At 40.0% G+C, this 72,089-nt stretch overlaps 1 protein-coding gene and 1 pseudogene across 1 annotated transcript; both read right to left on the bottom strand.

Annotated features, from left to right (window-relative positions):
- Positions 1-2,514: 2,514 nt before the first annotated feature.
- On the bottom strand, positions 2,515-6,317 carry LOC120295767 (annotated as a pseudogene).
- Positions 6,318-25,137: 18,820 nt separating this feature from the next.
- Positions 25,138-29,207, bottom strand: LOC104434441 (PR5-like receptor kinase). The gene is given in 3 exon segments (XM_039316849.1): positions 25,138-26,315; positions 26,432-26,467; positions 28,827-29,207. Coding segments are annotated over 3 exon segments (1,452 nt in total). The 5' UTR covers positions 29,077-29,207; the 3' UTR covers positions 25,138-25,149.
- Between the last annotated feature and the right edge of the window lie 42,882 nt (positions 29,208-72,089).

The following is a 72,089-nucleotide window of genomic DNA, read 5'->3' on the forward strand; positions in this document are numbered from 1 at the left end:
GACTGAATTAGTACCAATCCCATAAGTTTAGGACTTTTTTGGTACTTTTCCCAACAAACCTCTCATTATAGAAATCCTACTAAGTAGCGCAAATTAATTGTAGACTTTTTCTTTTTCTTTTCTTTTCCAATATAAAAATCTTTAGTGCTAATAAAAATTAAATGTTTCTATTATATTGCACATTTCATTTGGAATTCTTGTCCCATGTTTTTTTTTTTTTCCATTTTCTAGAATTCTCGAGTATAACACAATATAAATGAAAAATTATTATAGAAAAAATTCCGATAGTCATGCCAAACACATAGAACACTATAAATGAAGAGCATTATCACCACAGGATATACATTGGAAGTATTGAAGCTCGAAATCCAGGATCGTCAGCATCATGTATAGACGCAATTAGTAGCCATGGTTATATTATAATAGAGGATGTTAGTATTCTTATATATGGTAGCTAGCTTACATGAATATCCAGATAATAAGGTGACATTAGGTAAACTATGATTGGTCCATTAAATTGATTTACTAAATGATGTCTCAAACTACATGAGTAATTTTTTAGTTATCCAGTATAATTAGCTTCATTATTCGACCTATTTCTTTCCCTCTTCACTTCGTTTATGCAATATGCGCTACATGGGGAAAAATGTTTGGCTGTGACGGAATATCTTGGTCATGGTCATCGCACACAACCGTGTTTCTCAGGTTGTGCATAAATTATACGAATGGACTTGAAAGTGAAAAAAGCTGAGGAGAAGAGCACTAGTGGAGCGTAGTAAGTGGATTTGTTGAAATCATGTCTTAGAATTTGAACCTAGTAAATCGAATTCGATCTGAATTGATTTGTGTATCACCATGAAAGTTGAAAACCGATTCTTACACGTTCGGAAATTGCTTCAGCGCTGAAGACCACTTCAACATTTTTCACGTTGGAATCAAAGTGAACTTGTTGATTGAGTCAGAGAAAGAAAAGCAACAAATAAGGAAATAAAATCCTTGTTTGAGTCGACAAAGGTTCGGCTTAGGCGTTGGTTCGTTTGACGATTTGGAAACCGCGTGTGATGAGACTAAGGACTTTAATATTTCATCGACGTATACGCAAATGTGATTTAAATGCCACCCAAATGAGATCCAAAACCATGCTAAGTAAGGACAAAAAGATGCTCGGCAGAATTTAAATACGAGCAAATGAGATGGATTTAAACACAAAAACGGAGACATGTGCCACGAAATACAAAATGGAGTTGTCGTATGCTATCCTTAAAAGAATAATCACTAAATGAGCTAAATGACATAAGGAAACATGTATATTCATCAAAGATGAGGAGGAATTCGCGGATTTGCAATTGGATATATTAGGATTGAAAATATCGACAAGCATCAACCTTGAAACAAACCGAAATGTAACTTTCTTTTTAATCAATATAAAAAGAAAAAATGCGACTAATTCTACCGAAAGAAACAATGCTCCTTGATGTGAAAACTGCATACATCTCCTTACTAAAAAGGAACTTATTACTCCGTAAGACCGAGATATGTTGCTCTCATAGTCATCTTTGAACTTCGGAGTTTAAGCTCTAATGATGATGAATCGAGGAGATGAAGATTAAAACAAAACAAATACATCAAGTCTTGCCTTTAATACTTCCAAGCTCTTCCGAATCATAGCAATAGATTAGAAATATGTGGAATAGAAAATTGTGGAATTCCTACGTATTTGATGTATCTTAATGAAGAGCACAACCTATTTATAGATTTTATGAGATATCTATCTAAGGTAGCATATCAGATCTATGGAGAGAGAGAGAGAGAGAGTAGTGAGAGAATTTGTCCTTTAAAACCCTAATTTCTTTTTTCTTTACATAGTTCAATCTTTCCTTTCTTGCATGCTTGAGGCCATATAATGCATGCTTCCTCTTTGTCCCTCCAAATTTTCAGTTTTTCAACTTTTCCCTCCTAATTCTTCATGGGTGGCCGGTCAATGCATGCTCCTCCGTTAAGAGCGTGTGGCCGGCCACCAAAGCTCTATCGTGGGCCGAAATTAAGGCCCTCTCAAGTGGACCGGGCACGAACCCACTAGATGGGCTTCAAAATGAGGCCCGTTCTTTGTGGTTAATTGGTATGACAAAGTTAATGCGTTTGTGAAATACAAAGTGATCTGCGAACCTTGTTTCCCTTTTTTATTATATATTTTTTTATTTTTATATTTATTTTAACTTATTTTTTTTTTTTATTTTAGTTATTGTCTATGGATTGGATTATCCAGGCCGTGAAAGTTCTAAAATAACAACGTCCCTAAGAGATGTACCGAGCAATGTGACTACTAAAAAATACAAGGTCAATTTTTTGGGTCGGGGGGTCAATTTATGTTATAAGTTAGATCCCTAATTTTAGTAAAATGCAAAAGAGATCCATATGTGAAAATTTATGTGTCAACAATGCACTTTTCACTTCTTTTATTCCTTTTTTTCATTTTTTTTATTTTATTTTGCATCATGCTTGTGGAAATTCAAACTAGACCATCTCAAGAACCATCATATCGTAGCTATAGACATCCGATTTGTGAGAAGCCCCTTCGATGCTCCTCATGAACAACTCTAGAGCAATATATCTAAGGGTACCCCAGGTACCTTGTATTGACACGATGTTCTCTTGTCTTGGGCAAATTTTGGCAAGACCAAAGTCGGAAACCTTGGGACAATAGTTTGCATAAAGGAAAATGTTGTGAGGCTTTATGTCAAAGTGCAAAATCCTCGTGTTGCAACCTCTATGCAAGTAACTCTAGCTCGTGAGCTATTGCCCCAACTCAATAGTTGATCTAACTCCAATGTGTTACCCCCGTCAAATATCAACTTTTCAAGAGATCCATTGGGCATGTATTCATAAACCAAAACTCTTTTGGTTCCTTCGAAACAGAATCCTAGGAGGTTGACAACATTGACATGAGAAGTTTTGCTTATACTTGCAATTTCATTGAAAAATTCTTCAGCGTTGCTTTTTAGCTTTTCTTGAAGCTTCACTACCACAAGTTGACCATCTTGAAGCTTACCTTCATATACACACCATTGCCTCCTTGGCCCAACATTTTTTCAAAAGAATTGGTCATCCTCTTGATGTCTTTGTACGTGTCTCTTCTCGAAAAGATGAGTCCCTCAATTTTCATTTTGCCATCAAAATGTTCACTCCTTTCTTGATCAAAGCCATAATTCTTCCGAATCATTGGTTTCTTCTTGAAGGAAAGCGTTAAAGTAAGTGTAGTCCCAATTCCAGTTCCCCTTGTGGCTATTCCTAAATAGGTATAATATTTTTGAACAACCTCACTTCATCACTTTATCGAGGCTTCTAAGTTGCGAATCGAGGCTTCTAAGTTGCGAATGTAGAAAATATTAAGTGAAAATCACAGTTTAGCATATTACCTATTATAGCTTTTGTCCTCAAAATGCCTGGTTTCCCTGCTAGGACACAAGGCCTTATCGAGCGAATCCCACATGGAGAAGTGATGAAAATAGTAAAGGAGTACTTCCTTCGGTGCAATAAACTGTGCATATATATCAAATTGAAGAGTATAGGGCTCATGCTTAGTTCCCCGCTCATGCTACTTATAAATGAGGTCATGTCAATTTGAAAAACGGCTTTATTTAAACTGTTAAGATCTAATGCTATGTACAGTTCATATTTATTATATCTCAATTGCACGCTTTATCAGATTTTAGCCCCACTAGTAGAGATGGAAGCTTTCTTTTTTTTGGTTGTGTGCACCATAAAATCCTATGAAGAAAAGCAAGTTGTTTTGGTCCAAGATCTGCCAATTCCTCCATGAACTCGGTGCATCGTCACTCAATACATTTAAACCATTGTTGAATATTTTGGGATGCAGGCACCAACCTCATGATCGAACAATTGTGGAAGCGAAGGTTCCAGAGGATGGGATGGTGGGGGTCTTAAGAAGTATAAAAACTTGGGAGTCTGAATTGTATGCCCAGCAAAATGAGATTGTCAGGCTTTAGGAGCATGAGCGGGTTGTTTTCCAATAAACAAGCAAAGGAAAGGATATGCCCAGCAATTCCCTCTCATTAAACAACTTTAGCTGATTGGAAACCACAAATTAGGTGAGAGTAAGCGTACGTACTTTGTCCGTCGCAGGTCATTGAATAGACGCAATCATGGCAAAAATAAATAAATTCTTGTCTTGTCCAGCTATACCCGCATCTTCCCCCGATTTATTGCACTTTTCGCACAGTGACTTGTTGGCAGCCCAGGTGAACTCAAAGCATGTGCTCAGGACCTGACTAATAGTAGCACCGCCCTGGAAAGTTAGCACCACTAAACCTAGAGCTTCACTTGAAATCGGGACGAGGACAGTGGAATTGCAATCACAGGGTATTGAAAGCAACTGATTGGGAACAAAGTTAGCACCACTATACCTAGAGCTTCACTTGAAATCGGGACGAGGACAGTGGAGTTGCGATCACAGGGTATTGAAAGCAACTGATTGGGAACAAAGTTAGCACCACTAAACCTAGAGTTTCACTTGAAATCGGGACGAGGACAGTGGAGTTGCGATCACAGGGTATTGAAAGCAACTGATTGGGAACAAAGTTAGCACCACTAAACCTAGAGTTTCACTTGAAATTGGGACGAGGACATAGGAGTTGCGATCACAGGGTATTGAAAGCAACTGATTGGGAACAAAGTTAGCACCACTAAACCTAGAGTTTCACTTGAAATCGGGACGAGGACAGTGGAGTTGCGATCACAGGATATTGAAAGCAACTGATTGGGAACAAAGTAGTGATGTCGAGTTGCGAGACAAAAGAACTTTAAGATCAAGGGTTCGGCCAATAGTCACAATTGTATGATAAGGTAACATTGAGGTCACTATAAGTGTAGTTGTAGCGATTCAAGTCTAAAGTGGTGTCAAGATATTTTTGAAGACATATATCTTCCCATAAATCCATCCTTGCCACCACAAGGATCTGCGTGCTCATATTCATGTGGATTACCCGATATTCCAGGGACTCCATGGACAGGGCCACGTCATATCCGTAACAGCGGAGCTCGTAGCCTAGATACCCACAGTAACTTGGTTTCTCTTTATGCTTGAAAGGATAGCTGATTTGTTGATGTCCGCAATCAAAAGGAGCGCACTCTTGGAACGGCTACTTCAAGCCGGAAGCTAGCACCAGGAAGTGAATATGGAGGGAGATGAAGAAGAGCAAGGAGAGAGGAACATGACACGGTTAACATCAGTGGATGGCAAAGGGCCATGACTCCACGGTCACGGCGAATTATGCCTACATTGGACCTTTACGTCGGAAGCAACAGCCGAATCTTGCCATCTTTTCATAGTTGAAATTGCCGAGGCCCATAAGTTACTCGAGCCTCAATTATTCATTTTGGCGCCGAGCACTAAAAGCAATAAAAGAGAACAGACATCTTTCTGACAAGGTGCAACCAATTGATAGAGCCCACTTTCCAAAATTTTGCTAAACAAAAATATTTATCACTTCCAATCGCTACATACAAACCTTATACTTTATCAATCTCGAGAGAAATTCACTTAGCTCGGGATGTTAAAATATGCACATCGCTTGTCTACGCGGTCATTGTCCACCTATTGGTTCAAGTCTTTGTGGAATTTCAACACAATATTGAAGTAGGGTTTTCTCCCAATTTCTTTTACATGTGACTTCCCGTTACTTAAATTCTATAGGTTGTTCTTAATCCCGTTTGCATGTAAAAGAGGTGTTAAAATATTTTGCTTTGCTTGTCTATGGTTTATTATTATATATATATATATGTGTGTGTGTGTGTGTGTGTGTGTGTGTGTGTGTGTGTGTGTATAATCTCTTTCTACTTATTGATTTTAAATTTGTATTGAATTTTATAACACGGGAATATACATGCAGGAGTGGCTACCTTTCAAATTTTGAAAAAGTACAGATAAAGAAATTGACCAACCAAGTGCATACTCTTCTAATGCTAAAAGCAGCTAAAACATCAAAATATGCAGAAACACGCAATCGATAGGCGACAAGCATTGAAAGGGCAATCAAGGCGATTGGCAAACAAAATGCAGAAACCATTTTCCAAAGAAAGACAGAAAATAAACAGACAGAAGCCTAATTACTGCCTTCGCAAAACGAACCGTTGACGAGAATTGACCCGTCGTTACAGAAGCACAGAGCGTGCTCCGTCTGGTCAAACACGCACTGCCGGCCGGAGTGCTGGCACTTCCTGCACTCCTTCGCCGTCTCCCAGTCAAGCACAAACCCCTCCCTCATTGCCCCAGCGAACTCCTCCACCACGTTCGCCATTGTTGCATCCGTCCGCTTCACCGTCAACACGACCGTCTCCTCAGTCCCACCCCTCATCACACGCCGCCGCCCCCTCCTGGCTTATGTTCACGAACACGTACGGCCGCTTATGACCAAATCGCAAGCAATCAATGGCCATGACGGGGCTGGACACCTGCGGAGGAACGCTGCGGTTAAAGATGAAGGTGACGTTGACATCGACAGAGTTGTAATCTAGCGGAAGCTAGCTGATCGTGAGGTTGTGGAGGGCCCAGGGGCATCTCTGGCCGGCAACGGCGATGTTGGTGAGATTTAGGTTTCATCAACGTAGTTGATTTCGGCGATGAAGTGGGTTTCTTCCGGAAGAGAGAGGGTCGGGTGATCGGAAACATAGCAGCAACTGAGGCTGAAGCCCAGGTAGCCACAGTGTACAGGGGTGTCGTTGACGGTCCAGAATGAATATTGGATGGGTATATCACCGCATGGGACTAGGTTGAGATGGAGCTGCATACGGTTGAGAAAGCGGAGTGGACACCATTGAAGCTCCCGAAGAAGAAAAAGAAGATGGAGAGAGAAGGGAAGATAATTCAGAGAAGGTGGTGGTTTGGCATTTTCGTTGTCCTTCTCTTGGTGAGGAACAAGAAAATCGTCCGGCAATTTAGAATGAACAGCCTAAATAATAAGGCCTAAATCTTCAATTGGAACTTAAGAATAGGGAAAATTATCCAAAAAATCTTAAACTTATTACATTTTTGTCAATTTAATTTTAAATTTTTTCACATTTTATCAATTGAGTCCACCTACTCCACCTAACTAATTTTGGCTAGAAATTGTTAATATAAATGCTAGTCATCATGTATAACACAACATGCATTGTAGAAAATCTTTTATGATATTTTATTTTTTTTTAAAATTGTTTTGATTTTTTCTTTTCTTTCTCTCTTCCTTCTTCATTGTTTTTTTATTTTTTTTAAATGCAATTGTTTTTTTTTTACTTGACAAGGCCCTTACTAGCCACTCGTAGCTAACCCCTCACCTCATGCGACCGAGTGTCGTGACCCTCAATTGGCCTCGCCTAGATCTAGGCAAGGCCATTGCGGCCACAAGCGACCAACCTCGCCTGGAGGTTGCCTCATCAGCCGCAAGTGAGGCAACCTTGTCTACATTCGCCTTGCTTGTGGCTACACGATGGCCCCACCCAACTAGGTAATGGCGTTGTGGCCCTCATCTGCAGCCGTGAAGGCTTGACGATCCTCACTAGCCACAATAAGAAAACAATAAAGAAGGAAAAGAGAGAGAAAGAAACAAAAGGACAAAGCAATGAAATAAATCAATGTCAAAATATTATTAAAAATTATTCACATCAACGTCGATCGTGTCACGTAAGACAACTAGCATCAATGTTAGTAATTTCCAATCAAAATTGACTGAATATATTCAATTGGCACAATACAAAAATGTTTAGGATTCAATTAACAAACTTGAAAAGTTTAATACTAATTTGGGTATTTGACTTTTTTGGATAACCCTCAAGAATATATTAGTTTTTTTTTTTTTTTTTTTTTTGGGTCCTACTTACACTCACTTGACTTTTTGGTCGCAACCCACTAAACTTACGCGTCCCTACTCCCTATCCCCCATGAGAAGGTGGGGATTTGAACACCTCCCCCTTCCATGTTGGAGACCGGGGCGAACCCCAGTGGTTAAGAATATATTAGTTCAAATTTGTATTTTGTTGCATGCCATGTTCGAGTAATCCTATGTGTACAAGGGAACACTTTTAAATAATTATTTTTAAGTCATTTATTTTTCATGAAATAAATAGGGTTATTTTTTTCTTCTTCTTCTCCGCCTTTAGAAATAAGATCAAATGGGTCTCGTCACAAATGGTATTGGTTACCATAGATGAGCGGATGAAGGGATATTGTAGTCAAGGTCGGCTTACTCGGTATTGGTCATTGAGGACGAAACTCGTGTACTTTGTTTCGCCATGTTCAACTTAATGCTTGATTTTTTATGCCAATTCACCCAAGTTGCACCGTGTAAAAAGAGGATGGGCTCCGCATCTCTGCTCGCTAGGGAATGATTAGGCTGCTACCGAAATGCAGCGTAGATGCTACAAACGGGCGCTTGTGGCGTCCATTCATCCCATGTTTATGTTACTTGCAAGGCACCGGCGTAGCATATGCAAGAATAGTCCTTTATCAATACTTAGATCGGCCAAACCAATCCCTCATCCAAATAAAAAAATGAAAATCCCTCGCTCCCTGACTCCTCGAAAATCCATCAACACCATTTACTGAGAGAAACCTCCGCAAGTAGGGACAAATTTTTTTTTTTTTTCTAGTCGGACAGGAAAAATTTTCAAACGCCCCTGCACATGTGGTAACGTTTTATGAAGACATCCCCATGCGCATCACCAAATTCTGTGCTACGTCACTTTAGGACACTCATAATAACTATTTTTTTTCTATTTTTCTATTTTTTTAGTTCCCAGAAATAGATTGGAACAAAAATTCATTTGATGATACAATTTTTTTTTTCTATATTTGGAACAATTTTTTAGTCCAAAAATAGGTTTGGAACATAAACGATAAGTAAAAATTTTCTATACCGCCACCCGCCGTTAGCCGCCTGTTGACACCTAAATTTTGGCGACCTAATTAGTCATTTATTGCATTAAAAATTAGGGGTCAATTTTATCCCTGAAAAGATAATTAATTGCATAGCATATAGATTTAAGTGCATTTGCATTTTTGCATTTGTTTATTGGATCGGTGGCGGATGAGTTTGAATTAATGGTTCGAGCTTTAAATTGACAAAGCTAGACTAAGCCCACAAAGAAAGCAAATCGGTCCAAGCCCGTATCCTCGGAGATATTTTATAGATTTATCTTTGTGAGATTTCAATTCAAAAGCAAATATTACGTTTGGAAAAAAAACAAATATTGCGTTTCAAAAAGAAATCTTCATGGATATGGATTTATAAAATTTAAAAACCCTAATCCGTGCCCTATAAATAAGTAAACATACGTAGGGTTTGAAGAGGGGAACACGCAATTGAGACATTCGGCCATATTGAAAGAAAAAAATTCAGAGAGAAAAGCGACTGGTCTGCACAGAGAGAGAGAGAGAGAGGACTGGTCAGTGACGTTTAGAGATATACACTGGAGAGAGAGAAAAGAGAAGGAATTCTCTCTGCCAAGTCGAGGAGCCCCCACGTTGTGCGAGGCCTTTTGCTACAGCGCCACACCCTAGCCGCCGGAGTTACCGTGGGCACACTCTTTGCTACGTCGCCCCCGCAGCAACGATGGATTCGCTGCTGTGACCTCTTTGCCTTTGCGACGAGCTGCTGATCTGGTGCCAACCTCCTACCGTCGTGACCAAGCCTCGACGAACCCAGTTCAACAGGGCCAATCACTAGAGCAGCCCCCATCCCTGACGATCCACGATCCGCTGCTTTTGCTATACCACGAGCCAGCGCACCCCAGGGACGCTTGAACCACTACAGCCTAGTTCGGAGTTAGCAAAGACTCCTGCAAGTTCCATCTGGCCTGGCTTTTGCGCTTCGTTCGTATATATTCTTTGCAGGTTTCGTCGAAGTTCAAATAGGCCAATATCTCCTGACCGGCGTAAATATCTCGTCGTATTTTCGCGGCCACCGCTTGCGAGCTTGAAGTCCACGGTCAAAAAGAGATATTATAGAATCTCGCTTGAATAATTCTGAGTGGTGGGTTGGTCTTCTTTTTTAAGTTTTGTCCATATTTTACTATAACATTTTGTGGGCTTTGTGATTTTGTTTCATGCAAGCAAAATAACATTTTTTGGCAATGAGATCTCAAAGAATTCGGATGCGTGGCGACTATAGACAGTGGGGAGAAGAATAGATGGCATAATGTCCCGCTACCTCCCCGTGAGCCCTGTCCACCGTGTATACCGCCGACCACTTCGCACTGAGTCCCTATTGCTGGCCACTCACTGAGAATTGCAAACCACCACGGTTCACGAGTTGTCCGTCAACGTTGACGCCAAGCTCGAGCCAGCGTTGATCTTCTCTTCAAACCGATCCGTTGAAGTTTCTACTTTCGCAGGTTCATTGGCTGTGACCCACCCGCATCGCTGCTCACCACCGCTGCTGCGACCCGACGCTAGAAGTCGCCACACCACCGTAACATCTCCGGCCGATCCCAAACATCCCAGCAGCACCACGAATTGCTGAGCCACGCCCCGAAGATTACTACTCTCTGTTTTTGCAGGTTTACCGGTGCCCTTGTCTACGTCCAGCAACAAAACCGTGGCGTCTCACGTGTTCCGAAAAGAGGCTAAAGTTGCCGCAGGTGGAAAGGGATCACAATTTGGTCAAATAAGTGCAAGCGATGAATTTGTCTTCTGTTGAGTTTTGTCTCGTATTTACAACTTGTGGGTTTTATGGTTTCACTTCATGCAAGAAGAAGATTAATTTTAGGCCAGGAGCTCATGAAGAATTCAGACGTGTGGAGATATTCTTTAGTGGAAGAATAGAGAACAGACTTCGGGTCTCTTGACCGCGAGTACACCGTGGGCCAACCTTGGTCGCGGGTCGTGAGTAGCCGTTTGAGGATCGGAATTGAAGCCAATATTCAAATTAGGTAAAAATCTTATCTATTTTGATTTTTCGAAAATTCCGTTTCCTTATTTGATATATTCGTTGATGCCCATGATGGAAATTTCCAATATGCTAAGATATGTGAAATCTCGAGTAGCCTTCTAAATTAGGAAATCTTCCTAATTTCGCAACGTGCATATGATTGACGGTCCGATTTCATGCTCGAAATACGACCCGTAATCGCACGGAAAAATCACCAATCCGATCTCACGCTCGAGATACGATTCGTGATTTTGTCTAAAATTGGCCAATTCGATCTCATGTGCGGGATATGGTTCGTCAATTTGTGGATATTGATCTTATCTTGCCTGATTTGCTATCGTGTCGTTTGAATCAATTTCGTTTTCATAAAAAAGAAAATCAAAAAAATTGAATTAAGATTAGGTTTGTTTTAGAATATTTCTTGTTATCTTGCATATTAGAATAGAGATTTTATTTCGAATTTCAAAAATCAAAATCAAATCAATCAATTTAGGTTGCTAGTGTTTTTTACTTAGGTTGCATGTTTAATAATTTGATAATTCTTAATTTCGAAATTAATAAAACAAAAACACAAAAAAAGGTCATCATGCATATGTCATGTAGAATTAGGACATTCTTTATACGTCATTGCATATTAGAATAAATTGCATGCTTATTTAGAATAAAACCATGTGCACGTCATATAGAATTAGGTTCATACAATGCACGTCATTTAGTGATTTTTGTTAGGTCCATTTAAGTAGAAATTGTTAGTCATTAGATTAATTTAGATTGCATATTTAAATGTTGCATTTCTTTAATTTCGAATCTCATAGAAAATACAAAAAAAATTTATTTAGAATAAATCATCTCATGCTTAGGATAGACTACATGCTTAGTTATGTCATATTGCTTAGGTCATATAGCTAAGTCATGTTGCCATGTCATATCATTTCATGTTAAATTAGTGGCATGCATTGCATATCGCATGATTTTCATTAATTAAGTGAAAACAAAACAAAAATTGCGTGTTAATTAGAAATCATATTTAGGACTGCTGATGTGAATTCTAAACTAACAACGCAGATGCTTTCGTTGCTATGAGGTAAGTCTTGCAATTTATTCATTTGCTTTCTTGAGTGTTAAATTGGTGGTTTGCGCACCTGCATGATCACCTCACATGTTAAGGAATTAAAATCAATTCAAGTTGCTTGCCAAACAATTTTTTCAAAATAAAAGATAAAGGTACCGAAAGGGCGTTAGAGAAATCTAACGTAACCAAGTCCCCGAACTCACAAATCTCTGGTTCGTAGGAATGAAGTAAATCTCCCGTTACTTTATTTGGGTTTCTAATCGACCTACCAAAAATAGATTAGTGGCGACTCTTAATTAAAAATCAATTACATGTTAAAAAAACTTGAACCTAAAGTCGCGAATTGGTAGGGGCTTGGGAGAGCCCGAGTTAAGTCTAGGCTTAACAATCCATTAGCCAAACCCTAGGTGGTTCACCCCCCCGAAAAAATTTGGTCGCGACAACTTGGCGACTCCGCTGGGGACTTGAGTTGAAATTCTTAGTGGACTTAGGCCAATTTTCTTTTTTGAAAAAATACTTTTTTTTGGTAGCGAGGATTCCAGGTACGTCCCTAACATTTAGGTGTTAAATGTTCTTGCAGATTGGGAGGTATAAGAGGAAGTGTTTGCTAACCTTTGTTATGCAGGGAGGTGTAGGAATGTATGGTTTACTTTCATATATGAAGTGTTGCTTGATATAAATTGTCATGCATGCCTTGCATCTAGCACTACACTATTGCACACACAACCTGCCGCCGGACCTGGGCTGCATTAGGATCATCTAGGATGGTATTGAGATGTTTGCCACTCGACCGCATGCTCGCAGGTATGAGTCGCCCATCTCAATCCCGGTTTCTTTCATGGTGTCAAGAGTACCCACCTCGGTCCGCATGCTCGCGACCCGGGTCGGCTCTTTGACCAAGCCGGAGTCATGAGGACCTGACATAGTCCACAAGCTCGTGGCTAGTCCGATCATCCTTGTGGCTCCACTTTGATAAGCCTTATAGAGTAGAATTCGAGCCACTTACCATGCGCATGTCTATGTGATTGCCATTGATTTTCCTTGGCGAAGTAAGTCTTCTATCCCTATACTATGCAATTTATTTTGTTGTGTTTTTGGTCCGTCCATGACAAAGACAATCTAGATTAGTCATTTGATCTAATTCATTTGTCAATTAGAAATGAAATGAGGAAATTGCCATGCAATAAATCATTTGGAAAATAACAAAAAATTGGAGAAGTTGTTTTCAATTCATGTATAGGGAATTTAGTCTTGCTAGGGCGTTTATCTTTATTTTCCTAGTCCATTTTTAGAAAATGCCCTTCTTGTACGAACTTTTCATGAATAAATGAAAAAAGTAGAAAAATCAATTAGATCATTGTCATGGATTGACTTTCTAATTACACCTCATGCTTACTTGTTCCCATTCATTTGATTAGGTGATTATGGAGCAATCCCGCTCACCCATCTGTTCACGATCAAGAGTCAAAATGATGGATCAAGAAGAGCTTATCTCGTCAAGCAAAAGTGTTGCGATCTATCTTTAGTGAGAAATTGCAACTCCAAAAAGAGAGCCAAGAAGACTTTTTGACTCGTCTCATTTTCTTGAGGTAGCCGAATTTGATGTCATCATGAAGAGATTAATGACATAAATAGAGAGAAAAATATTTGACCTGAAGGGTTTGCCTCACAAGATCAAGGAGGGTGAAGAATTCAAGTACACATGATTCATGGTCCTAAGTTGTTCCATTTCCTCATTTAATTAGGGGCATGCACCTTCCCCTGCGTGGGAATTCTTATCGCTTTTAGGGATTGATTTCAATTTCTTCTGTGCTTGAGCATCACATTCCAATAAATGTAATTTGATTAATGAATATCAATAGAATTACAAGTTTTGTTTTGAGGACATGATGGGGTGCACCAAACTAGCCCGGTGACGATATCCAACAATGAAAAGAAAATATCATCCATGGAGAAAATCTGAGGACTAGGCTTCTTCATGCTTCCTCATCCAAAATATTCCTTAAAATAATCATTTTTGAAACAATTTCCAAAGCATGAATTAGGTTACCCTTGTTTAATTTTCTGACCCATTTACTTCATGTTTCAGAGCATTACTTTCTTGACTCGATAAGAAAGCATCTGAAAAAGGCACATCAGGTTGCAATTGGTTCAATTGTTGCTCAACAAGTTTTTAAAGAGTTAATGTCGGTCACATCTCGATACTACTTGAAATATCCATCTTGAAGGGACAAACAAAGTGTGTTCCATTTCCATGCTTGACGGAATTTTCATTCTTGCCCATTAAATGAGGGGCAAGTTAAGAGAGGATCATCCATCTTTGGTGAAAGAGATGATGAATTGAGGGCACTACAGATTCTAGTAGTGACATGACTGAGACAAAATCTCGATCCGAGTCAAAATGGTTGTGCAATTTGAATTTACTTTGAGTTGCATAGTATCCTATTCATGCACGTTCTCTTGTGCAGGGGCAAAAGCAAGAATGGAGCATTCATCAAATTAAAAAGCGGATTTTCAATCCAAGGACATCCATTGCTAAGACAATCCCTTCATGGGACAATTCCTTGAATGAATGTTGAAAACTATGTTTTGAGTGCAATAAATTGTTTGTTTTGAAGTCACAAACACTTTTCATGCTTAAAGTTGCTGGACTCTTTTAAAAAGAGAATTTTCATATTGATTTAGCTAACCAATTTCATGTGGAGATTTGTCAAGATAGACAATTTAATGGAGTGCCATCAATGCTTAAGAATGCTGAATGAGACGTGTCAGTATGATGAAAGGCAAGCCTTATCCTATACACAGTCCCCTACTTATACATTTGTGAGATGAGTGTAGGAAGTTCCATATCTACAAGGTAAAGAGTTCTCTCGCAAAAGGTACGATGACCAAAATGATGGGGCAATTCATTTCTCTATCCTAAACACAACAGGTGATCCATTGCTTAACTCCTTTGAGCTCCATACACTTGTGGAAATTCTTTCAAATTATCTCTGTCAAGAACCACCCCACATCGGGGCAAATTGGAGGTAAGGCGATACCATAAGGTGAAGAAAATGGAGTGAAATTTTCTTGCTCTCACTTGCATCAATCTTCTTGTCATGTTATTACATTGAATTCATGTGGTAATTTAAGTGCCTTAAAATGATGAAGAGCAGTTCTTTCTCTACCGTACACACTTTTATCCATTGCATAGCCCATTTGAGCCTATGAATTTATTTCAAATTAAACCCAGTTGGTAATCATCCCCCACACTGGGGCAAGGCAAAAGGCAGATGAAGACTCTTGAAAAGTTCGAGTGTCATTCAAAGTGTAATTGCTTGACGCATGCATATAAATCAAAATAGAACTAAGGGGCATGAAAAAGCAGTGTGCCTGGTAAAAGCAAGGCCAATGCCCATGAAAGAGATTTGAAAAAAAATTCATGAAAACTAGGGGCAGGAAAAGCAGTGTGCCTGGTAAAAGCAAGGCCGATGCCCATAGATGAAAAATGAGTCAAGATAAGTGACTGTCAATTGCAAGAATTGAATCCCAATGGAGCAATAGTCAAAGAACTCAAATGCTGAGTTTTTACAATCAATGGGGCACTTCATGAAGACAATCCCCGATGGTGAAAAAGAAAACTGGTGGCAATGCCAAGATGATCATCAACTCTCACCTTTTACACACATTTTGAGCCTAATGATCCTTTCATTTCTCAACCTATGAACCCAGCCTACGTTACGTCCCTTACAAAGTCTCTTCAGATTAGGGCACTTGAATTAACATAGGGATTCACATGTTTTAAGCATCGCTTGAAGGAGTGCGAGCAAGATTATTTCTTTCTCATTTTGCAGGGTTCTTGACTTGTAAACCCGGAGATGATTAAAGAGTTGTTCTTTCAATAGCCTTGACTCAAAGAGTCCATTTGTTAAGCCGTTGACCGAGCCCACATTACGGTCCCTATTAAAGACCTCTTAGATTGGTAAGGTCGTACCGCTTACGAGAAAACTCGGACCCTTGTTAGTATGATGACAGTGAGACGGAGTGATTCTTATAAAATAGCCTATAAATGAGAGTGAGTGAAAGTCCTTTCTAACTGAAGGTCCCTCATTTGGTATTCTTAGGAAATCCATGTCATGAGTAAAGATTGTCTTGAATGATAATTTTCTTCAGTGGAAATTTGGGTGATGCAAAGGTCATTATGCATGAACCCCGATTGAGTTGATGAAAACCTCACTGAATTTTGAAATGTGCATGCTAGAGTAGCTTAGATTCTCTATCTCTTTGATGAATGCATATTAGTTTTTACTCTAAATCATGTCTGACAGGTAATTCAAGTTCCTTTCAGAATGTTTCATGATATTAGGAGATGAGAAACCTCCACCATGAGGTGAAAGACCTCCACATTATATCTAAATTTCAAAAGACATATCTCCAAGAATCAGAGATATCACCAGGTAAGTATATCTCTACCATACTCTAAAATACTTGTCATTGTGCAAGTATTCTCTCAAGTGCATCGACACTTGACTTGGTCAAGCTATCCAGTTATATCGACCTAGCGTGCTTTCGTAGTCCAGAGTCATTTTCATTGACTCGGCGTGCTTCCGTAGCCCGATGTCCCTTTTTTGACCTGGCGTGCTTTTGCAGCACAGTGTCCTTTATATTAACCTGGCGTGCTTTCGTAGCCCAGGGCCCATCTTCATCGACTCGGCGTGCTTTCGTAGCCCGATGTCCCTTATAATTGACTTGGCGTGCTTTCGTAGCCCGGATTTCTCTTATCGACCTGGCGTGCTTTCGTAGCCCAGAGTCCATTTTATCGAACCGGCGTGCTTCCGTAGCCCGGATTTCTCTTATCAACCTGGCGTGCTTTCATAGCCCGGATTTCTTTTATCGACTTGGCGTGCTTTCATAGCCCAAAGTTCTTTTCACTGACACTCAATGGAGTTGTCCCCCAAAGATTTTTCCTCCAGATTCAATCTGATTAAGGCTACCGAAGAATGGTTCGGGTCCTGGTCGGATGATTTCTGTCGCAAGTCTAGGCGACCGAAGAATGGTTCGGGTCCTCGACAATACCTATTCCCTATTTTAGGCGACCGTAGAATGGTACGGGTCCTAGACAAAACCTATTTCCCTATTCAGGCGACCGTAGAATGGTACGGGTCCTGGAAGGTAAATCCCCGTTTAGGCGACCGTAGAATGGTACGAGTCCTAGACACAACCAAACACTGTCATACTGGGCGACCGTAGAATGGTACGAGTCCTGGGAAAGCAGTCTCTTTACAAAGCCATGTTACTATTCTGGGCGACCGTAAAATGGTACGGGTCCTGGACATGTAACACCAACTATCTTGAATCACTCTACCCACTTTGAAGGTAAGGTATTCCAGGTAAGTTCCTTTACCATTTGCATACAAATTGCATTCCAAAATTTCAACATCTCAGTCTGGATCTGGATGTCTCAATTCTCTTCGTTGAATGTTTCACTCTGGATGTGAATGTTTTTCGACCTTTCTCGTTATACTTAGTCTGGATCTAGGTATTTCGAGCTTCTAAAATCGTGACATCTTTGTCTGGACTCGGATGTCTTGATTATTTTCATTCAAACATTTCACTGATGTGAATGTTTGTCAATCCTTCTCATTATACCTTAGTCTGGATTTAGGTATTTTGAGATTTTCAAAAATCTTGACATCTCAGTCTGGATCTAGATGTCTCAATTTTTTCCGTTGAACATTTCACTTTGGATGTGAATGTTCTTACCTATTACGCTTTTCAAGGAACCTGAGTGAGAGTTGGGTACTTGTGGAGTAAATAGGGATTTATCATGTACCTCAAGATGCTTTACCACACTAATTGGGAGGTAATTGTAGGTACGTTCTTTCCTTTGACATAATGCATTTGCATTAGCATTTCCATGCATCATATAAATTGCATTAAAAATGGAATTCTTTTTCCGACAAAAAAAAAAAATATCATTAAGTGCATTTGCATGGACAAAATTTAGATCTCAATTTGTCTTTGAAGGCAACCTCTTCGAGTTCACCTTCAAAGAGGGGCAGCTGTTGACACCTAAATTTTGGCGACCTAATTAGTCATTTATTGCATTAAAAATTAGGGGTCAATTTTATCCCTGAAAAGATAATTAATTGCATAGCATATAGATTTAAGTGCATTTGCATTTTTTGTATTTGTTTATTGGATCGGTGGCGGATGAGTTTGAATTAATGGTTCTGAGCTTTAAATTGACAGGCTAGACTAAGCCCACAAAGAAAGCAAATCGGTCCAAGCCCGTATCCTCGGAGATATTTTATAGATTTATCTTTGTGAGATTTCAATTCAAAAGCAAATATTACGTTTGGAAAAAAAAACAACTATTGCGTTTCGAAAAGAAATCTTCATGGATATGGATTTATAAAATTTAAAAACCCTAATCCGTGCCCTATAAATAAGTAAACATACGTAGGGTTTGAAGAGGGAACACGCAATTGAGACATTCGGCCATATTGAAAGAAAAAAATTCAGAGAGAAAAGCGACGGTCTGCACAGAGAGAGAGAGAGAGAGGACTGGTCGTGACGTTTAGAGATATACACTGGAGAGAGAAAAAGAGAAGGAATTCTCTCTGCCAAGTCGAGGAGCCCCCATGTTGTGCGAGGCCTTTTGCTACAGCGCCACACCCTAGCCGCCGGAGTTACCGTGGGCACACTCTTTGCTACGTCGCCCCCTGCAGCAACGATGGATTCGCTGCTGTGACCTCTTTGCCTTTGCGACGAGCTGCTGATCTGGTGCCAACCTCCTACCGTCGTGACCAAGCCTCGACGAACCCAGTTCAACAGAGGCCAATCACTAGAGCAGCCCCCATCCCCGACGATCCACGATCCGCTGCTTTTGCTATACCACGAGCCAGCGCACCCTGGGACGCTTGAACCACTACAGCCTAGTTCGGAGTTAGCAAAGACTCCTGCAAGTTCCATCTCGGCCTGGCTTTTGCGCTTCGTTCGTATATATTCTTTGCAGGTTTCGTCGAAGTTCAAATAGGCCAATATCTCCTGACCGGCGTAAATATCTCGTCGTATTTTCGCGGCCACCGCTTGCGAGCTTGAAGTCCACGGTCAAAAAGAGATATTATAGAATCTCGCTTGAATAATTCTGAGTGGTGGGTTGGTCTTCTTTTTAAGTTTTGTCCATATTTTACTATAACATTTTGTGGGCTTTGTGATTTTGTTTCATGCAAGCAAAATAACATTTTTTGGCAATGAGATCTCAAAGAATTCGGATGCGTGGCGACTATAGACAAGTGGGGAGAAGAATAGATGGCATAATGTCCCGCTACCTCCCGTGAGCCCCGTCCACCGTGTATACCGCCGACCACTTCGCACCGAGTCCCTATTGCTGGCCACTCACCGAGAATTGCAAACCACCACGGTTCACGAGTTGTCCGTCAACGTTGACGCCAAGCTCGAGCCAGCGTTGATCTTCTCTTCAAACCGATCCGTTGAAGTTTCTACTTTCGCAGGTTCATTGGCTGTGACCCACCCGCATCGCTGCTCACCACCGCTGCTGCGACCCGACGCTAGAAGTCGCCACACCACCGTAACATCTCCGGCCGATCCCAAACATCCCAGCAGCACCACGAATTGCTGAGCCACGCCCGAAGATTACTACTTTCTGTTTTTGCAGGTTTACCGGTGCCCTTGTCTACGTCCAGCAACAAAACCGTGGCGTCTCACGTGTTCAAAAGAGGATAAAGTTGCCGCAGGTGGAAAGGGATCACAATTTGGTCAAATAAGTGCAAGCGATGAATTTGTCTTCTGTTGAGTTTTGTCTCGTATTTACAACTTGTGGGTTTTATGGTTTCACTTCATGCAAGAAGAAGATTAATTTTAGGCCAGGAGCTCATGAAGAATTCAGACGTGTGGAGATATTCTTTAGTGGAAGAATAGAGAACAGACTTCGGGTCTCTTGACCACAGTACACCGCGGGCCAACCTTGGTCGCGGGTCGTGAGTAGCCGTTTGAGGATCGGAATTCGGAAGCCAATATTCAAATTAGGTAAAAATCTTATCTATTTTGATTTTTCGAAAATTCCGTTTCCTTATTTGATATATTCGTTGATGCCCATGATGGAAATTTCCAATATGCTAAGATATGTGAAATCTCGAGTAGCCTTCTAAATTAGGAAATCTTCCTAATTTCGCAACGTGCATATGATTGACGGTCCGATTTCATGCTCGAAATACGACCCGTGCATCGCACGGAAAAATCACCAATCCGATCTCACGCTCGAGATACGATTCGTGATTTTGTCTAAAATTGGCCAATTCGATCTCATGTGCGGGATATGGTTCGTCAATTTGTGGATATTGATCTTATCTTGCCTGATTTGCTATCGTGTCGTTTGAATCAATTTCGTTTTCATAAAAAGAAAATCAAAAAAAAATTGAATTAAGATTAGGTTTGTTTTAGAATATTTCGTGTTATCTTGCATATTAGAACAGAGATTTTATTTCGAATTTCAAAAATCAAAAATCAAATCAATCAATTTAGGTTGCTAGTGTTTTTTACTTAGGTTGCATGTTTAATAATTTGATAATTCTTAATTTCGAAATTAATAAAACAAAAACACAAAAAAGGTCATCATGCATATGTCATGTAGAATTAGGACATTCTTTATACGTCATTGCATATTAGAATAAATTGCATGCTTATTTAGAATAAAAACCATGTGCACGTCATATAGAATTAGATTCATACAATGCACGTCATTTAGTGATTTTTGTTTGGTCCATTTAAGTAGAAATTGTTAGTCATTAGATTAATTTAGATTGCATATTTAAATGTTGCATTTCTTTAATTTCGAATCTCATAGAAAATACAAAAAAAATTATTTAGAATAAATCATCTCATGCTTAGGATAGACTACATGCTTAGTTATGTCATATTGCTTAGGTCATATAGCTAAGTCATGTTGCCATGTCATATCATTTCATGTTAAATTAGTGGCATGCATTGCATATCGCATGATTTTCATTAACTAAGTGAAAACAAAACAAAAATTGCGTGTTAATTAGAAATCATATTTAGGACTGCTGATGTGAATTCTAAACTAACAACGCAGATACTTTCGTTGCTATGAGGTAAGTCTTGCAATTTATTCATTTGCTTTCTTGAGTGTTAAATTGGTGGTTTACGCACTCGTATGATCATCTCACATGTTAGAAAAATAGCTTAAAATTAATTTAGGCTGCTTGCCAAACATTTTTTTCAAAATAAAAAATAAAGGTACCGAAATGGCGTTAGAGAAATCTAACGTAACCAAGTCCCCGAACTCACAAATCTCTGGTTCGTAGGAATGAAGTAAATCTCCCGTTACTTTATTTGGGTTTCTAATCGACCTACCAAAAATAGATTAGTGGCGACTCTTAATTAAAAATCAATTGCATGTTAAAAAAACTTGAACCTAAAGTCGTGAATTGGTATGGGCTTGGGAGAGCCCGAGTTAAGTCTAGGCTTAACAATCCATTAGCCAAACCCTAGGTGGTTCACCCCCCCGAAAAAATTTGGTCGCGACACCGCCGCTCCCCTCTTCTAAAATGATATTATTTAAAGATAAAAATCCTAAATCTAAATGCAAAAAATACATTGAAAAAATGAAGGAATCCGAAAGGGAAAATGGTATCGACAGAACCGATACTTATTCAATGTCTCCATTTTATATGTCGCGGGATAAAAAGGGTTGGAATGGATCCAAATGGACATTCGTATCTAAGGATGTAACAAATGAACGCATAAAGGAAGCTCACCGAGGACCGACCCGACTAAAACCTGAACGTTCGAGTCATGAGTCGAGTATCGGATGAACTATCAACATTTCATATTATCAGTGCTAAAAATCTGATAAAAGCGGGCCCCCATATGCATGAACACGTGCCATGCGAGGCTAAAACGAATAAATAAGGGCAGCCAAGGACTGGCTCGGAGAGGCGCAAGTGGGCCAAACAATGCTTGCTGTTCAGATCGAAGAGCGATTGGGACAGTGAGCATTCGGCCCACTTCTGGGCCCTGTAACGTCTCTAATTCATGCCTCGGTGAACCTAGAACGGCCCTACACTGACACTAATTGGATTACCAAAAGCACATATGCATGATTAAATCCAGGTGATGTAAACGAGCGATTCCAAGCAAATATCACGACGAAATTATGTCCTTCCTCTATTGATCACATCAAAACAGGATTCTACACACACGGAAATATGATTTAAACATTTATGACCTTAAGCAATAAAGGACGCCTAATTAGTTTCACTCGATGAAGAATTACAAGATGTTTCCAATAGGTTTTACAGAGTTCCTATGTCCTCAGGATCAAGTATCGGATTCAAGAACCATAGATAAAATTGAGGCATAGATATACCGACATAATGGCAAGAAAACGTTAGTGGGCTCACATCAGAAAATAATTTGAATTGTGGAAGTATAGAGGCAAAATTGCTCATAACGCTAAGCAAGATGGAGGATGGGAACAGGGTTTGGGAACGTCCAGATTCAGGAACGACTCTGACTGTTGACCGAGTCCCCTTCTTTTCCCATGATCTCTCTCTGTCTCCCACAAAGAAATGAAGGCTTGCTCCAATTTTGCCTTACTATTTGTGAACTATGAGACCTCCCCCCCCTCTCTCTCTCCCCCCGCCCCAAAAAAAAAAAAAAATCAATCAAACTACTCCCGTGTCATTTGCTTTTCTAAGATGATTCATTTCCTAGTCTAGCTCCACTTACCCTTATTATTATTTTTTTTTGTTAAAAAAACTCACCCCTATTACAAGTTAGTCTTATTGACGCCTAAATTTTACCTTTTCACTTAAGAGTCAATTGCGTAGAAAATTAGAGATTAATTTTTAACCCGTAGTAAAAATAATTTCCACTATATTGCATTGGATATGGACATTAGGAACATTTGCATTACTATTATAAGTTATTTAAAATCTTTGAAAAAATTTAAATTTTTCTTTAGAAAAATTTATTATCTAAAAATTGTTATTATAAAAAAAAAATCGAAAAGAGCCGAGCCAGGGCTAGGTCTGCCTGGTCCTCTCTTCTCTTCCTACCGTTTCTTCTTCCCGCGAGGCCAACCCAATCCACTTCTTCTTCTTTCTTATCTCCCAAGTGAGCCGGCCCATAGCCCCTTCCTTTCTAGCCTGGCCTACTCCTCTTTTCTTCTTTTCTTCCCCCCACCTCCCCTCAACATGCGGCCCAGTTCTCTTCTCCGCCAGCCCAACCTCTTTCTCTTCTTTCTCCTCTCTCCCTTTGGCCACTGGCTTGACGACAAACGGGGAACAACAGCTATACGTGAAGCAAGGACGGCGAGGACATTTGCGACGAGCATTGCGCGCGACACCAGCGTGGGGAATGTCCTGTGGTATGGGGCTAGCTGGCGCCACCCTGGAGGAGAGAGACAAGACCGAGAGAGGTATGAAGGGAGAGAAGGCAGCGAGAGAGGAGGAGCTCTATTTTTCTGCTGGTTAGAACCTAGAGTGAACAACCGAAAGAGGGTGAGCTCGAGAGAAAGAGAAAGCGAACTCGAAAGAGTGTTTCACCGTCACCTGAGGTCCATTCGGTGCTCGCCGTCCCTCGTACTACTGCATCCGAACCATGTAGGTCTTTCCTGAATAGTTGTGCCCTGTTTTTGGGAACAAACCTCCCATTATACAAATTTTCATGACTAGTCATCGAAAATGAATCTCTCTAGTAAAATTTTGTAGGGCCATTGCTAACTATTCTAAAAGTCTAAACTATTAAATGAATGTGTGATTTATTATTTAGATATTCTAACACTTTCCCTCATGCTTAGTCTAGTCTTTTGCCAAGTATTAAACATGAAAATTTAATTGCGGAAACAAAATGGGACCTGAAAAGATTTGAACTCAAGATTTCTAACTCTATATCATGCGAAATTTTATAGGTCCATTGTCAATTGTTCTAAAAACTTAAATTGTTAAATGAAAGCGTGATTTATAATTTAAATATTCTAACATCTCACATGAAAAATTCATGGCCAAGCAATAGATAACTTGAGCTTTTCTCTTGCTTTGCGCCACAAAAAGAAAAGTCATAGAAAAGTCATTCTTGTCACATGACATTCTTAGTTGGAGGAAGACAAAACAAGTATGGCACCATTGAACTTCCCGCAAAAGAAACAAGTGTATGACATTCACTCGAATTTTCTCTGGACAAATTCTCTGAGTCTATTGGCCATGTGATCTTTGAGGCACTAATAGAAACTAACCCTGCAAAAGCTCAAGGTTTAGTGATGTTATGTATATTTTACATGGTTGATAATAGAATCCGATGCGCCTATATAAACAAGAACCTGCCTGATAAAGTTGAGAAAGATCACCCGGGAATGCTACGGAAAGAATGAGTAGGGTCATTGCAGGTACGAGCGTAGGGTTGCCATACAACAACACGTGACACTAGATGTTGCAGAAGAGGAGTTGCTGCCACAAGACCCGCCATAAATAGTGCATGTCGAGCACTCAGGCTGGTCGCTACACTGTACATCAAACCCTCGATTCAAAACTTCCTGCAAGCTGATTTTGCATCTTCCCCTATCATCGAGTGTGTTCTAACATCAGAATGGAAAGGAGATGACTGGGCTTGACCAAAAAGGGTTCGGTTTAACGTCAACACAAAAAGGAGACTACCTTGCTTGGGCTCAAGATCACTGATTAAGCATAGATAACAAGAAATTGCCAACACATTGATGACACTTTATCAGGAAGGAAGTCGGTGCGTTTACAACTCTTTAACATTTGTTGCCTAACTAATTCTTTAGAATAATCCATGATAAAATCTTTAAACAAAATGACAAATCTCTCAACTATACTTGTTAAATGAATTAGGCCCATCCAATTCAAGAGTTCATAATGGAGGTCATTCAATCAAATTTGTTCAAGATGTCATCTATTTTGCACAACATAAATCCTATTTGGATAAATGGAAAAGTATATTGATTATATAAAATAATGCACTTTTCACTTCTTTGCTTTTCCATCATACTCATAGGAGTTTAATCTAGACATTTGATCACAAGTTTGTGAAAAGCTCAATAGTCATTAATTAAAACGTTGACAGTCTTTTTTTTTTTTTTTTTTTTATACTCTATTACAAACTATGTTAGTCTCCTATAAGTGAAATTGAATAACCACAACTCGAGTCATTACTCTCTTGTAAAGACGAACTTTCACATGGACAAGCCTCTAGCAATCTTGAGGGTGATGACAAGGATGGTTTTGGAGGAATTTGCAAGGCCTCAGCACTTCCTTTTAGCATCTCCACAACTTGAGTCATACAGGGTCGAGCTCTTGGATTGATCTGAATGCACCATAAGCCTACTACAATCATCTTCTTTGCGATTTCTTCATCCCGCTCATTCAGGATCCCATGCAACCCAAGCTCTTCTCGAAGCTCTAGCCGTTGATGGACCCAATGAGGAAAGTATGTTTCGCTAGTACGATCTACCATGACTTCGATATTTTTCCTCCTACCGACCATCTCCAAAACCATCATGCCGTAGCTATAAACATCCGATTTGTGAGAAACCCCTCCAATGTTCCTCATGAATAGCTCTGGAGCAATATATCCAGGGGTACCTTGGGCACCTAGCATTGACACGATGCTCTCTTGTCTCGGGCATATTTTGGCAAGACCAAAGTCGGAAATTTTGGGACAATAGCTTTCATCAAGGAGAATATTGTGAGGCTTTATGTCAAAGTGCAAGATCCTCGTGTTGCAACCTCTATGCAAGTACTCTAGCCCATGAGCTATGCCAAGGGAAATCTAGTACAATGTGTCCCAACTCAATAGTTGATCTAACTCCATTGTGTTACTCCTATTAAATATGAACTTTTCAAGGGATCCATTAGGCATGAACTCATAAACCAAAGCTCTTTTGCTTCCTTCAAAACAGAATCCCAAGAGGTTGACAACATTGACATGAGAAGTCCTGCTTATGCTTGCAACTTCATTGAAAAATTCTTCAGCATCACCTCTCAACTTCTTTAAAAGCTTCACTGCTACAAGTTGGCCATCTTGAAGCTTGCCTTTGTACACACAACCATAGCCTCCCTGGCCTAACTTTTCTTTGAAAGAGTTGGTCATCCTCTTGATGTCTTTATAGGTGTATCTTCTTGAAGAGACGAGTCCCTCGATTTTCATTTCACCATCGAAATATTCACTCCTTTGCTTTATCAAAGCCATAATTCTTCTTATCATTGGTTTCTTCTTGAAGGAAAGCATTAAAATAAGGGCGATCCCAATTCCAACTACTGATGCTGCTACTCCTGAAAAAACATAGGACATTTCGAAACAACAATCTCACTTCATCACTTTATCAAGGCTTCTAAGTTGTGAATCTTTATAGAAAATAGTCAACGAAAAACACGAACTAATGAATTACCTATGATGGCTTTTGTCCCCAAATTGCCATGTTTCCCTGCCAAGATTCAAATGCTTATCAAATAAATCTTGAATGAGATTAATAAAAGAGTGCTTCCTATAGTGCGATAGATCATGCGTATATCTCGAATGTAAGCATTTGCTTATGCTTGGATCCACCCCCAAAAACGGTTTTATATGTAGAGTTCAAATCTATCAATGTTATATATTTCAACTGCACACCTGGTCAAATTTTAGCATCACTAGTGAAGGCGGAAGCTTTTTTCTGTTTGGTTGCATGCACAACAAAATTCCGCAATGAAAATCAAGTCGCTTTAGTTCGAAATCTGCAAAATTTGTGGTGATTCAGTGCATCTTCACTCAATACATTTAAACCATTGGATCTTGTGGGACGTAGATGGCAACCTCAAGATCAAACAATCAAGGTAGAGAAGGTTGCGGTGAAGTTCTAATTTACACCGTCCCTCCGCATGTAGAAATGAAAGATCAAGCAAAGCAGTGGATATGAAATCTCAGTCAAGAAGCAAAAGCAGAAAACTAAATCCCCCATGCATTTACCATCATTGCAGGTATGAGAATGAGGAACATATTGGCAAAGTCAAACAAAATTAGTGTTCTTGAATCCACACCGTCCCTCACTTCCCTCACACTTGCTGCATTAATTGCAGTCCAGTTCAATACGAGCCCCTTCTTAATCTCACTATAATCCATAGACATTAGGGCTAGGGAAATTGGCATTTACGTAAACAAGGATGCTAACTGCAAAGTAGCTGGAGCTGGTGGCAGAATAATAATCCATTTCCTGCAATGCTTCCATGGAAGAAAAAGCAAAAGAATGGAGGGTGGAGTTGCTAATACAATCCACTAAATATCTAAGAACTTGTTGGTTGCGAAGATGTAATTATTGTAGAAGAAGAAATCTGCATTAGTGGAACTAAGGTTGACAAGCCATCTTTCAACGCCGATATTACGCAGAGAGCATCACAGGATTGCTGGTACATAGGGGCATTACACAGGAGGAATGAATTGTGCGCATAGAAGATATCCTTAATATTGTACCCCCATCCGAGAAAGTCAAGACATGGTATATCTCTTTGCAGGTAATCTCAAAATTCTGATTGCCACAATAGGACTCTTGTTTGCCAGAAATCCTAAAAGGGTAGCTGATGTTCGGCTTATATGTGCAATTATGAGGCATGGGGGCCTCATGTTGTGCATCATCCAAAACAGCTAGATAGACTAGGTGAAGAGGATGATAATGACCAATTGGTGAGAATTAGCTTCTCACATGAAGTTCTAGTGATTCATTTGGACCAGAAGGATTGCAAAGGATAGGAGAAAGAGGTAGGAGAGAGTGTGGAAAGCATTTGCAGAAAAATCAAAAGGAGTTGGTCTGAAATTGTCCTAACTCCTATCACTGATGTGTGCTAGTTCTTCAACTTCAAGCCAATACCAAGCGAGGCATAAAGTGGTCTGAAGCGTGCATATGCATCGAATTGAAGCATATATGGCTTATGCTTAGATCCACACTCATTATGGTGTTTATGCTAATAATATATAAGGTCATGTCACAATGAAAACCCATAGTGTGATAAAGTTATATGCACAGTTCAAATCTATCAACGTTACCTATTTCAACTAAACACTTCATAAGATTTTAGCACCACTAGTACAAGAAGCTTTCTTTCTTTCTTTCTTTCTCATTGGTCGTGTGCACAAGAAAATCCCACAAAGAAAAGCAAGTTGTTTTGATCCAACATTTCAAAAATTTTACTATGAATTTGGTGTACCTTCAACCTCTGCACGTCAAAATGAAAGATCAAGCAAAAAAGTAGATAAGAAAACTCAGTCAAGAAGCAAAAAAAAAACTCCCCCATGCACTTATCATCATTGCAGGTTTTAGAATGACGACCATCTAGGCAAAAGCAAACAAAATCATCATTCTCGAATCCACACCGTCCCTCACTTCCCTCACGGTTGCTGCAATTATTTGCAGTCAAGTTCAAAAGGAACCCCATCTTCATAACCTCACCGTAATTCATAGTTATCAAGCTATAGAAATCTGCATTAACATCAACAGGTGCTCTAATTGGAGAATCGCAGGAGCTGATGAAGGAATAATTCTCAGTGTTGTGTGATGCTTCCACGAAAAAAAAAAAAAGCAAAAGAATGGTGGGTGGAGTTGCTAACACAGTACACTGGATATGTAAAACCTGCTGGTTGTGAGGTGCAATTATAGTAGAAGAAGAAATTGGCATTGGTGGAACTGAGATTGAAAGATGTCCTTTCGAGGTTGATATTACAGTGCAGGGCACCACAGGAGTTCTAGTACTCAAGGGCATTAACTAGGAGGAACGAATGGTTCGCATAGAAGATATCCTTAATGATGAACTTACTGTCCAAGAAAGTCAGGATGGGGTACTTCTCTTTGCAGGTAATCTCAAAATTCGGATAGCCGCATTTGGACTCCTGCTCGCCTGAAATCCAAAAGGGGTAGCTGATGTTTGGGCCATGTCCACAGTTCCGAGGCAAGCAGGCCTTGTATTGCTTATCCCTTGACAAAGCCTGATAAACTAAGCTGGCGAAAATGATGACGAGGGCCAACCAACAACAACTAGCTCGGCAGAGGAAGCTTTGGAGATTCATTTGGGATTGGAAGAAGGAGGCAGAGGATAGCAGAAGATAGGAGTAGGAGAGGGTGTGGAAGCAATTTGCAGAAAATTCAAAACGGGATTGGTTTGAACTGGTCCTGAAACTCCAGTCGCCTGTCGTTGTGCTGGTTCATCGACTTTGAAGCGAAGAATACCGAACGGAGACGGAAAGTGGCTCAGGGACGCGCATTAGTCAAACGCCCTATGGCTTACGCGGGGGAAATTTTGCGCCCCTGGAAAAAAAATTCCTTAAAGAGGAGGAAACCAGGAAACTTCCTAGTCAAAGGGACTTAGGTTGTTGGGCCCTCCAATGTTTTTTCGGAATGTTGACTTTGATGATCTACCTAATCATTAAGAACATATCCTAACTCAGCAAGGCAAATTAATTATTGGTTGTTGATCTTTTTTTTGTCCTTTTTAACTTTTCCTATACCAAACTTAGCGCGAACGAAAAATTAATCACATTTTCCTAGATTCTTATCCTACAACCCTGAGCGTAGCATCCGAGCCAATGCAGTTTTGGAATTAGTCAACGGATGTTGACTTCGATAATCCTATAGTCTACAATATGCCCAAATCCACATCAATGGGTCCATAGTTTTGGGCTTCCTTTCATGGGCTTGAATCATTAGTCAAATCGGGGCTAAAAGGAAGTCCAATCTAAAATGCTTTCCCCATGAGCTCCTCATCCGTTGACCATTGACAATTCAACATAGGGACGTGTTTGGCTCGCAACGGACCTTCGTGACTAGTCAGCGAAAACGAATCTCTCTCTCTCTCTCTCTCTCGTGAAGAATTGCTGGCCAAGCAGTAGCTAAGTTGAAATTTCCTCTTGCTGCACCACCCAAGAGAAAAACGAAAGAAAAGTCTTAATTCTGGTCGGGTGATATTCTTAGATGGAGGAAGATAAAAGAAAGAGTAGCGATGGAATTTCCAACAAAAGAAACAAGCAGATCACATTCGGTCAAATCGGGTTTTTCTCTGGACAAATTCTCAGGGTCCATTGGCCATATGATCTCTGTGGAGCTAATCGAAAGTAAATCCGCAGCAGCTCAAGGTTTAGTGATTTCGTGCATAATCTACATGGTTGATAATAGAATCTCATGTGCAGATATGAACAAGAACCCCCCAAATGAAGTTGAGGATGGTCATCTGGGAATGCTACCGAAAGAACGTACCAGGGTCATTGCAAGTATGAGCATGGGGTTTGTCGTGGCAATAACACGTGAAACTATATGATGAGGAAGAGGTGTTGTGACCGCAAAACCCGCCAGAAGAAGGACAAGTTAGGTACTCACGGTGGTCACTATACTGAACATCGAACCCTTGCTTCACAACTTCCTGCAAGCTGATATTGCGTCTTCTGACATCATCAAGTGTGCTCCAAAGAACAGGAACCTTGATGCTCGTGATGCAGTTGGTGATGAAACTAGGGAGCTTTCTGTCCAAGAAGTTGTCTTCTATGAAGATAGCCGGCTTCCTGACGAAATCATAGAAGCACTCGAACTCGTTGCTTATGTTCATTGTGTCCAAACATCCATAGGAGATGCTGAGGATCCATAGGAGATGCTGAGGCTCTTAACGGCAAGGGGTCATATGGAAGAGAGGGGAATCCATTATGCTAGTATTCCTAAACTCGTGCAAGTCCGTCAGATCCATCCTAGTGATTGTCATCGTACGAAGATTTTGATCAATCTTGAGGACTCGATACTTCTGCTCTTGGTACTCAAATATAGGGAATTCATCCTCATAGCACTCGACCCTGAATGCTGGAAGTCCACAGAATTGGGGTCGGCTGCCTCCCCAGAAAGGATAAGTAATATTTGCGACGGTTCCGCAATTAGAAGAGCGGCGGCATTCGTTATAGTGGACATTGTCGTCTCCCTCACATAAAAGACCTTGTGGGATGATGAGGCTGACGAGGATGAAGACGAGGATGAAGACGAGGATGGAGCATGAATGGGAGGAGAGAAGGAGAGTGGCTGCGTCACCCATTTGAGTAAGTTCAAGCTCCCATGGGTGGAGAATAAATTGTGGAATGAGTGTTGAGAGTTCAGAGGGGCAAGTTGAAAATGGAGAAATTCTTTTTGTATTCACTTTCTCCATACTCGAGTGTGAAAGAGATGGATGTCGTTTATTCTTCCTCACTATAATATAGAAAACTATTCTAACTATCGACTTTGACCAAAATCAGTTTTAGTCTTCTGAAATTTCGTGGAGGGAAATCAAAGGGATGGCTATCAAGCGTTGAAACTGGGTCGAGGGGGAAGTGATGAGGAAGACAGAGGAAACATGCGAAGCAATTTCCTCCGGAGTTCTTCCTATGTAATTGAAAATGTAAAGTGAAACCTTTTTTAAGGTTCTCACTGTGGAAAAAGTCTTGCCCTTTCGAGGGGTCAGGAGTTGATGATGTGGAAAGTAAGAAACAAGTCAAACCTAAATTTTCGGTTAATTGACTTGTCCGTGATGTGAAATATTACACTAAACTCGGAACATCTTCACTCGTTATATTTAAACCGTTGGATCTTGCGGGTTTGCAGAAGGCTGTTGAGAATGGGGTGATAAAGTTTTAGGACTTGGAGTCTAAATTTTGGCATGATTATGTCACAGCGAGAATGAGATTACTGCACTTTATCATATCAGAGAGAAGGGCATGTCCAGCCAAATGAGACTATCAGGCTTTTAGGGGGCATGAGCAGATCGTTTTTCCAAATAACAATCAAACCTAGCAATCCCTCCCGTGGAATAATATTAACTAATTGAAATCCACAAGTTAGGGGAGAGTAAGCATACATACCCGGTCGGCCGCAAGTCGTTGAATAGACTCCGTCAGGGCAAAAACAATTGAATTCTTGCCCTGCCCAGCCATACCCGCATCTTCCCCCGGATTTATTGCAACTTTCGCACTGCGAAGTGTTGAGAATCCAGGTGATCTCAAAGCTTTTGTTGAGGATCTCGCTAATAGTAGATATGTTGTTACCGTCCATTGAAGGTGGTGGAAAACCTAGAAGTTCACTTTTGGAAATCGGGACATGAACAATGGAACTGCATGGGTCGCGCGGTGGCTTTGGAAGGTCGACCTCGGGAACAAAGTAACCATCTTGAGAATTGGGACAAGAGAACCGATAAGGTGGAGAGGTCGGCGGTATGTGGTTTGGCCATGACTCACAATCGAAGAATAATGTGGAATTGAGGTCATTGGAAGTGTAGTCGAAGAGATCCAAGTCTAAAGTGGTTTCATTATATGTTTCAAGACATATATCTTCTGGTAAATCCAACCTCGCCACCACAAGGATCTGGGTGCTGGTATTCGTGTGGATCACTCGATATTCCAGGGACTCCATGGACAGGGTCAGGTCATCTCCATCGCAGTTGAGCTCGTAGTCTGGATGCCCACAGTGACTTGGTCGCTTATTATCCCTGAAAGGATAGCTGATTTCTTGATCTCCGCAATTAGAAGGAGCGCACTCTTCGAACGGTGGGAACATGCTGGCAGCTGGCGCCAGGAAGTGAATTTGGAGGGAGATGAGGAAGAAGAGCAAGGAGAGAGAGGAACATGTCATGGTAAGATCCATCCGAAGGTAGTTGGATCTGGAGCAAAACAAGGAGAAGGGTATATACAAAGGAAGAGGAGGCGGAAGGATAAATAATAATGCTGGTTTTGGAATGAATGATTTGACCCAATGCACTAACGAGAACCTCTTGGCTTGGCCTCACGAAAGACCAAGACTTTGGCGCGGTGAGACAAAACTCTAGGAAATGAAGGAGAACAAGGCACGTGGAAACAAAGCCAAGCAGCTCGCTGCTTGGCTAATTGTAAACTTGACTTTAGGACGACTTGGACTAGTATTCCCCATTTTACAATTCGTGCACGCAGCCCCAACTAATCAACAGAGTTTTACCAATCTCGATAACGACCACTTGAGGACACTTCATGAGAACCTCGAAAGATAGTTAGACGCACGCCATCGCCTAGACTAGACACGGATTGGAGCCTCTACCTCCATCTGGACGAGTTTCTCCAACTTCGCCAAGTCTCTTTGAACTGATTTGACTGATTATATTTTATATATCATCAGCCCAGAAAAGCAACTTGATTAAAATCAGTGGATTCCAAAAGCCCATGACTCCTTAGTCAAGCCAGATCTGGCCCATATCTCACGATTTGAAGGATGATGACCCACATTAGCTCTTTAGCTCAGAAGCAATAACCAGAGCTGGCCATCTTTTCACGACAGAAATTGCAAAAGGTCCATTTATTGCTCAAGCCTCAATTATACATTTAAAAGCTAACTCATCCGGAGGAAAACGATCTAACCAAAATAACATCAAAAAAAAAAAAAGAAAGAGAAAAGACATCCTTCTGAAAAGAAACCACCACTTTTCCATAAAGTTTATTCTAAGTTGCAACCAATTGATAGAACCTACTTTGGAAATTGCGTCCAATATATATATATATATATATATATATATATATATTATCACTTCCATTTGGCACATGCGAGTCCCTAGTAAAAACTTACTTTAGTCCGAGTGTTAAATTTTCTCACATCGCTTATCTACGGAATTTTACATTCACTTTATATACATATGATCTTTATTCACTTATAAATTTATGTCATTGGATTAATTTTGCACCCAGTATTAGAATCAAGTTCTTCCCCAACATTTTTTAAGTGTGCCACCCCCGGTGAGTCAAATCCCACGTGTGGCTTCAAATCTGGTTTAAATGCGAAAGGAATGTTAAAGTATTTCACCTTGCTTATTTATGGCTCATATTTTATTTAGGAAAAATTTCAAATAAGTACCTGAAGTTGGGTTATACTTTTTTTTTTTTTTAGAGTCCAAAGTTGATCTTGTTTCAATAAGGGTCTAAAGTGACAAAGGGAATCTCAAATAAGGGCTTAAACTAACTGTATGACATCCTCGATCTGGATCCCTTATCTCGATCACAAATAGTGGACTAAGAATTGGTATGCTGATAATAGGGATCAACAATGAATCAATCCAAGGATTTGCTATGGACCAATTAGCCCATCGTGAACGATCATAAACCGATTTAGTGCAACTATATATTGATCAATCTCACATGATCACATGACAACCGAGAATCAATCATGTATCGATTAAACTCAAACTTGGATTAGTTTCGAACCGACCATGGACTATGGCATAGGACTCTAGATCGGCCATCAGTCCAATCCCACGACCAGCCAACAAGACCAAGGGCTGGCCCTTGGACCTAGCTAGCCCTAGCCGCACATGGTTTGAATGAATCATTGAATTATTCTTACCAATCAGACTGGGTTGTGTCCAACCTTGTCCAATCATGGATTAGCCACGAACCTCGACTCGGATATGGTAGTCGATTGTGGACAAATATAAGAAATTCCCATTCGATGAGCCAGCGCTTCAATTTAGTTTATTTCCCGTGAATGCATTAATTACTTTTGGAAGCTATTTAATTAATGAAGGGATAACTCATCCACCAAGTGCCAAGAAAGGGACTTTCTTCGTAAAGATATCGATGATCTTTGGATTATAGCACATTAAGATGGATCAGTCACATGCCTAGGTGGACTCCTTGAAGAGCAAGTAATCCCAAGTCTAGACTCCTTAATGAATTAGATCCAAGACAATTAATGGAATAGGTGACTCGTGTGTCCCTAAAGACTTAGGGCCATCATAACCCTAAATTGAGTCTTGGAAGTGAGCAAATTAATGCAAGGGATGAGTCAGGCGCCTATTTGAGGAACAAGTAGTCCAAGATGCAAGTTGTCTTGAAGACCAAGTCTAGACATTAATAACTTCGGAAGCTAGTCATTTAATGCAAAATGGTGAGTTACAAGCTTATGTGTCCCTAAGGGCATAGGCCATAACTACACTTTCTCAAGACTTGGAAGACAAGTTTATCCCAACTTCAAATGCTTGTTGACTCTTGGCCAAAGAAAATTTATGAAGGTTGATCTTGCAAAATCATTAGGGGCACCACTTCATCTCCATAGACTTGCCACCTCTTTCAATTAGAGCCATCATTATATGGTGACTCATGATCATGTGGAAAAATGAGAAGGACGCCATTTGGATCTTGAATCATTGTTCTAAGGCCTTAGGCACCACATGACCAAATTGGGTGCCACCTCTCTCCTCCTTAGCCGTGCCACTCAAAGCCTTCTTATTGGACCATTTGGCAAGACAATTATGGAGGGTTTGCCTATAAATAGAGGCATTACCCTTTCCATTCCAAGGTTAGCCCATAGTAGCTCATTTTTCTCTTCCATTTCTCTCCTTTGCTCATCATTCTCTCCCTCTCAGCCTCCCCCTCACTACAGCTCACCTACTACCGTTTGGCCATCTCTAGGACCGTCCATTAGTCTAGTTGTAAGTGGACTCCCTAACCTTGGCTAGGGCATTGAGCTACATTGTCCAAACATGGATTGTATTATTGCTTGAGCTTGGTTGATTACGTTGTCAATTGAATTTATGTTAATGCTTGTGTGCATGAGTCCAAGCACGCCCCAAGCTCCGAAAAGGGGCCTCATTGGCCTTGAACATGCATTGAAGCGTGACGAGCTAGTCCTCTCTTGGTCTCGGTCAATATTGAGGTGTACGGATTAAGCCACAAGCCATAATTCGCTCCTAACATGTCATATTATCATGGTTTTGGTAAGTCATGACACACACTTACATGGTATAGCCATCGACTGATGGATTTTAGCGATGTTGCTTGGTGGATTTCGAAAGAACCAATGGATTTCGGTTAAGCTATTGACCAGTGGATTTCGGATGCCTGATGGATTCTAGAAGGACCGATGGATTTCAGTTAAGTAATAAATAATCGTGGGCATCATTCTTTATATCATTGAATTGATCTTGGTTATGCTTGCATCATGAATAAGTAGAAGGTTCACAAGTTTTAGCCAAGGTAAGGCAATTATTTTGCTATTAACTTGCCATCGGCAAATGAAGTGGTGTAGTTATGCGTTTGTGAGACGTCGAGGCATCCTCCTATTTGAAGATTAGTGAGTTTACTTGCTAAGTTTATAACTCACTCATTATTTTTCAAATTTGTATGTAATAGACTCGCCTCTTGTTCGTTTTGGTCTCCCAGTAGAAATGGAGGTGTTGGTCATGGATATAATTATGGCTAGGGCTAGAACCGCTTACTAAATGGTCACCACAGCGATATAAGTCGAGAAGGGCCTCAATGACCTTGTTCCCTACTACCACCATGCATTGTATGTGTGGTTTGACAAGGATCTCATTGGACCCTTCCGCAGCTTTGATGGGGAGGACAACTCCACGCCCGATAAGACCATGGTTGATCCCTAGAAAGCTAGTCTTTAGTTGGGGAAACCAAATTTTGGATGATGTCCTCTGTCACGCCCCAATCCTCAAGCGCGTGTCCATCCCTCGGTGGTCGTATAAATTTGCGACATCCCAGGATGCCCATTCATTTTAATGTGCATGCGGAAGTGTATAAATGAATCCCCAAATAGCACAAAGATGGGAAAGAAAAGTAGGATCACGATTGCATAACCACAACACACCTTTATAAACAACTAACTAGTTTAATTACAATACTAGTCTAAGGACAAAAGTCTACAAAAGACCAGCTCAACAAAAAAGGGAACTGTCCTAAGGCCAGCTAGCCAGACTCATTTGCCGATTCTTCTCTCCACTGGCTCCGAGGGCGGCAGGTCCTCCACAACAACATAAGAAGGATCAGCTACGTTCTTGTCTAGAATGACCTCAACTACCGCAGCGGTAATTTCAAAACTCCTAAGGGTACCCACCCTGAATCTATTGGGTCTGTAGCAAAACCATGCTCTGAATCGATGAGGTACCCTATAAGGTAGGTCCTCTTCAACCTAAACAGTGGTCACTACCAGTTCATAGACCCAGTGGCTTCTGGGATCGGGGTAACTATAAACCCGCTCGGTAACCCTCATGGGCTAGCCAAAATGCTCAAGAGGAATGGCCATTTAAGGACTTGAAAAGATTGAGCCCACGACTGGGTGAGACAATGTCTCAACAAGTTCACCCCCTAAACTCCGACTAGGAAAAAAATACGCCTAGAGGCAACTGTACACACAAGTTAGAAGACTTACCTTGCCTCAATTCCCTCATATATGTCAGCATAGTTAACAATCTCAATCAATCAATTTCATCCAATCAATCATTCAATACCAACGATCATTCGATCTAATCGATACTATCTATCAATTCAATACTATCTATCGATTCAATACTATCTATCCGATACCATCGACATGATCAATGCTCACACAAGCTGAAATGGATAGATAGTAGCTCGCACAAGCTGATATAGATAGATAGTAGTTTGCACAAACTGATATAGATAGATAGTAGCTCACACAAGCTGATATAGATAGATAGTAGTTTGCACAAGCTGATACACAGATCGTTGCTCTCACAAGGTGATAAACAAGCATTGCTCACACAAACTGATAAGGTATACTGCTCTCACAAGTTGACATATCATAATGCTCACATAAGCTAAACTACGATAAATTAATCCCAGCCAAGGACCTTGTACGTTGCACACCAATTCCTCAATTAAATAACAAACTTGACCTAATTTCATCGTATTAAAAATACCCGATAAGAATAATCGTGTGTGGGTATATGGTCAACCTAAGCCAAAAATGTGATATCTTTCTTTTCAAAAATCCCACTATTTATATAGTGTCTAAAAACATTTTCGGCGTTAAAAACCGACACCCCGGTATTTTCTGATTAAATATCGAAATTACTCAAATTTGAGATAAATACCCAAAATTACAATCACCAATTAATTTGCACAAATTGATTTTCAGAAAATAATAAATAATTAAATAAATACAATTAATTATCAAAAGTAGAGACTTAGGACAGAAACACCTAATTAAATGCCGAAACGGGCCCAAAAAATTTCTAAATCAATCTAGATAAATAATACAACTTATCTAGTCTCTAATTAGACTACTCTAACCACCTAATATGCAAAATCGAATAATTAAATCGCTAATCCGTTCTAACTAACCATCTAATCCATAATTAGCATAATCTAAACACCCCTTAAGTATCATTAATTTTTAAGCAAAGCTTAGCGAGTAAACTCACCGATTTAGTGATCTGGTGAGTCCATGGCGATGGCAACGCGAAGACGGGTGACCAATCTCTTGGCGACGAAGCCAAACAAGGCTTGGAAGTGGCCCAAAATGGGCCTAATAGTCACGGCTGGGCTTAAGGCCTCTTGGTTCTGTTCTTGGGCCGAGAGAGCTGGAACGGAGGTTGGCTTGGGCTAAAACGGTGAGGGACAAGCGGCGGAGCTGTAGTGGGTGACGACAGGCGATGGCAGCTGCTTCAGCGACCTGGACGGTAGTCTAGGGAGCTCGACATGGCCTGAGGAAGCTCGGAAGGAGCAACACAGCGACAAAATAGGCGGAACAAGCGGCAAACTGGCGTGTACTTTCGCAGGCTCGCACGGGGGCATGACGGCGATGCAGCAGTCCTGGCGGCTCGACAATGACTTGCCATGGCAGGGGGGGCTTGGCTCAGTTTCTCTAGTTCTTTGGAAGCTCAAAACACTCTAAAAATGGAGAAAGGGGCTCTGTTAAAGAAGATAGTAGAAGGTTGGAGGGTCCCAATTTGGCCTCAAAGTATTTTATCTCATTCTCTTTGTCCATTGGCAATGTCCCACCAACCATGGCTGTAATATTAGGTTAGTGGGCCCCGAAAGAAAAAAAATAAAAATAAAAAAGAGAGAAGTTGAAAAGTCAATAAGCAAAAAGGAGAGGGAGAGGGGTCGTTAAATAGAAGGTGAGAGGTTCCTCGACGAAAAGAAAAGAAAGAAAAGAAAGAAAAGAAGAAGAAGAAGTGAAAGGGGTTTTGGCACGTATACACCTCAAATGACTCGCCAAGCCAACTCGACTCCATAACGCAGCACCCGGTAAGAGATTAGGCCCCTCGTTCGTCCAATTGAAGCAGTTTATGAGTTTAAGGTTCAAATTCGGAATTTTTGAAAAATTGAGCGGCGAAGTCTAATTTTGGAGTCGTTGAGCCACGTATTTTTGTAGGAATGGTAGTTTAGGGTGTTGTGGAGCCGTGAGATTTTACAGATCGTGATTTGAGCTTATGGTTTTGTCCGAAACAAAATTTCAAAGTTTCCCGCACGCAGTGATTAGTATGCGTCCAGCAACTTTGGGCCGGTATTTTGTCTTTTTTCGGCTTGTTTTTAGGACGGTCAAGTTTGGATTTTTGTAATATGTGTCAAGGGCTCTCTATTGACTATAAATACGTTCGGATCAGGGTTCAGAAGAGAAAGTTAAGGTGCGATCAAGTTTTGCGCTTAAACTTCGTGTTGCGAATGGCTTGAACAATCGCCTTGATTATGCGATTTGTTAGCGCGTAGAAGTCCTTTTTGTTAGAGTTATGGCATAATTTAGTCATTTCGTAATTGAGATAGAATTTTATTAGATTTTAACATTATTCTTCGGTTATTTGATAGGGCCGTGAGTTCGACGATACAGGTATCATTCGTCATTTGGTCATAGATGACGAGGTGAGTGGTACTATATCTTCTTTGGTTTTGTAAAATCATGTCTTGAAGTATATATATATATATATATATATATATATATATATATTGAATTGAGAAGAGCATTTTTATTACATAAAAGCCAGATCGAGCAATTGCTACCATTTGGTTGATTATGAATCTTTGAAAAGCATGTTATACAAGGTTTGTGAAGAAATATATATGAAATTACTTTGCGGCTGATTTATGGAAAGGTTTATGATGATTTGAGAAATGGATATGAAACAGATGATGGGTTATGCTGTAAAATGTTATTCATTTGGTTTAAGATATTGATTTCTAGATTGGATTTCTGGTATTGGAGGATGGTTATTTATGCTCAATATGTTTGTGAACCTACTGAGGGGTTTTTGGGGTATGCATACCAGGTTTACGATATCCTTCTGGGCCCAGCCACCAGCTTTGTAAGTGGAGAACTTACCAAGGGGAGAATCTTGGTCGCCTTGTGACAAGGCGTTGTGTCGTGATCATGGTTAGTTATTGAGCAAAAGATTAGTCGATGGATGGACCATTGACATGTGTTTGATATGAGATGAATCAATGGATAGATCATTGAATATGTGTTTTTGATGGAGATTATTCAATGGATTTGACCATTGATACTTAACTTTTGATGGCGATTTAAATGAGTTTTCCATATTAGTATAAAGCTTTGATGATAATAAATAACTCTCATATGATTTGATATGTATTTTATATATTGAGTTGGCATTATGAAGTTTAGTATTGCTTTGTATACATGCATAGTGGTTGTTCGATTTGCTTAGAAGATATATACTACTCACTGAGCTGTTGTTGCTAATTCCACTCCTCCTTTGATCTTTTTAGGTTCCTCAGTTAGCGGTGAATAGAGCAAGTGCGCCGTCGGTGGGAAATTTTTGGGGAGTTCTATTTTGTTTTTATGGTATGGTTTAAGGAAGTGGTACACATGATCCTTACTAGTGGTTGGATTGTCTGAGTTTTAAACATATATCTCTTTTTGGTGGATTGTAGAAATTTTGATGTTGCAACCAATTTGTTGGTTTATCTGATATGTATATATATGGTTTGAGATATATATAAGTTGATATCAATTTGTTGGTTGTGTTTGAGGCTGCGTCCTTCGTAAGGAAGGACGGCCGTGTAATCCCCTTTTTTTTTGTAGTTTTGGGATGTGACATTTTTGGTATCAGAGCCTAAGTTTTGATCTTTTTGGGTGTAGTTATGGGACGTTGTGAGGTTGTGTGATAGATTTTATTTTTGTGTTAGTCTTCTAGATTCTAAGGTGCGGTTTCATTCTTGGATTCAGGTGATCATGAATACCAACTCTAAGACACTTGCCTCGCCTCGTAGGAGCCGCAAAGGCAAACGAGTCACTACCCCTAAGGCTAGAGATATGCCTCAAGCTTCTCGAGGTGCGTCTTTGAGAAGGAGACTTGAGAACTGCTATGATAGTAGTCCTGACTTGCACCGAAGTCAGAGAAGATGATCAAGAGCCAACTCGTTCAATTGAATTTCAACAAGCAATGATCCATTGGTATCGCTAAGCAAATGAATTAACTAGAGATGGAGTGACTGGTTCAAGCACTTTTGCCCATTTTAGAAAAGCGAAACCACCCACTTTTGATGGGAAAGCTGATCCTCTCACGGTTGAGCATTGGATTAAAAAGATTGATGGGACCTTTGAAGCTGAAGAGGTTCCCGAGGATCGGAAAGTTAAACTTGACACCCAATACCTGGAAGATGAAGCAGAGTTTTGGTGGGATGGAATGAAGCCAAGTCTTGGAGGTAGGGATGTTATTATATCCTGGGAGGACTTTAAAAAGGATGCTCAATTCTTCCCAAAGTCATTCCAGGCAAAGATGAAGGGTGACTTTATACATATATCTCAGGGTGACTCCACGATTTTGGAGTATTCAGTCCGCTTTAATCAATTGAGTAGATTTGCGGAGCACTTGGTAGCAAATGAGGAAGATAAGGCCAACCATTTCTTTGGAGGGCTCCGACCTAAAATTAATTTCGCACTTGCACCTTTCGTATTAACAACTTATAAGGATGTGCTAGAACGAGCAATCAAGGTGGAATAAAGCATTATGAAGTACAGCACACAAAGAGCGACTCGGCCCAAAAGGTTTAAGCCCACAAATGTGCAAGGTAGCCATACTGATGGTAGTGGAAGGCGAAGAGGTTTCAGCCAGCCAGGATAGTTCAGAAATCCGAGTAACTAGGGCCCTTGTAATACATGTGGAAATCATCATCGCGGTGAGTGTCATCGAAAAACCGGAGTATGCTTCTCATGTGGGAAAGCGGGACACATGCTGCGAGATTGTCCTACACAAAGGAATCTTCCTATTAGTAATAGATCATGTAATCTATGCGGGTGACAAGGGCACCTAGCACACCAGTGTTCCCTGCATAGGAATACCCTTTCATTGGTAGGCCCCAAGAGAACCAACAAAGACAAAGTACAAGTGGAAAATTTTTTGCGATGACCAAGGAGGATGCGGCAGCATCTAACGCAGTTGTTGTAGGTAATATTTTTATTGTCTCACAATGTGCTTATGCGTTATTTGATCCTGGTGCTACGCACTCCTTCATTTCAACTGAATTTGCAAAGAAACTTGATGTGTTGCCTGACGATTTCTTAGTTGGTCATCATGTGTTCAAGAGATGTGTGATTCAGATTTATAATGTTGAAATGCCTGTGGATCTAGTGGAGTTAAATATTCGAGATTTCGATGTTATTATAAGGATAGATTAGTTATCTACCTATCATGCTATTGTCAATTGTTTTTCAAAGAAAGTGATATTTAGACTTTTGAATCAACCCGAATTCGCTTTTTCAGGAAGTTGTCAAAACACTTCTCCAAGGTTGATCTCGGCTTTGCAAGCGAGGAAACTTTTGAGAAAGGGTTGTTGTGGTTATTTAGCTTGTGTAAAAGACACAAGTAAGGTTGTAGTAAAGTTGGAAGATGTTCCTGTTGTTAGAAAGTTTCCAAGTGTGTTTCCTGAGGATTTACCAAGCTTGCCTTTTGATAGAGAAATTGACTTTTGTATTGAATTGATGCCCGGTACAACATCAATCTCTAAGCCACCATATCGGATGGCACCCACTAAATTGAAAGAATTGAAAACGCAACTGCAAGAACTTTTGGATAAGGGTTTTATCAGACCTAATGTTTCGCCTTGGGGAGCTCATGTTCTATTTGTGAAAAAGAAGGATGGTAGTATGTGGCTTTACATAGATTATCGAGAGCTTAACAAGGTAACGGTAAAAAACAAATATCCTTTGCCCCGGATTGATGATTTATTTGATCAACTTCAAGGAGCTTAGGTATTTTCCAAGATCGACATTCGTTTTTGGTATCATAAGTTGAAGATAAAGATAGATGATGCGCCTAAAACAGCTTTTAGAATAAGGTATGGCCATTATGAATTTCTCATTATGCCTTTTGGATTAACAAGTGCATCTGCTGCCTTCATGGACTTGATGAACAGGGTGTTCAGGGAATATCTAGACAAATTTATTGTGGTGTTCATTGATGACATCCTAGTGTATTCAAAGAGCTTAGAAGAACACAAACAACACTTGAGGGTTGTCTTGCAGACTTTGCATGAAAAAAAAGTTATATGCCAAATTTAGTAAGTGTGATTTCTAACTTGATCATATAGAATTCTTGGGTCATGTGATCTCGAAGGATGGCATATTAGTGGATCCAAAGAAGGTTGAAGCAATTGTTAAGTAGAATCGTCCAACAAATGTTACAGAAGTGAGAAGTTTTCTTGGGCTATCCGACTACTGTAGGCGATTTGTAGAGGGATTTTCAAAGATTGCTGGTCCACTTACCCGTCTAACTCAGAAGAAAGTTAAATTTGAATGGTCAGACCAATGTGAACGCAGTTTTCAAGAGTTGAAGAGACGACTGGTGCCAGCTCCTATTCTAACTCTACCTTCTGGAAGTGGTTGCTTCGAAATCACTGCGACGCATCCAAAGAAGGTTTAGGTTGTGTTCTTATGCAAGATAGCAAAGTCGTTGCCTACACTTCTAGACAATTGAAATTACATGAGAAGAACTACCCCACTCATGATTTAGAGTTAGCGGCGGTTGTGTTTGCCTTGAAGATATGTTGATACTATTTTTATGGTGAAAAATGTGAAGTCTTTACCGATCACAAGAGTCTAAAGTATATCTTTACTCATAAAGAATTGAACATGAGGCAAAGAAGATGGCTAGAACTTTTGAAGGATTATGACTTATCCATTAATTACCATCCGGGTAAGGCTAATGTGGTAGCAGATGCTTTGAGTCATAAATCCTTTGGAAATATGGCAGCTTTGCTCACTTCTCAGAAACCCATTCTTGAAGATATGAGGAAGTTAGACTTGGAGGTGTTGGTACAGCAACTTGGTGCTCAATTAGCTAATCTTCCAGTACAACCTATGTTGATTGATAGAATTCGGGCTAAATAGAATGAAGATCCACAATTACAAAAAATTAGAGAAGGTGTGGAAGCTGGAAGACAAACGGATTTTAGTTTACACAGATGGATCCTTGAGGTTTCATGGTCGACTATGTGTTCCTGAGGACTCAAAGCTAAAAAAGGAGATCCTGCAAGAAGCTCATAGTACTAGATTTTCAATTCATCAGTAAAGCACTAAAATGTATAGGGACTTGAGAGAAAACTTTTGGTGGGTCAACATGAAAAATGATATAATAAAATTTGTCGATCAATGTTTAGTTTGCCAGCAAGTGAAAATTGAGCATCAGAAACCAGGTGGACAGTTGCAACCTCTAGAGATACCTAAATAGAAGCATATTTCCATTGACTTTGTAGTCGGTCTACCGAGGACGCCAAGTGGTAAGAATGGTATATGGGTGATTGTTGACTGATTGACTAAGTCCACTCACTTTTTGTCATATCGTTTTAGCATTTCAATGGAAGATATGGCAAATCAATATGTTAATGAGATAGTGAAGCTTCATGTAGTTCCAGTAAACATTGTTTCTGATAGGGATCCTAGGTTCGTGTCTAACTTTTGGAAGAGTTTGCGAGGAGCATTGGGCACTAAACTCAACTTGAGCATGGCTTTTCATCCACAAACAGATGGACATTCAGAGAGAACGATTCAAACATTAGACGATATGTTGAGATCATGCATCATTGACTTCAGCGGTTCTTGGGATGAACATCTACATTTGGTAGAATTTTCTTATAATAACAGTTATCACTCCAACATTAAGATGGCACCCTTTGAAGCTTTATATGGCCAAAAATGCAGAAGTCCTATTTGTTGGGACGACGTTGGTGAGAAAAGACTAACTGGCCCCAAGTTCATTCAACAGTCAGAAGAGAAAGTTACGTTGGTTCGGGAACATCTCAGAACGGCTCAAAGTTGTCAGAAAAGTTATGCGGATCTTAAAAGACGCAAATTAGAATTTAATGTGGGGGATCACGTGTTCTTAAAAGTTTTTCCTACGAAGGGTGTAATGAGATTTGACGCACGTAGGAAATTAAGTCCAAGGTACGTGGGACCATTCTTGATCTTAGAGAAAATTGGTGAAGTCGTTTATAAATTGGCTTTACCACCGGCACTATCAGGTGTCCATAATGTGTTCCATGTCTTTTTGTTGTGGAAATATGTGTCAAATCCTAAACATGTGTTAGACTTTACTCCATTTAGATTATGGGAGAACTTGCATATGAGGAGCAATCTATTCATATTGTCGATAAGAAGGATCAGGTGTTGAGGCAACGAACCATTCCTTATGTGAAAATATAATGGCAAAACCACACTGAGAGAGAGGCTACTTGGGAACTCGAGGAGGAGGCAAGACACAAATACCCTTACTTGTTTAATGATTGAAGTACATGTAAATTTCGGGGACGAACTTTTTTAAGGAGGGTAGAATGTAATATTAGATTAGTGGGCCCCAAAAGAAGAAAAAGAAAAAAAAAGAGAGAGAAATTGAAAATTCAATAAGCAAAAAGGAGAGGGGAGAGGGGTCGGTTAAATAGAAGGTGAGAGGTTCCTCGACAAGAAAGAAAAGAAGAAGAAGAAGAAGAAGAAGAAGAAGAGAAAGGGGAAGAAAGGAAAGGGGTTTTTGGCACGTATACGCCTCGGACGCCTCGCCAAGCTGACTCGACTCCATAACGCGGCACTCGGTAAGAGATTAGGCCCCTCGTTCGTCCAATTGAAACAGTTTATGGGTTTAGAGTTCAAATTTAGAATTTTTGGAAAATCGAGCGGCGAAGTCCAATTTTGGAGTCGTTGAGCCACGTATTTTTGTAGGAATGGTAGTTTAGAGTGTTGTGGAGCCGTGGAATTTTACAGATCATGATTTGAGCTTATGGTTTGTTGAAAACAGAATTTCAAAGTTTCCCGCGCGCAGTGAACATTACGCGTCCAGCAGTTTTGGGCCTATATTTTGCCTTTTTTCGGCTTGATTTTGGGACGGTCAAGTTGGGATTTTTGTAATATGTGTAAAGGGCTCTCTATTGACTATAAATACGTTCGGATCAAGGTTCGGAGGAGAAAGTAAGGCGCGATCAAGTTTTGCCCTTAAACTCCGTGTTGCGAATGGCTTGAACAATCGCCTTGGTTATGCGATTTGTTAGCGCGTAGAAGTCCTTTTGTTAGAGATTACTCATGATATGACAGAACTTTCAATTTCTAAAATCAAGTTCAAATTCACGGTTAATTTCAATCTGGTGCGATTTTAGCGTGACCTAGCCTACCAGGTAGCTTTTAGGAATTTTTAATGCAATTGACCCATGGTTGATTATTTTGAAGCCATAACGTACATCTTTGACACATTGACGATTTTTGATTGTCATGAAAATCTCAAGATTTCGAATACAGACACAGGGTACAGAAATGATAGAAAAATCGGTCTAGTGCCGATCGATATAAATTTTGCAATTAGGTGGAATCACCTACACACTAATCACATATCTTAGTTGAATCGACCTATCTCCGGTCTCTAGTCAATTTTGATAATGCCGTAATGATCCTTGTAGATTAGCACGGTTGAGTAGTCGATTCCTGGTCGAATTCTCAAGTTTGTTGTGTTAAAATCCCTTAACGGCTTCACTTGATAGACTAGTTATCCGATGAGTAATCAGTTCAGGAAAAATAACTATAGGCACATTGATGAAAAGCCCAACTTATTCAATCAAAGACAGAACCTGAAATTCAGGATGTCACATCCTCATTAGAGGAGATAAGGTTACCCCAACCTTAGTACTTTTTTGCATAATCAGATATGTAATAGGCCCATGATACAAAGACCTTGTAAATATGGTTAATGTACTGTAGATAGTAATAGTTGTGCCTGTATGTGTGTTTTCTGAGGCTACTTGTCTTTATTGTTGTTCAGATGATGATGTTTGGTACGCTTTTGCTTGTGCTTAACCAAAGATTAAAGGAAATAGGATGCTGATGTGCCTAGGACGTCACAAAAATAACCCCCGCTGGTTGTATTCTCATAACTAGGGAGTCCAAGGGCGTGACAAACTGGATGGCCAAATCTTCACCAACAAACTTTTTCCAACGACTAAAACAAGGGCAATCATGTCCCAGATAAGAAATTGGGTTACAAATGAAAAAAAAAAATTGAATTAGGACTAGAGTTCTTCCTTTAATTTTTTTTTTTTTCTTTTTCTCCCGCTACTCAAGCAAAATAGTATCGTTTGCTCTGTTGAAGGTATCTTTGGAGAATGCATTACTCATTCTGACTATCACCCTCTCCCTCCCTCCCTCTCACCCACTATAATTCGTATTTAGTTGAATGAAAATCCGCTGAATGAGCATTGTGCAATCTTTTGAGGCCATTTTCCCCGGTCTTTGAAGGATGAGCTGAAAACTTTGGGGTAATAATTTGAAATCATTTGACATAGGACTACTTGGTCTTCTTGTGCTTTTGAATCAAGCAATGATTACTTTTGAATTTGTTTCTCAGATCCATTTTCTCTTCCACCTCTAGGGTTTTTATCCTCTTTGTAATTTTCACACAGCATTATTCTTCAACCTCCATAAAGAGGAGGGTTTAAGCTAGATTTCTCCCTCCCCTTCTTTTTCATTTTTGATTGATTTGGCTATTTATTCTCTTTTTTCTTTTTTCTTTTGCTTTCCTCACATTTTGTGGAACTTTTCTCTTCTAATTTAGTCTAAATCTAGAAGCTTCTCTCATTTTGGGAGAATTCTATCCCAATCTAGTTGGAATCAAGGGATTTTGCATGTATAATTTCAGATTTTCGGTTCTCTCGGGTTTTGTTGGCATACAAGTTCAATTTCATATGAGATTGGAGGAGTTTCATGAAGGTTTCTCTTTCATGAGTGTTGAATCTATAATCTTTCAACCATGTTTCTCTGAATGGCAATGATGTTTGGGACGTTGAATTTAGGTGCGCACCACTGCAAGGCAAAGCCAAAACAATAAATGGAGATCTCAATGCATGCTCATTATTGAAGATAGATTCCGTGATCGACCATCGACTTTGGTTTAAAGATATCTCAAATCTACTTTTTGAGCGACTCCTAACCTTGTTTTGATAACTTTTATCGTTATCTGGAGCTTGTTTTGTTTTAAAGTTGTCTACGATTAATCTTGACTTGTAGTTGGACTATGATGTTTATCTTTTGTATTTACATGAAAATGAATGAAATGTTACGTTGACAAAAAAAGAATTATTTCTCAAAGAGTGAAGTCACATGTAACCATTTTTAGCTGTTGCAGTTTCTGCTACAGTTAAGGGGAAAATTTTAGTTTTTTTCAGTTTAAATCAACAGTCGATCCTGTGCAAGTGTTCTGCATGGGTTTGTCGTGTGGAATCTTGGCAAACCATACAACTTCAGTGTAAAGCTGCAATCTTTCCTATTATTTGGGACGCTGCTGACAGTGTAAAATGGTGGTGGTGTTCTAGCACTTCTTGTTCTTCTCATTTTGACATCTGTCAGGCTAAACTTTAATGTGATGACCGGTGTACCTACAGTTTTCTTTTCTTTCTTTATCATTTTATAATCCTTCTCTACGATTGTTTTCTGTGATTATGTTTGTTTCCCCGCTTCTGATTAATGTTTCCTTTGTGTTACATGAACTGCAGTCGAGGACTCTTTTTGTTTTGTCTTCCTACTTCTACTATGTTGATACAGCTGCAATGTTGCATGCTTCAATCTTTTTAGATTTGCTGAGCGGGAGTTCTTCAATTTTTAGTGTGGCTCTACTTCTTGCATTGTATCAAAGGGAAGTATGTAAAAATTGGATTTGTTGTCAGATTTTCCCTACATTTAGCTGGTTGGACTTCGACAAATTATGCCAACATCTTAGTATCTACTAGTGATGGATCTGTCATATTGTGCCTTCTGATCATGGAAACACGACGATTGGAGTCAATAAGAGCACCATCAGTGTTACTCCTCCAGAAACGATGACCATGTCATCAATGGTCAACAGGCCAAAAATGTGACTGCAATTTGCAGAAATTACCAATCAAACATCAATAATTCTTTACTTCACCTACGTAAGTACAACGAGCCGAAGTAAACATCCTGCACAAATGCAGCGACCCATGGTAAACCTGATGCCAAGCGCACACAGCATTTCTTTTAATGATCTAAGGCTGTCACTTTGAATAGGAATCCCAAAGTCTATTCATTTCACGGAAAATATAACATTTTTGAAAAATATTTTTCAAAATAAGGATAATATTTCTTGATGTTTGGTTGAAATCCAAAAATGAACTAGAATAAATTTTCCATTTGATATGGAAAATTTAATTTGATTTTCCTAGGGAAAATTTCAATAAATTCGAATTTTGTAATTATTTTTATTCTCTTTTTTTTTTCCTCATTCTTTCTCGGCCAGTTGTTGCCACCAGTCGCCATTGCTAGCCATCATCACTAGTTGTTGCTATTAGCCGTCGTCGCCACCTAATCGTTGACACATTTTGCTAGTTTTCGATAACTAACCACTACCAATCGATGATCGGCGAGAGGAAGAAGCAAAAAGAAAAATAAAGAAAATAATAAATATAAAATAATAAATAATAAATAATTATAATGTGCATTTTTGGACAAATAAAAATAATTAAAATTGAATTTTTTAAAATTAAAAAATAATTATGCATTTTTTAAAATATTTTTATAAGAATGAACGCCTCATTAACCAAGGACCCATGGATGGTCATTGTCCCAAGCTTAAGGGTTAGAACCGAAGAGTGGGCAACGGGGACCTAAGCACGACCTTTATAGACTTGGGGTCAAGTGCCAATGTATCAGGTATAGGCACTAGGGGTTTGGGCCTAACCTCTATGGACTTGGGTGTGGGCGTTGAGGCCCAGGCCTGAGCACCGGTGTCTTGGGCCCAACCTCAATTGACCCAAGCTCAACCGCTGAAGACCTGCTTTTGAACGTTGAGTCCTAACATTGGGGATTTATTACCCAAGCGATAAGTTTCAGTCAAAGAATTGATATCTAGTTATATTTTGGAAAACGTTTTCCGGTTATTTCAAAAAGGAAATTAGTTTTCTAAATTTAAACTTCAATAGGAAAATCTTTTTCGTTGATCAAGAAAACATTTTCCATTAACTACTTTTTCTAAACAATTCAAATGCCAAATAATGAGGAAAATGTTTTCCAAAAATATTTTTGCGAACTAAACCCCCTAGTCAAAGGTTTCTTCTGCTAAAACGACTGCATAAAACTAATCCAGTAGTTTAATCTACTCTATGGTACCATTCACTTCGTCAATTCCTCCGTCTTTCGGGATTGCGTGCACTTCATCCATACGGTACCTCTGGGTGACAGTCGACCACTCTAATGGAGTCGATGTGCCGTGACCACAAGCGAGGAGTCCAGTGTACACAATCACAGCACAGATGTTGATGCAGTACCTATTGTGGGTCGCATACAATTTTCCACCTCGCTCCGTGCACATGACTCTCATCATCTAAAGGTTTATCGAGATAATTCGAAGAAGACATCATTCTGAACCGCCAAAATTTTCTAAAGTCCATCGCGCATGATAAATTATATAATAAACCACATTCGAGACATGAGATCATATGACGATCGGGACTTTTGGGCTTAAAAGTCCGAGCCCTAATATGTATGATATAACTATGGTTGAACACTAAGCTTCATGTAATCGAAGCCACATACTAAAGCGCGGAAACTACAAACGTCAACTCACCTTAATTTTGTCAAGATGTCCCAAGTGAAGCAAAGAGGCATGGTGTGATGCTGAAAGAAAAACTGTGAAGGCAAAGTAACCGTGAGAGCACAGGCGGAGATTTGGGTACGGATCGACCTTTTGGACATGACGACGTGGCTGTAGGCCGTCGTGAGGAGCTCGCAGGGGCATCGGGACTGGTCTGACAACCCAGAAACTAGCCGGAGCTGCTGGACAGATCAGTGGAGGCTCTGGTTGCGATGAGGGAGCTGGTGGTGGTTGCTGGACCTTCCCTAAGAAACTTGTTGGAATGCCGGGATGACGGTGGAGTTACGAGCAATGACAGGGCACAGCAACTAGTCTCTCTGGATGTTGTAACATCTCTAGATTAACTACTCAAGAAGGTATTGTTTGCATTGTCTACTTTGGCCGCTCCCCTACCGAGCCTTACAATTTGTCTTTTGGCATACAGATGGGCATTTTCCCAGGTTGTCACCCATTCTTTATAGGCCCACCAGCTTCCACCCAGTTCGTCCCTGAATCACATATTGTAAGAGGTCTTGCTCTAATACATACTATAACTTTCTTGAATTAAGTATTATCCGTTTTAGCCCGTCCCATACTAAGTCTCAGTTTTGTCATTTGGCGTACATGTAGGCAGCAAAGTTTTGCCCTTACGTCAAAGGGCGCTTCCGTGTGTTAATTCAAATTTTCATATATATATGCTCTCTCTTTGTTCGGTATAATTCAGTTCATTCTTACCTCCTTCGCCATTCTTCACCACGGTCGCAAGAGGCTCAATGAAGGTGCTGGGCTTCCGCCAGAAAACTTGTAGCAATACCGGGAGCGCGAGGAATTCAAATGGCGGCTTATAGGCACTGCTGGGAAGGACTACTACCGGACGACTGCCAAGATGAGGAGGAGTCGCTGGTAGAGAATCTCCTGCCCACGGCTGAATGGATGGGAAGCACCGAAGCTTCGATGGACGCGCTGAGAGAGAGATGAGAGGGGTGAGAGAGCTTCGCTATGAAAATTCTTTGAACGCTTGTGCTTGTTGATCGTCCCCCCATTCGAGTGGTCTCTGGAGTCTCTATTTATAAGTGTTTGGAAATCCCGGAGACAAGGGTGTGATTTTTTTTCAAAATGAGACGAACATCGTGACTTCAAACTGAATGTCCCCCCCATTCTTTACGAAAAATCCAATTTTTGAGCTGCACCAACTTTTATCTGAAAATTCCAATTCACCGCTTTTAATGTGACATCCTGAATTTCCTGCTTTTCTATCCCAAGCTGTTTCCGTCAGGGGATTTATTTATCTGCTTCCGCATGTGTATTAAAATAAATGGGTCAACGATACATCCTAGGACGTCGCAATATTATTGACCACCGCGAGATGAGCACGCGCTCGAGGATCGAGGCGTCACATTTAACCTCCCCCCACCACTCTTCTCTCTCTTCAATATCCAACTGTGGATAAGGAGAGCAGTTCTAGATTCTATACAAATTTCACCCGAAATCTACCCGCTAAAATAGGTTTCTCAACTATGTATAAGGAGGCCATTGAAATGTTCACTCCTTTGCTAGATCAAAGTCATAATTCATCTAATCATTGGTTTCTTCCTAAAGAAAAAGCATTAAAATAAGGGCGATCCCAATTCTAGCTTCCAATGTTGTTATTCCTAAAAAAACATAGAATATTTCAAAACAGCAATCTCACTTCATCACTTTATCGAGGCTTCTAAGTTGTGAATCTTTATAGAAAATAGACAACAAAAAACACAATTTAACGGATTACCTATTATGGCTTTTGTCCCCAAAATGCCACGTTTCCCTGCCAGGACACAAATGCTTATCAAATAAATCTTGAATGAAGTTGGGATGAAACTAGTAAAAGAGTGCTTCTTATAGTGTGATAGACTGTGCATATATCTCAAATTGAAACATTTGCTCATGCTTGGATCCACCCTGAAAGAACGATTTTATATGTAGAGTTCTCAACGTTTTATATTTCAATTGCACGCCTAGTCAGATTTTAGCATCACTAGTGGAGGTGGAAGCTTTTTTCTGTTTGGTTGCGCGCACAACAAAATTCCACAAAGAAAATCAAGTTGCTTTAATCTGACATCTGCAAATTTTACTGTGAATTTGGTGCATCTTCACTCAATACATTAAAACAATTGGATCTCGTGGGATGCATATGGCAACCTCAAGATCAAACAGTCAAGGCGAAGAAGGTTGAGGTGAAGTTCTAATTTACACCTTTGCTTCGCATGCGGAAATGAAAGATCAAGCAAAGCAGTTGATATAAAATCTCAATCAAGAAACAAAAGCAAAAATTGAATCCCTCAGGCATTTACCATTATTGCAGCTATGAGGATGAGGAGCATCTTGGCAAAGGCAAACAAAATTAGTATTCTTGAATCCACACCGTCCCTCACTTCCCTCCCACTTGCTGCATTAATTGCAGTCCAGTTCAACAGGAACCCCTTCTTAATCTCACTATAATTAATAGACATCACGGCTTGGGAAATTGGCATTTACGTAAACAAGTATACTAACTACAAAGTAGCAGGAGCTGACGGCAAAATAGTAATCCATTTCCTGCAATGCTTCCATGGAAGAAAGAGCAAAAGAATGGTGGGTGCAGTTGCTAGCACAATCCATTAAATATGTAAAAACTTGTTGGTTGCGAGGATGTAATTATAGTAGAAGAAGAAATTGGCATTAGTGGAACTGAGATTGAAAGGCCATCTTCCAAGGCTGATATTTCGCTGAGAAACATCACAAGATTCTGGGTACATGGGGCATTAAACAGGAGGAATGAATTGCGCACATAAAAGATACCCTTGCTATTGAACCCCCCATCTGAGAAAGTCAGGATAGGGTATATCTCTTTGCAAGTAATCTCGAAATTTGAATTGCCATAATATGACTCTTGTTCGCCAAAAATCCTCAAAGGGTAGCTACTAATATTCGGCTGATATTTGCCATTCTGAGGCATGGAGGCCTAGTGTCGTGCATCATCTGATAAGAGTCAAATAGACTAAGTTGGTGAAGATGATGATAATGACCAATTGGCCATAAATCGCTAATATAAATGCCAGTCATCCTATATAACACAACCGACATTGTAGAAAATCTTTTATGATATTTTAATTTTTTTAATTTTTTTTCTTTTCTTTCTCTTTTCCTTATTTAGTGTTTTCTTACTTGACTAGGCTCTTACCAGCCACTTGTAGTGAACCCCTTCTTGGGTGTGAGCAAGTGTCGTAACCCTCAACTGGTCCCACTTGAACCTAGGCAAGGCCATTGCCACTACAGCGACTAAACTCAACTAGATTTGGGCAAAGTTACCTCGTTAGCCACAAGTAAGGCAACCTTGTCTACATTTGGGCAAGGCCAACAAGGCTAGCCTTGCTCATGGCCACGTGATGCAACTCTCCCTCCCCCCAATTAGGCAATGGCATCTCAGCCCTCATTTGCAGCCGATGAGGGTCTATGTCCATCACTAGCCATAGTAAGAAAACAATGAAGAAGGAGAAGAGAAAGAAAGGAACAAAAGGACAAAGGAAAGAAATAAATAAATGTTAAAATACTATTAAAAGTTATCTACATCAGTATCGACTGTATAGCATAGAGCAACTAACATCTATGTTAGTAATTTCCAACTAGAATTGATCAAATAAATTCAATTGTCAAAACGTGAAAATATTTAGAACTCAATTAATAAACTTGACAGATTCAATACTAATTTGGGTATTCAACTTTTTGCATAATTTTCCCCTCAGGAATATATTAGTTTGAATTTGTATTTTGTTGCATGATGTGTTCGATAATCCCATGTGTACAAGGGAAAACTTCTAGAAAAATAAATATGGCTAATTTTTTCATGAAATAAATTATGCTAATTTTTTCCCTCTTATCTGCCTTTAGAAATAAGATCAACTAGATCTCGTCACTGTTGGGAATATCGGATTCCCAAAAACCGGATTCGACACTAAATCGAACCACTTAAACGAATGCGGAAGATAAGCCTAGGAATAACATGTATCATCGATCGAAAGTTACACTACATAATCGAGCGTATCTTATTGTCCACAGATTAAACACCGACGTTGAAATTCGAGGAAGAATCTGATCCCGATCTACCAAGGAGCCTATTGTTGGTTCAAAGGGGAACTTCCGTTGGTTTTGGGAGAAGGGAAAAGAAAAAGTGCACGTACGTCCCAAAAGGTACGCTTTCTTTTTCTTTTCTCCCCTTAAATACGTCTTCTCCAAAAGACGTGTCCCTTCAGCAAAAAACATCCCCCCAAAAGTTACAACTCTTCAACGTATCCCTCCATCCATGGGCCCTAATTTTTGTGAGCCAGGCTTTTAGGCCCAACATGAGCGGACGGGCCAACTTAGGCCCATCATATTAATAATTAAAACCATCATCTCCCGCTCGCACATGGTGGGCCGAACTGGATTCTCTTTACCTCTCTTTAACATTTATACCGGTGAATAATCCGTGCGACCAACATACTTTGAGAACTCGTTGCCATACATCTATTAGGAATATATAGCAACTCATAATGGGCATCACACTCTGAGTAGATTTAATATGCAGTACCCTAAATCGATCGATCACATTTATATCTCTCTTGATCTCTTTTAAGCAGTGATCTATATATTGTATTCACAATTATCATTATCCCAAAGACAATCATAATTGGTTAACCAGTGAATATAAAACTATAATATGATTCTCCAAATTTGATCTTCCTCATTCCTTCAAACTCTCAATTTTAGTTCAGCTTGCTTTTCTAGAAATATCCCATTAGATCGAATCAACTCATGACCATTGGCAATATCCTAAGATAGCAAACACTAAATAGAAATCTTGAGAATAAGTAAAAGTCATAAGGGCACTAAAATTGAGGAACTCTTTTCCTCAAGAGTCTCACACGACATAAAAGTTGAGATCAAACTTTTGCCACTCTTATTGGTCGTTTCATGCATACGTAGTATGAAATACGTATTGCGGTATTAACTCATTTCCCATGGAGTGTATGTCTATACTTTCAATACCATACATATGATAGTTCAGACATACCCAATGTCTAACTTGAGTTCACATATCTACTCATTCACAAAATTCATCAGAACTCACATCTGGCATCATAGACAGATAAAGTAAAATATGTGAGTTATTTTACTTTCGGACATAGTAAATATTATGTCATCATCTTAACACCCAGTTAAGGCGACAAACATATTTCAAGCTTGAGCTCTTGATTATCACCTAGATAATAAGCTTAAAAACAGTCTCATTTCTATTTATCACATAGTAAATAGAGGCGATTACCCGTGTGAGCGGGCTAATCTTTTATCTGTCTGACATGCTTTCTCAACTTAAAGTAATGCACTGAGCATTAAGATGCATAAAGATCAAACAAAGGTTCATAGGCATTAATGATGAAAACACAAATTCATCAAATGTGAACACTTAATGGAAATTACAATATTCAGTATATCAGCCTCTACGCAATCCTAGAGATTTCACATGGCCACAAAACACATCTCTAGGTATTGGCTTTGTCATAGGATCTGCTACCATTCTATGCGTAGATATGTACTGTAAGTTCACATCCTTTCGTGCAACCATATCTTTGACAAAGTTATACTTGGTATCTATATGTTTGGTCTTGCCATGATATTTTGGATCTTTGGTGTACGCTTTTGCTGCTTGGCTATTACAGTTAACCAATAATTGGACTTGCAGCTTTCTCAATAACACCTAAATGATCCAAAAAATCTCTTAAGCCAAACACCTTCTTATATTGCTGTTAATAATGCCACGAACTCAACTTCCATTGTGGACAAGACTATACACGTTTGTTTCTTATTGCTCCAATATATGGCGCCATTATCTAATAAGAAAACAAATCCAGAGGTAGATTTCATGTCATCTAACTCTTCTCCCTAATCAACATCTAAATAGCTTTCGAGTCGCAGATCCTTTTCTTAATAACTCAGCATATAATCAGCAGTTCCCTTTAGATACCTCAGTATTATTTTAACGGCTTTCCAATGTGCTTGACCTGGATTGGATTGGTATCTACTCACCATTTCAACTGAAAAACATATGTTAGGTCTTGTACACATCATAGCGTACATCAAGCATTTCAACAGCACTAGCATAATGAGCATGTTGCATTTGTTCATTCTCTTGTGGAGTCCTTGGACACAATCTGTGGCTCAATCCTTCACATTTGTAATAGGAGTATCAATGGGTTTACAATCTTGCATACGAAATCGTTCAAGAACCTTATTTATATATGTTTATTGCGAAAGAGATAACGATCTCTTCAAACGATATCTTGAAACCTTAACTCCAAAAATGTATGCAGCCTCACCCATATCGTTCATCTCAAAGTTGGAAGACAACCAACTCTTGATAGTATTAACAAACTCCATATTGCTTCCGGCAATTAGTATATCATCAACATATAATGATATGATCACAAATTGATCTTTGGATTTTTTGATATATACACAATGATCCTTATCTATCATTGTAAAATCATATGCCATTATAGCATTATGAAAACGTATATACCATTGTCTTTGACAACTGCTTAAGGCCATATATCGACCTCAAAAATCGACATACCTTTTCTTCTTAGCCTTCTTTAATGAAACCAGCATGTTGTTCTATATATATTTCTTCCTCTAATTCTCCATTGAGGAAAGCAGTCTTTACATCCATTTGATGTAACTCAAGATCTATACTAGCCACTATTGCCAGAACAATGCGAATCGAGGTAAATCTTACTACAGGAGAAAATGTTTATTCATAACCAATTCCTTCCTGTTGATTATACCCCTTCGCCACAATGCGAACCTTATACCTTTCTATCGAGCCATCAGCTTTTCGCTTTATTTTGAGAACCCACTTGTTGCCAATAACTTTGCGTCCTTTTGGAAGATCAACCAATTCACAAACTTGGTTTGACTTCATTAAATCAATCTCCTCTTCCATTGCATGAATCCATTTTCCTTACTAGGGCAATTCAAAACCTCATTAATATTTCTTGGCTCACTCTCATCTTGTGGAGCAATCATAAAAGTTTTCCCTTCAATGTCAAAACGTCAACGGGAAATACTTTAGCGACTTGTTCGCCGTATGGGAGATTGTACACTTTGCACATCATTCCCCATAATGCTCCCACTAGGATTAGATAATGATGATGTTGTCTCATCATGTGGTTGTAATTGAGAATGATTTGAATTTAATTCGTCATTTCTCATATTACTCCCACTTGGACGAACTCCACTAATATCATTATCTTGATCCAATGTTTCAAATAGGAAGTAATCTTCCCTATTTCGCCATTCTTAGGAAATTCATTCTCTACGAATGTGACATCCCGCGATTCAAATTCAGTTATACTCCCACTTTCCTGTGGCATTCCAAAAATTCAAGACAAGCTCTAAGGTGTATTAAAGCCCATAATTAGGTAATGAAATTACCTATGGTTTATGCTTTAGCCATTAGTTTTCTCTTAAGGCTATGTGATATGCTTGTGTTCATGATTTTTTTTTTTAAATTAGTACTATAGGATAAATTAATGAGAATAATCTATGCTTGGCTATGCATTTTATAGACTAAGTTCCCATAAATAAAATGTTACAAGATTTTTGGCTATGTGGAATTTAGTAATTAAATTCCTAAAAGAACGAATAAGAAAGGGGTAAAATTTGATTTTTAGGTTGGGCCTTAGGCCCAAGAGTGGACCTTTAATGGGCCAAGTTGGCTGGCCCATTGAAGCCCACAAGTGGGCTGCCGTCGACCGTGAAAGGGGGAGGAGTGGCCGGCCCATTGCTGGCCCAAATGCCTCCAAGCCCAAGCCCAAAGCCCATTGCATGGGCCTTGCCAAGTGGCAAGGAGGACTTGCATGCATTGGCCATTGGAAGAGGCAATCTAATGATTGCAAATGATGAGGAATTGGGGAAATAAAAGGAAGAGGAGAGAGAGAGAGAGGGTGGCCGGTTGTGTTGTTCGGCCAAGTGAGAGAGAGAGAGAGAGAGAATCGTGCGAGAGAGAGAGAGAGAGAGAGAGGCCGAGAGAAGAGAAGCCGAGAGGGGGGAGGAGTTGCCCGTCGCCGTCGCACGCCGCCCGTTCGTCCGCCGTGTGCCGTCGTTCTCCTCGGTCTAGAGGCAAGTTAGGGTCCTCTTGCTACTCTTGCATGTGTGTGTTGCATGTATGTTTGTAGAAATGTCGAATTTTGGGCGAATAGGTGGAAGAAACCGAAGCTACAATGACTTGTTCTTGAGTGATGTTGTTGTTTTCGCACGAACCGCCTGAGTCAGAATCTTGTGAGAGCTTGCATGCATGTTTTGAGTTCGATTTTGACTTTTATTTCTTCATGAAAGTTGTAGCCAACATCTTAAAATACAACATACCAAAATTTTGAGCAAAATGACGGAGATTTAAGGGGTCAAACTCTCATCCTACGGAGACACTAGATCTGGAACTGTTTTGCTGACCTTGTGGTAGATTTGTGGTTGGATGTTGATTTTTATCAAGAATCTCTCTTCGACTCCTGCATGAAACTTGTATAGAACATCTTAAAGACTAGCATACTCAAATTTGAAGTAAATTGAACAAGTATATCCTAGTGAATCGACCTACTCTTGAAGACGGTAAATCTGGAGACGCGGTACTGGACACCCGAGACTTCATGGACCCATATGGAGACTGTTCTTTGGAAATTTGACTTAGATCCATTCATGAAAGTTGTAGGGGACCTCTGAAGTAAAGAATATCCAAATTTAAGAGGAAACGAAGGAGAATAAGTGGTAAAAACTCGGTATTGCGGAGATGACTGCACTGGACGTTTCGGTATAAGGACCAGAAGCTTCGAACGACCATAGGAAATTATCTAAAACGAATCTGACCTAGAATTCTTCATGAAAGATCTACTTTAGTGTCTTAAATATAACATGGTAAAATTTCATAATTCGCGGAGGTCGTTTGGGTATTTTAATCGAATTATTTCAAAAATTGCACATTCTGCTTTTATCCGAAATTGCATGCTTTGATTGTGTGAATGATATCTTTTGTGTGGAACTTTATTGGCCATGTGTTTTCCCATGAAGTCACTATCTTACTGTCTTGTTTATCATATGCCTTAATCTCATGATTTTTGAGAATCATATGGATATTTAATTTAAATATTTTCAAAAATAGTGTAAGCTGGAATTTAAATAAATTCCAAAAAGGCATGATAAATGGACTATTTAAATTGTACAAATTCCATAAACTTTATTTTTATGAATGATTTCGTCTTGCTGCATGTATGATGATGACTGATGATGCATGTATAGATCAAAGGATGAAAGTGATTTGGTTTGCCATTACATCATGTGCCATGCTAAGTTGAGACATAAACTGGTAAACATGATCAATGATAAACGAGGAATCTGTTTGTGGTGGATGATAACGCCCTGGGAGTATCAGGATGCCTGGGATGGGGGGTGCCGGATGCCCGGAATATATAGAGATACATGGCCAGATGGCCCTGGGAGTGTCATGATGCCCGGAATGGTTGGGTGCCGGAAACCTTGGAGGTCTTTGCCCAAGGGGATGCCTCGTGATGCTAGTTGGGATGCGAGATGCCCGGAATGTGGGGGTGCCGGATGCCCGGTGGCCTTAAATGGCTGAATGCCGAAGGTTTTTCTCGCGATGGTAGGATGGGGTGTGAGTGTAAAGTATGGGATGAAATTGATGATCCCGAGAAAGAGTGATGTGGTGATCGAATTGAAAGTTAAAAGTGAAAATTGAATCATGCATATATGACATGATATGATGATGATCACATATGGCATGATGATATGCATATATGACATGACATGATGATGATCACCTATGGCATGATGATATGCATATATGACATGATATGATGATGATCACCTATGGCATGATGACATGTATGTAAGATATGATGATGATATGCATATATGACATGATATGATGATGATCACCTATGGCATGATGACATGTGATGAAGATGTATGATGGTATATGCATGGCTTCGAGGTAAGTATGCTTGGATGCATGAGTGACATGTATGATGTTGTGATTGTATTGTATGATGCATTTAGTGGTTATTGGATTCATTTACCTGCTGAGTGGTTGTACTCATCCCTTTGGGGACCAACATTTCAGATTAGCAGGATGCCGCTCCCTACTATCACGCGGGGCATATTTTACGGCATTCCTTCAAATATAGAGGTCGAGTGTGTGGAGATCGACTATCCCACCATTCCTAGACTGACTTTTATTCGAGTGCACTGTTTAGTTATGTATGATGTGGGCTTGGCTGGGGGCCCTATTGTCCAGGAGTTCATATCCGTCCAAGTTCGTCGAGACGAAGCGATGCGTGGGATGTTGCCGCCACCACCGCCTAATGCACCGGGATGGGTGTGATTAGTGGTGTGCAACATCTTAAAAAACAACATACCGACCCAAGGAAACCCATCTTGAAAATATGTAAATAAAGTGTCGTGGCTTTGTCTTTTCTCATGATGATTAGTGGTGTGCAATTGTATCATGGTTGTTGGAGGGGGAGATGGAGATATTATATTTTGCTTCCGCTAATGAGTCGCGCTGGGACCGTTTTAAAAAAAAAAATGTGTTTTTGATTTGCGACGCTTCTTCTAAGAGATGTAGTTAGTGTTCCATTAGGTGTAACGTCAGGTGCCTGTGGCGACCCTAGGTGGTTCAGGGTGTGACAGCGTCCGTTTTTGGTATCAGAGCGAGTGATTATAGGTGGAGTGATAAGGAGCCTCATTTGGAAGTTGAGGAACATGATGACAATGCACACCATAGGATATAAAATGGAATAATTTAATAACGGGTGATGAGTATTCACTCGTAGATCCCTAGTAGTTTATTTTGAGTTGCCTTTAGGTACTAGTAACATGTATATGTTACTTATGTAGTAGTAGTGGTTGCTTTGAATGGAGGCAGTGAGTCTCAGATTATTCGTGAGGCAATGCTTGGAAATTGCAGGAAAGTCATGGTGCGAGCTAGAAGTGCTCATCCATCGAGGGCTGAAGCCTCTGCTGCAAGGACTGAACCCTAAATGGAAGACATCCTGCAGGCATTGGCCAATATTAGAAATCTGATGGAAAGACAAGCGCAACAGTAACCTGGAGCAGAACGTCGTACTCAAGGACTGGTGGAGCAATTTCTGAAGCTGAAGCCACCTAAGTTCAATGGAATGGGAAGTCCTGAGGAGGCGGAACAATGGGTTGATGAGATGGAACGAATTTTCCGGCTGTTGGATTGTAATAATGCTGAGAAAATAACTTTGGCAGAGTACCAACTGAAGGGAAATGCAAAGTTTTGGTGGAGAGCTTCGAAGGACATAATCTTTCCAACAGGTATTGATGTTAACTGGGAGGAGTTTGTGAGATCTTTCAATAGAAAGCATTTTTCTAACTGTGCTAAGGACAGGAAAATTACCAAATTTGTTCAACTAGAACAAAATGAGCTAATAGTAGACCAGTATGAGGCTAGATTTTCTGAACTGTCTAGATATGCTCCTAGATTGATTGAGGATCAGGAGGAAAAGGTTAAGAGATTTCTGAAAGGGTTGAGAACTGATATTAGAAAGCAATTGGTGCTTTTGAACATAAGAGATTATAATGAGATTTATGAAAGGGCACAGTTAGTGGAGTAGGAACTGTTAAGAGAGCGGTCAAAGTTTAAGAAACCGCTGAACTTTAATGATGTGAGAAGGGGTAAGAGACCCTATTCTGGTCAAGGTCAGACTTGGAATGTGAAGAAGAAGAGTAATTTTGGAAATTTTGGGGGAGCAAGAAGTGGTCTGAATATAGGGAAAGCACCCTATCAGCTTGTTGTTTGTCAAAGGTGTAATGGGCGACATGGCCCAGGACCTTGCAATGGACGACTAAAATGTTTTGGTTGTGGACAAGTGGGTCATCTTAGGAGAAGTTGCCCACAAGAAAGGTCGCAAGTGAGTGTTGGCTCGGTGCGACAGGGATATCAGAGTGCTGTTAGATCGAATTTACAAGGAAATCCTCATAGGCCACCAGCACAAGGAAGGGTGTATGCGGTCACTCAAGAGGAAGCGGAAGTTTCCAAAAATGTTATCTCAGGTACGATCCTTATCAATGGTGAAAAGGCATATGCATTGTTTGATACGGGTGCAACGCATTCATTTGTGTTTGAGAGATATAGACGTTTGAATAAGACAGAAGTTATGCCTCTTGAGACGCCTCTTTGTGTTTCCACGCCTTTAAAGGATATGGTATTGTCTACGCTGGTGTGTGGGAATTGTAAGATATCAATAGAAGGAAAGGATATGGAAATAGAATTAGTGGTAATGGCCATGTATGATTTTGACGTTATCATAGGAATGAACTGGCTTCGTAAGTATCGGGCTAGAATGGATTGTTATAGAAGAGTGATCCAATTCGTTTTACCTGATTAGTCTAGTTGTGAATTTTTAGGAGGTCAGACCCATCTACCTGTAGTACTTATTTCGGTAGTAGAAGCCTGTGCGTTACTTGACAAAGGATGTCAAGGATACCTGGCCATAGTTAAAGATTATGCAAGGAAGGAGCCTAAACTTGAGGAAGTTCGAGTAGTTAATGAATTTCAAGATGTATTTCCTGAGGAATTGCTTGGATTGACGCCAGAGTGGGAAGTTGAATTTGAAATTGAGTTAATGCTTGGAACATGACCTATATCAAAAGCCCCATATAGGATGGCCTTAGTCGAATTGAAGGAATTGAAAGTGCAACTATAGGAGTTGCTTGACAAAGGATTCATTAGACCAAGTGCTTCACCTTGGGGTGCACCGGTCTTGTTTGTGAAAAAGAAAGATGGATCGATGCGCTTCGCACCGACTATAGGCAGCTAAACCAGTGACCATTAAAAATAAGTATCCTTTGCCTAGAATTGATGACCTGTTTGACCAACTCCAGGGAAGTTCAGTCTTCTCTAAGATTGACTTAAGGTCAGGATACCATCAGTTAAGAATTAAGAAAGATGACATTCCTAAGATTGCGTTTAGGACTCGTTATAGACACTACGAGTTCCTTGTTATGCCATTTGGATTGACTAACGCGCCGGCTGCATTTATGGATTTAATGAATAGGATATTTAAGCCCTATTTAGACCAGTTTGTGATTGTATTCATTGATGATATTCTGGTATATTCAAGAGGGCCTAAAGAGCATGAACAACATTTGAGGATAGTTTTGCAGACCCTGAGAGAGCATAAGTTGTATGCCAAGTTTAGTAAGTGTGAGTTTTGGCTGGACCAGATAATATTTTTAGGGCATGTGGTGTCAAGAAAGGGAATTGCAATAGGCCCGGCAAAAGTTGAAATGGTAGTAAATTGGCCGAGACCAACGACACCTACTGAAATACGAAGTTTCTTAGGACTGGCTGGTTATTATAGAAGGTTTATCGAAGGATTTTCATGATTGGCAAGTCCTTTAACTAAGTTCACCCGAAAGAATGTGAAATTTGAATGGAATGGGGAATATGAAAGGAGTTTCCAGGAGCTTAAAAGGAAATTGACCTCAACTCCAATCCTGACTATACCAATTGGACCTGATGGTTTTACAGTATATAGTGATGCATCTCACAAATGACTGGGATGTGTTTTGATGCAACATGGCAAGGTCATAGCCTATGCATCTAGACAATTGAAACCCCATGAACTGAATTACCCAACACATGATTTAGAACTAGCAACTATAGTGTTTGCCTTGAAGATATGGAGACACTATTTGTATGGGGAGAAGTTTGAGATTTATACGGATCATAAGAGCTTGAAATATCTGTTCTCATAAAAGGAGTTGAACATGAGACAAAGGAGGTGGATGGAGTTATTAAAGGATTACGATTGTGAGATAAGATACCATCCAGGGAAAGCAAATAGGGTAGCAGATGCTGTTAGTCGTAAGTCGGTTATGGAAATTGCTAGTTTGAGGATGGCAAAATGGGGGTTGTTAAAGTCTGTAGCAGAATCAGAATTTAAATTGGAAATAGATTGTCTTACTGGTATGCTTAATGCCTTAAGAACAGAACCCGAGATTATTCAGAAAGTTAAAGTCTTGCAAGAATCCGACCCGGAGATTTTGAAAGTGAAAGATGCTGTGTCTTTAGGAAAAAGACCGAAATTTCATGTCTCTGAAGATGGAGTGGTAAGATGATGTGGACATCGAGTCATATCGAGGAGGAGGTGCTAGGGACCCATTGTCTATTCCTACTGGTTCAATTACTCGAGCGCGAGCCAAACAATTCAGGCAAGCTGTTGGCGTCATGGTTCGTGATCTTTGGCGTGAAGATGACCTTGGATCAAATCTTGAAGAATTTTGGAAATCTTGGTGCAATTTAATTATCTTGTCACCAAATAATTGACCAAGTCAATTTATATATATTCTTGTTTAAGAATATTCTAGAATGAGAATATTCTAGAATATGACGCATTAGATATATTTTAATTTTTGAGGAAAAGAATTGAGAGGTTCTCTTTTTACTATTCTTTTGAGGTCTTGACTTAATCAAGATTCTCTTGTGGCGGTCAATTCGACTTATCGAGCGAGATAGCGAATTCTTTCGCTCGTGGCGTCTATAACGTTGGTTGGTTGACACGTGTTCGTCAACAGGTCACGTTCATACCGAGGTTGCCAATCACGGGTTTGATTGGAGGTCGAGGTTTACAATTCGCACCATCTGGGCCTTCGTAGAATGATCCCTCCGCAATGATTCACATCATAAGATGCCAATGACGACTCTGTGTTCCCGATAACGAAGAATTAAAGAAGGAAATTCTGTCGGAGACACATAAGAGTAATTATAGTATTCATCCGGGCAGTACAAAGATGTACAGGAATTTGTGTCAGCAGTTTTGGTGGAATGGTATGAAGGTAGATACGGCTAAGCATGTTTCTCAATGTCTGACGTACCAGCAAGTAAAAGTGGAGCATCGCAAACCTGCAGGGCTCTTGAGACCATTAGACATACCAGAATGGAAATGGGAACATATAACAATGGACTTTGTGCAAGGATTGCCAAGGACATCAAGTGGCTGTGATTCTATCTGGGTAATAGTGGATCGTTTGACTAAATCAGCTCATTTCCTAGCGGTTCGCATGGACTACCCAATGGATAAATATGCCGATATATATGTAGGTCAAGTAGTACGCCTACATGGTATTCCAATGACCATTACCTCAAATCGGGATTTGAGATTTACTTCGAACTTTTGGCAAAGTCTTCAAATTGCATTAGGGACTAAGCTTTAGTTTGGTACTGCTTTTCATCCCTAGGCAGATGGACAATTAGAAAGAGTAATCTAGACATTAGAGGATATGTTGAGGGCTTGTGTAATTGATTTCAAAGGAAATTGGGATGAAAGATTACATTTGGTAGAATTTGCCTATAATAATAGTTTCCAGAAAAGTATAGACATGGCTCCCTATGAAGCATTATATGGAAGGAGATGTAGGACTCCTGTCTGTTGGAATGAAGTAGGTGAAAAGAAATTGACAGGACCTGAACTGGTACAAGTTACCACTGAAGCTGTTGAAATCATCAGGAAAAGACTTAAAACAGCTCAGAGTAGGCAGAAAGACTACGCAGATAGGCGTAGAAGGCCTTTGGAATTTAGTGTGGGAGACCATGTATTCCTTAAGGTATCTCCTATGAAAGGGATATCTCGATTTGTAGAACCTTTTGAAATACTCGAAAAGATAGGGGATGTAGCTTATCGCTTAGCGCTACCTCCTTAGTTGGGAAATTTGCATGATGTGTTTCATGTATCGATGTTGAGGAAGTACCAGCCGGATCCTGGTCACATACTCGATCATGAAGCCATCAAAGTGGATGAGAAAGTGAGGTACATTGAAGAGCCTGTACAGATATTGGATCGAAGGGAACAAATTCTTAGGACTAAAAAGATCCCTCTGGTTAAGGTACTATGGCGACATCATGATATGGAGGAAGCCACACGGGAAAGTGAAGATTAGATGAAGGAAAAGTACCTGTATTTGTTTCAAGAAGGCACGAGTGGTGTCTAATTTCGAGGACGAAATTCTCTAAGGATGGGAGAATTGTGGCATCCCAAAAATTCAAGACAAGCTCTAAGGTGTATTAAAGTCCATAATTAGGTAATGAAATTACCTATGGTTTATGCTTTAGCCATTAGTTTTCTCTTAAGGCTATGTGATATGCTTGTGTTCATGATTTTTTTTTTTTAAATTAGTACTATAGGATAAATTAATGAGAATAATCTATGCTTGGCTATGCATTTTATAGACTAAGTTCCCATAAATAAAATGTTACAAGATTTTTGGCTATGTGGAATTTAGTAATTAAATTCCTAAAAGAACGAATAAGAAAGGGGTAAAATTTGATTTTTAGGTTGGGCCATAGGCCCAAGAGTGGACCTTTAATGGGCCAAGTTGGCTGGCCCATTGAAGCCCGCAAGTGGGCTGCCGTCAACTGTGAAAGGGGGAGGAGTGGCCGGCCCATTGCTGGCCCAAATGCCTCCAAGCCCAAGCCCAAAGCCCATTGCATGGGCCTTGCCAAGTGGCAAGGAGGACTTGCATGCATTGGCCATTGGAAGAGGCAATCTAATGATTGCAAATGATGAGGAATTGGGGAAATAAAAGGAAGAGGAGAGAGAGAGGGTGGCCAATTGTGTTGTTCGGCCAAGTGAGAGAGAGAGAGAGAGAATCGTGAGAGAGAGAGAGAGAGAGAGAGAGAGAGAGAGAGAGAGTGAGGCCGAGAGAAGAGAAGCCGAGAGGGGGAGGAGTCGCCCGTCGCCGCACGCCGCCCGTTCATCCGCCGTGTGCCGTCATTCTCCTCGGTCTAGAGGCAAGTTAGGGTCCTCTTGCTACTCTTGCATGTGTGTGTTGCATGTATGTTTGTATAAATGTCGAATTTTGGGTGAATAGGTGGGAGAAACCGAAGCTACAATGACTTGTTCTTGAGTGATGTTGCTGTTTTCGCACGAACCGCCTGAGTCAGAATCTTGTGAGAGCTTGCATGCATGTTTTGATTTCGATTTTGACTTTTATTTCTTCATGAAAGTTGTATCCAACATCTTAAAATACAACATACCAAAATTTGGAGCAAAATGACGGAGATTTAAGGGGTCAAACTCTCATCCTATGGAGACACTAGATCTGGTACTGTTTTGCTGACCTTCTGGTAGATTTGTGGTTGCATGTTGATTTTTATCAAGAATCTCTCTTCGAATCCTTCATAAAACTTGTAGAGAACATCTTAAATACTAACATACTCAAAATTGAAGTAAAATGAACAAGTATAGCCTAGTGATTCGACCTACTCTTGAAGACAGTAAATCTGGAGACGCGGTACTGGACACCCGAGACTTCATGGACCCATATGGAGACTGTTCTTTGGAAATTTGACTTAGATCCCTTCATGAAAGTTGTAGGGGACCTCCTGAAGTAACAAATATCCAAATTTCAGAGGAAACGAAGAATAATAAGTGGGTAAAAACTCGGTATTTCGGAGATGACTACACTGGACGTTTCGGTATAAGGACCAGAAGCTTCGAACGACTATAGGAAATTATATAAAACTAATCTGGCCTAGAAGTCTTCATGAAAAATCTACTTTAGTGTCATAGCTATAACCTGGTAAAATTTCATAATTTTTGGAGGTCAGTTGGGTATTTTAATCGAATTATTTCAAAAATTGCACATTCTGTTTTTATCCGAAATTGCATGCTTTGATTGTGTGAATGATATCTTTTGTGTGGAACTTTATTGGCCATGTGTTTTCCCATGAAATCACTATCTTACTATCTTGTTTATCATATGCCTTAATCTCGTGATTTTTGGGAATCATATGGATATTTAATTTAAATATGTTCAAAAATGGTGTAAGCTGGAATTTAAATAAATTTCAAAAAGGCATGATAAATGGACTATTTAAATTGTACAAATTCTATAAACTTTATTTTTATGAATGATTTCGTCTTGCTGCATGTATGATGATGACTGATGATGCATGTATAGATCAAAGGATGAAAGTGATTTGGTTTGCCATTACATCATGTGCCATGCTAAGTTGAGACATAAACTGGTAAACATGATCAATGATAAACGAGGAATCTGTTTGTGGTGGATGATAATGCCCTAGGTGTATTAGGATGCTTGGGATGGGGGGTGCCGGATGCCCGGAATGTATAGAGATATATGGCCGGATGGCCCTGGGAGTGTCAGGATGCCTGGAATGTATAGAGATATATGGCCGGATGGCCCTGGGAGTGTCAGGATGCCCGGAATGTATAGAGATATATGGCCGGATGGCCCTGGGAGTGTCAGGATGCCCGTAATGGTTGGGTGCCGGAAGCCTCGGAGGTCTTTGCCCGAGGGGATGCCTTGTGATGCTAGTTGGGATGCGAGATGCCCGGAATGTGGGGGTGCCAGATGCCCTGTGGCCTTAAATGGCTAAATGCCAGAGGTTTTTCTCGCAATGCCAGGATGGGGTGCGAGTGTAAAGTATGGGATGAAATTGATGATCCTGGGAAAGAGTGATGTGGGGATCGAATTGAAAGTTAAAAGTGGAAATTGAATCATGCATATATGACATGATATGATGATGATCACCTATGGCATGATGATATGCATATATGGCATGATATGATGATGATCACCTATGGCATGATGACATGTGATGAAGATGCATGATGGTATATGCATGGTTTCGAGGTAAGTATGCTTGGATGCATGAGTGACATGTATGATGTTGTGATTGTATTGTATGATGCATTGAGTGGTTATTGGATTCCTTTACCTGCTGAGTGATTGTACTCACCCCTTTGGGGACCAACATTTGAGATTAGCAGGATGCCGCTCCCTGCTGTCACGCGGGGCGTATTTTATAGCCTTCCTTCAGATGTAGAGGTCGAGTGTGTGGAGATCGACTGTCCCACCATTCCTGGACTGACTTTTATTCGAGTGCGCTGTTTAGTTATGTATGATGTGGGCCTAGCTGGGGGCCCTGTTGTCCAAGAGTTCATATCCGTCCATGTTCGTTGAGACGGAGCGATGTGTGGGATGTTGCCGCCGCCATCGCCTGATGCACCGGGATGGGTGTGAGGACCCATGCGTGAGAAGTTGGAGCTGCAACTTTTTGGGATGGTTAGCGGACACTAGCTGATGGGAGATCTTGCACGTTAGTAGTAGTGGGTCGAGTGTTTCTTTTTGGGTTTATGGCCGAGTGTGGCTTCATGTCCTGGCCTTTCTTTTGATATACCGACCCAAGGAAACCCATCTTGAAAATATGTAAATAAAGTGTCGTGGCTTTGTCTTTTCTCATGATGATTAGTGGTGTGCAATTGTATCATGGTTGTTGGAGGGGGAGATGGAGATATTATATTTTGCTTCCGCTAATGAGTCACGCTGGGACCGTTTTAAAAAAAAAATGTGTCTATGATTTGCGACGCTTCTTCTAAGAGATGTAGTTAATGTTCCATTAGGTGTAACGTTAGGTGCCTGTGGCGACCCTAGGTGGTTCGGGGTGTCACATTTCCTACTCACCTATGAACACATACCATTTCGAGTATTCGGAGTATCTTATGAAAATACTCTTCTTTTCTCTGGGACCAAATTTCCCAAACTTGTGAGAGGACTCATGAGTATAGGCAGCACAATCCCATTGCTTAAGAAAACTTAAGTCCAATTTTCTACCTGTTCATAACTCATATGAAGTGGAAATAACTGATTTGGAAGGCACCCGGTTAAGTATATAGGCAGCAGTTAACAACGCATCACTAAAAAAAAAAAGTGATAGGTAAGTTAGCATGTGCCATCATGGACCTAACTATTTTCAGTAGGGTTCTGTTTCTTCTTTCCGCAACACCATTTTGTTGAGGAGTATATGAAATAGACAACTGTCTTTCTATTCCTTTTTCATCACATAATTTTTCTGAACTCATCAGAGAAATATTCTTGACCTCGATTGGATCTTAATACTTTTATTTTCTTGTCTAATTGATTTTCTACCAAGTTCATAAACCTTTGAAACAACTTAATGCTTCAGATTTATGAGAAATCAAATAGACATATCCGAATCGAGTATAATCATCTATAAAAGTGATGAAATAAACAGCCCCATGCCTTCCTCTCACATTCATTGGACCACAAACATCATAATGGATTAAGTGCAGAGGAAATTCAGCTCTTTTACCTTTTCCAAATGGTTTCCTTGTCGTTTTCCCTTCTAGGCAATACTCACATATGGGCAAAACAAATTTTTCAATGTTGCCCAACAAGCCCTCTTTGGCTAGTCTATTCATACGTTGTTGGCCAATATGACCAAGTCTAGCATCATATGAAGTAGAAGACGTGAAAAAGGGAATAACAAACATTGACATCACCACAGTCAACATCTAGTACAATAAAACCATCTAGAAAAAGACTACTACCATAGTAGTTTGTATCCAAATACAAATCTACATCTCTATTATAGAAGTTCATATTAAAACCAAGCTTGACCAACACCAAAACAGACACTAAATTTTGACGAATCCCCGGAGCATATTAAACATCATGTAGGAACAAGGTGCGTCCACCACGCATGTTCAATTGGCAGGTGTCAATCCCTTTAACTTCAGCTCTGGAGTTATTTCCCACATAGATCCACTTGGTTCCAGTTGGTACTCGTCGGAATTCCACGAAGAATTCTCTATCCTTTGCTACATGGTCTGTCGCTCCTAAATCTACAGTCCACAAACAATTAGATTAAGCCAATAATACAGAACTTGACACATAAGCAAAGTTCTCAAATGCACAAGAGGTGTTTACCTTTTTCGGCTCACAATAGTTGCGAGCATAGTAACCTTTCTTGTCACAATTGTAACACCTTACCCTTGATATTTTCTTCACTTGAGGACATTTTCCTCTCTTGTGTTGGTTAACTCTTGATTTTTTACAATAAGGACTTGATCCTTTGCATTCCCACATATTGAACAAATCAATACGCTTGCGCTTAGAGCTCAAAGCCCTGAGCTAGAACCAGCATTGCAAATATCTATTTTCGGCTCAAATGCTAATAGGCAGTCCTCTACTAGCTCAAGGTGGCGCACAACATCCTCAAGATCTTCCATAACATGATCAAGAGCTTCTAATGCTTCTTGCTTTTCCAGCACATATTGAATCTTCATATTTAATATTTCACAATTGTTG

This window comes from Eucalyptus grandis, chromosome 7 (assembly GCF_016545825.1).
Source record: "Eucalyptus grandis isolate ANBG69807.140 chromosome 7, ASM1654582v1, whole genome shotgun sequence".
Taxonomy (NCBI): Eukaryota; Viridiplantae; Streptophyta; class Magnoliopsida; order Myrtales; family Myrtaceae; genus Eucalyptus; species Eucalyptus grandis.